The sequence below is a fragment of the Malania oleifera genome, chromosome 5 (assembly GCF_029873635.1).
Source record: "Malania oleifera isolate guangnan ecotype guangnan chromosome 5, ASM2987363v1, whole genome shotgun sequence".
NCBI classification, from domain to species: Eukaryota; Viridiplantae; Streptophyta; class Magnoliopsida; order Santalales; family Ximeniaceae; genus Malania; species Malania oleifera.
In genome coordinates, this window is record NC_080421.1 from 45,459,948 (window position 1) to 45,532,036 (window position 72,089).

At 34.4% G+C, this 72,089-nt stretch overlaps 2 protein-coding genes across 3 annotated transcripts; both read right to left on the reverse strand.

The window, feature by feature from the left end:
- Window positions 1-44,285: 44,285 nt before the first annotated feature.
- On the reverse strand, window positions 44,286-45,179 carry LOC131155084 (uncharacterized). Its single transcript, XM_058108004.1, has one exon. It carries the CDS (start codon window positions 44,860-44,862, stop codon window positions 44,365-44,367), a length of 498 nt encoding a protein of 165 aa, XP_057963987.1. The 5' UTR covers window positions 44,863-45,179; the 3' UTR covers window positions 44,286-44,364.
- A 226-nt stretch (window positions 45,180-45,405) lies between these two features.
- On the reverse strand, window positions 45,406-59,935 carry LOC131155083 (NADH dehydrogenase [ubiquinone] 1 alpha subcomplex subunit 9, mitochondrial). 2 transcript variants are annotated; one of them, XR_009136745.1, is made up of 13 exons: window positions 59,709-59,935; window positions 59,454-59,550; window positions 58,894-58,958; window positions 58,500-58,585; window positions 58,282-58,366; window positions 58,124-58,194; window positions 49,302-49,433; window positions 47,775-47,890; window positions 47,507-47,630; window positions 47,355-47,423; window positions 46,577-46,697; window positions 45,919-46,119; window positions 45,406-45,712 (listed from the first exon to the last, which is right to left on the reverse strand). XR_009136745.1 is itself a non-coding variant. In XM_058108003.1 (12 exons), exons 1-12 carry the CDS (start codon window positions 59,803-59,805, stop codon window positions 45,980-45,982), a joined length of 1,203 nt encoding a protein of 400 aa, XP_057963986.1. In that variant the 5' UTR covers window positions 59,806-59,933; the 3' UTR covers window positions 45,406-45,979. The 2 variants fall into 2 exon arrangements, 1 of the variants encoding a protein (XP_057963986.1); XM_058108003.1 differs by having other exon boundaries at window positions 45,406-46,119; window positions 59,709-59,933.
- Between the last annotated feature and the right edge of the window lie 12,154 nt (window positions 59,936-72,089).

Sequence of the window (72,089 nt, forward strand, 5' to 3'; positions counted from 1 at the left end):
GTTGCAAGTTCAGAACCGTCGACCGTTCCACTACACCTAGCCTAAATCGTTGACGGTTTCCTCCTGCAAGTTAGTATTCTTGTTTTCTTCATGTTTTCTCTTTGTATGTGCCTTCTACTCAATCATATGAGCCATATATTTCAACAACATAGGTAGCACTTTCGATCGTAAAAGTGAGGCAATCACTAAGGTTTGCCTAGGCTTATGTAGTTGGATCAAATTTGAGTCATGGAGGAGTAGTTAGGTTGATGTGGGGAGCTAATTACCAAATGCTTTTCTATAAGGACATTGACTACTAATACTTTTTTTCAAGTGGCATACAAGCCTTTTTTAGGAGAAAATAATAAATCCATCATCGAGAATTTCATGGCACAATGTGACAAAACTGGATCAGAAGACAACCTAAGATATTGTTTGTTCCTAGCCTCGCTTTCCTAGTCTTTTCACTTCGTAGATGAGTTTTTCCCTAGGACCAATTATGACTTGGAGGGAAATGGAAGACCTGTTCAATGAGTATTCTTCAAAGTCAAGCCTGAAGTCAAATTAGGTGACCTCGCCCGAGTTGAACAACAGCAAGGCTAGTATGTAGAAAAATTCGTAATGAGGTTTAGAGAAGTAAGGAGCAACTGTCTAACCTACATGTTGGCGTCAACATCCTGACTATTAAAATAACGATGTGCTTCAATGCAAGCAATTTTTCAGTTTGTTAGTTGCTAGCAAAAGTTGCAAGCTACAAAATGCTCCTCATTGAAGTTTACAAAAATGAGCATCATCTAAAAGGACGTATTGTAAAGACTTCCTTTACATCCCCAAGGGAAGTTATAACCTTGAAGAGGAAAACTCTAAGGATGAAATAAACATGGCCAAATTCAAGCTAAGTGCTCAGCCTTGTGATGGGGATCAGCAGACCTTACCCATTTCCTTTGCAGACATGGTGACACGTGGACGACCTTCAGATGTCCAATACTGTTCATAACTCTTTTGTAGGTACACATGGAGTTATTTGAAGGCTACTTGAAGACTTTTGGTACGAGAAGACCCTAAGTGAAGTATCAAAGCAAAATTCAATTCAAGACCTATGTGGGCCGCATATGGATTTGGCTTTCTTTTGGCTTATGTCTTTACATTTAATTTGTAATATTGTAAGACAAATTAGCTTGCATAAATTTTTAGTAAGTTGTGAGAGTCATTAATTTGTCTAGTAAGTTAGTGTATATATTATTTGTGCCTCCCATGCTTGTGTGGGAATTGCTAGTTGTTTAATGTCCTTGTCCCCCATACTAGCTAAGCTTGTTAATGCTTTGTTTCCCCTATGCTAGCTATATATATATATATCCATTGTAAGAAGTAAAAGTTTAGCCAAGTTTGAATATTGAATAGAATTTTATTGTTGAGCTTGAAAGCTTGTCCAATTTATCGATTGTGTAGTGTGAGGTTATGTCGTTCTCTCCGGAGATCAAGTGGTGAGTTACCACTATTCTATCTAGCGACTCCATCTCCATCTCCCCCCTCTCACCCCTACAGACACTTTCCTTAGACACCCACAAGGCTATTACATCTACACTCTATTGCTACGTTCATTATGTGATTCAAAACTTGTGTTGCGACATCCCGGGTGCAAGGGTGCCCTGGGGCAGGCGAATAAACAATGATTAATTTTGATTTTCGGGAAAAATTGGAGTTGGAGTCACCACTAACCTTTGGAGCGTGGTTAGAACACATGATTACCACCCAATTAAGGGTAGAATTGGTCTACGTATATCAAGATTGTGATCGGGAGTTCGGTTATGTGAGGGGAAGGTACTAGCACCCCCTACACACCCGTTCTAAGAACGGTACCTAATTAATTAAAAATGATCCCAATTTAAATTTAATAGCCTTTTAATTTTACTCCCTTTGTAAACTTACAAAATACTAATATACATGCCAAATAATAGACCATACAAATATTCACACAATATATTTAATATAGAGTATCCCTCAAAACTAAGACACATGAGGCTTAAAAAGCCTGTGCCCCTTTTTTGAAATCATAGGGATAAAATTTGAGAAAATATTTTATGAAAATAAATCCTAGATTTATAAAAATAAAAAAAAAAATTTATAGAATTTTTCTAAATATTGGACAATATTTTCAAAATTTTTTGGGAGATTTTGGGAACCATTTTTGGTTTGAAAAGTGTGTAAAATAATTTCATGACATCAAAAATATTTTTCAAAATTTTCCTGATTTTTGTGATTTTTCCATTTTTTTCCATAATTTTTAACTCAAGTAAATCATATAATTTAAAATAAAATAAAAGGGACCGGCTCAAAACTGGTTTAGTGGGGTTAACTGGCTCGTAGAGAATTGGACCGAGTCAAAGGCTAGGCCACGTGTCATCTCTAGGTGAGAACACGTGCCCCCTTGCAATATATATATACACAACGTTTTTATGTGTGTAGGGTCTGACGTTAGTGTGATGTCCGTCGGCCACGTGTTGACCATCAAGTGGGACGATTCCATATGACCCGAATTATTGACGTGGTGCCATCATATCCATCCTAAAGAAACACACATTGAATGGTGGTGAGAGGGCCACATAACATGTTGAAGTTGTGGAGGTTGTGGTGCCATGTGTCGCGCACCGGTTGCTGCAAAGCAAGACATATAAAAGGTAAAATTTTACCTCTTCATCCATTTTCCCATTTCCTTTCTCTCTCTACCCTCTGAGGCTCTCTCTGTTCTCTCTCTCTCTCCTCTCTTTGAGAGATCTGAAACCCTGGTTTAGATCTTATTCTCCCCGAATCCCTCTATTCTTTGATTTGCTGACACTACAGTTCCTCTAATCTCACACTCTCTCATTTGCTCTTCCCCTCAAACGGTCTGAAACCCTAAGGTTCAGATCCTTCACATCCCTTTCTGATCTCCTGAAGCCTTTTGTCCCATTTTTTTTTGAATGATTTCAGATCCTAGAATCCCCTCTCTGTTCTTTCTCTCAATTTTCGAATGGTTGCAACCCCAATTTTGTTTGCCTTTTCAATGGCGAACTATAGGACACTCGAGGATGTTCCGATGGTAAGGTTCGGTGCAAGGCTCAGGGGGGTCTATTTAGCTCTTGAAGGTGCAAATTGATACGCATTACCCCCTACTTGATCTATTTTGGTTATGCTTGTGTGTGATTGTATCTTTGATTTGTCTTTCCTTGTTGCATATGGTTTGAGTGCTGGTTGTGTTTGGTTGATTCCAGGGTTTTAGATCCAAATGTTAGTGTTTAGGGACGAGTTGACTGGTCTGAACCCTAACCCGTTGAGTTGCCATGGGGTTGACTTGCACGAGTCAACCCTTAGGCTCATATGTACTCAATTATGCCCTGAGTGGGCCTGGTGGGCTTGACATGTGTTGGGTTCGAATTTTAAAATGTTTGTGGGCTTAGGCTAAAAAGTTTTTGGGCTTGGGTCCTTTTTACACAAATGGGCTTTGGGTTTTAAAAAAAAAAAATTAGGCTTGGGTTTCTTTTAAAACGGATGTGGGCTTGGATTTCTAAAACGGGTGTGGGCTCGGGTTTCTTTTAAAGCAAATATGGGCTTAGGTTTCTTTTAAAAGCATGTGGGCTTCGGTTTCTTTCAAAGTAGATGTGGCTTCGAGTTTCTTTTGAAGCAGATGTGGGCTTCGTGTTTCTTTTGAAAGTAGATGGGCCTCAAGTTTCTTTCAAAAGTATATGGGCTCGGGTTTTTAAAATGGATCAAGATTTGGGTTGAAAACGGGTGTGGGTTCGGTCCTTTTTAAAAGTATATGGCCATGGGTTTTAAAATGTTTGAGCTTTGGGAGGTTTAAAACAAGTGAACTCTAGGAGTTTAAAATATATGGGCTAGAGTTCTTTTGAGTGAATTGGGCTTCGTAGGTTTAAAATAAGTGGGCTTTGGTTTTTGGTTCAATTCAAGTTCAGGTTCAGTGGTATTTGGTTCAGGACCTGGTTGGGGTTCAATTCAGTAGGGAGCTAGGTCAAACTCAGTTCGGGGTTAGGTTGAGGGTTGAATCGACTTTGGGTTTGAGATTCTGCATCCACAATTTCATACACAATTTAACACATTTTAGAATATAACTCAGCAAGAAAAAGCTTATTAGTTTTACCTATTGTCTTCCTCTCCTCCGGTCTTCTTGTCCTGTTGGGGAGTCTATAGGTATCAATCTAGAAAGTCCTTCTGGGGAGTAGGTTCTAATTTTCTTAATGTAGGCACTGCGGAATGCCTTTCTTCGAATAGGGGGGGGGGGGGGAGGTAGTATGGCACCAAGGGGTGTGCCTTTTGAGGGGTTGGCTCCAACTCCTGAGAGCCTCGCAAGGTTACTACAACTTTGCGAGCTGCTTCTAGAACTTCTTTCATTCGGCTTTTGTCTATCCTCCTTGCTCTCAGTATGCACTCCTTCTCTCAATAGGCACTCCTTCTCCTTCTCTCAATTGTCTCTCCTCTGCTCTGTGTGAGACTCCCTATTTATAGGGTTGGTCCTAGGCCACTTTAGGCAAGATCAAGTCAGTCTTTTTCTTCCCTCTTTCCTTTCCAGTAGAAATTGATTGCTGACTTTCCTTCCAATAGTGATCCATTCCCCAATTTTCATGATTGGATTGATTCTTCAACTAATGGAGATTCTAGCAGCAAGTCTGAGGAGGGAATATTTCAAATTTTTGCAATATCTCTTAAGAATTTGTTTCTATACTGACCTTTAACCAAGTTAATCTTCTGCGCACATGCTTAATTTTATTTGATTTTTTCATTTAATAGTTCTTATTTTTCTTTCCAATTTTGTGATTAGGACTCTTAAGGATGCTTCAGAATATGCTCGCATGTGACATTTGAAGATTTTGATTCGATTTTTATTTCCTTTGTATTTTCACTGTAATTCCCCGTATTTGCACATTACTGTCTTGCATTTCCTTTGTATGTATTGGTGCGGTATTTCCATGTATTTCTCGATATTGTACTTCACTGTATCGTGTATTTCAGCACCTCCCTGTACTCCATAACTTGGGCACATCCCCCTTTAATAAAATGTCTTACTTTATTATGCATGCCCGATCCCTTAATTATGTATGAAACACACAGGAATTAAAAATTCCGGAAATGTTCAATTAATCAATCAATTTTGACAACAAAAAATAGTTCCCAACCTCACTTAAATTTTCATGATCTGATTTTGAAAAAATCGGTTAAGGACACTTATGAACATGGCTAAGTAAATCAATTACAACCCTATCAACTTAGGAACTTAGGAACTGTCAATTAATGATGAACAATCCCAACCCTCAAAATTGGGACTAATTTGATTTAGGATCCCTATTTCATAATCGAAATGACCTAGTAAAAATTAGGGTGTCTACAGCTAGTACGAAAGACTTATGGCGTGGTCTAGCTCGTGTTAAGCAACGTCAAGCCATCCATTAAATCTTTTGGTAACTTCATTAATTGTTTGAACCCTTACTTAATCTTGTGTAAGCCTTTTCTTGAAAATCTAAAATTTCATATTTGAATAGCACATTTGAACCATTAGATTTCAATATTGATACTTGTTGGTTAAAATCAATTGTATGAATGTTAGCTTGGTAGCTTAGAACTTGTAATCTTGATTTTGAAACTATCGTCTTCCACATAAAACAAGACTCCTTGATCAGTAAACACATGAGACTTATTTTCTGGACAACATCATGCACCTTCTCAAAATCCAACATGTAAAATGAAGCATGATTCATGGTGTTTATGTTTAGTTAATTGAATTCTTAATTCAAAGTGTTTTGAGTGTATATGCTTGTGTGAGTGTTGAACTTTAGGACATAGGTCGATCAATCTCGTCCTACATCACCTTGGTTCGGCCAAAATTAGTTGATGCTAACGATTAAAAATCTATTTTATCATATTGTAAACTATTATCATGTACCTTCGGCTTTGGATGTATAGGGTTGTAAATGAAGAGTAAAAAAATTTAAAAGTAGTGACTTGTAAGTATTTCTCAAAATTAAATTAAATAGTTTATATATTTTTTGAAAAAAATAATAATAAATTTAAATGCATCATGTGTATGTGCACGCTATTGAAATTTCTATGTGCACTTCCTTAATATTTTGGACATTTCACATATTTTTAACATGTAAAATAATTTTAGAATATTTTTTTTTACAAACTTGAGTATTCAATTGAACATGTACATCACTGACTATGACAAAATAAGAATACAAAATTTTTTTAAAAAAATTATGAAATTGTACTCTGGTCTCTACAAAGAGTCTTCCTCTTTAGATTGCATTGATGTTAATTGACATGTTAAATAAAAAATGATAAGTTAATTAACTTATATAAAATCAACAGAAGATAAATGGTATTGTGCTAGGGAAGACTTGTAAAAATTGAGAGGTGAAGATAGAAGATAGAATTACTAGAATAAAAGTGGTGGAAAAACTTCAAAAGAACTTAAGATTTCATAACATAAATCAGTCTTGGACAAAAAAAAAAAAAAAGTGCAATTATATATAAAAGAACCAACATTAAAGGGAAGATAAAATTAATAACCAAGTTTGTTTATACTTTCATCATAGGTAAAAGAAAAAAAAATATGTGAGAGATGATTGGAGATGATCAATGATGACTTGCAAATGGAGTGAACCAATAGGGAGATGGTATGTGAGAATTGATGTTGTGCATAGAGAAGACTTGCAAATGGAGAGTTGTACAAATATTATTGTAGTATTTCCTTAAAAAGAAAAATCTTATCAATATTTTAGAGATTAAAGAAAGAGCTACAGTGATATTTTAAAATTCACTATTAAAGTTGATATATCAAATTACTTATTACTTATTGTCGATAGTCACTTTTTGACCAAACTCATGATATCCGAGCTAAAATATTTGAGTTTTCAAGATAAAAAGGTGAAGTATAAAAGTACTGCACAAGTGGCTGACTGGCCACAAATGAGCGGTCAACCAACCTTTTTCTCATGTGAATATGTTCATGCACATGCGAAGCAGCTATCGCTAGCTTGCAGAGTAGTCAACTGGTCCTTTAAGGGCGGTCAATCGATTTGGGCATGAAATTAGGAATAGCTTCCTAAGAGGGGGGATGAATTGGATTCTAAAAATTTCTGTTAATTCCTTTTAAGATACCTTAAACTTCTTTTATTTTTTTTAACCAATTCTTGACTTGTTTGTTTAATTCTTTAATCAATCAAGAACTTAGTTCTTTTATCCAATTAATAACACAATTAAACAACCAATCAATTAAACACAATCTTCAAGCCAAACAATCAATTTATTTGCCAAGTACAAGTTAAATAACAAACAATCAAACCAAGATATAAAGTATTCAGCACTTTGGTAATATAAGATCTTGAGATAGTTTGTTTGTTTATATAAGCCCTGTGATTATGAATTTGAAAACCTTGTGAAGAATGTAATTTAATATTCAACAATCCTTTCACAAACACAATAAAGCTTTTGTTGTCAGCCCTAGAAATAAATTCGAATCAAGCCCTATATATATGGATTTGCTTAATATGATGTTCAATCCAACATTCAATCACTCTTTCCAGATATTCAAAACTCAAATAAACTTCCAGTTAATTTATCTTTGAGTGTTTAACCAAGAAACGTACTCCCGTATGGTTTCAGCAAAATATGGTTTAACCAACGTACTCTCTTTCGGTTTTCGCAACCCAAATCAAAATTAAACTTTAAGTTTACTTGATTTCCAAATATGCGTAGTTTATATGATTTTCAAATTTAAACCATCCACGCAATTTAAATATGTACTGAAAATAAAGAGTAGGGAAAGAGAGAGTGAGACGGAAATTTTTACAAGGTTCGGCTTATACCCAGCCTACATCCTCGCCTTTGGTAAACCACCAAAGGATTCACTAAACTTGTTCCTTTAATGGGTGGAACAAACCTTTACAATACTCCTTGGGTAAGGCTAGAGCCCGCCTTCTTCAAACGATATCCCCTCGTCCGGTTACTCCTTAACTAGGTTAGAGCCCGCCTCTCTAAGTAATATCCCCTTGCTTAACCAACGATCCAAACAACCCTTGGAATTGTCAATCTACAAGAAATAAATCAAATAGATGTGTACAAAGAACTTACTCCTCAAAGAGCTGGTTAGTACAACAATTACAGCACAACTAATATATTTCAAAGTAAATCACAATATAGAATATAACTTGAAGCTTAAGGAAGTATATCACCGATTAATTCTTTCAATGATTGAAAGATTTATAATTTGTAGTACAATTCTGGTGGAAGAAGATCAACTAAAACTCAATTGAATTCATGCACAATATGTGAACTTGAGAGCAAGAGAGAGCCTTGAGAATTTGAGAGCAATTTGAGAGAGACTTTGAATTTTTTCAGAATTTGAATTCTTGGTTCGTTGATTCAATGATCTTTGAGGCTTATTTATAGACTTTAAAATGGGTATAACTTGATCCCCAAGAGGCTTGAAGTATTTCCTAAGTTTCCATAAGTCTTGAACCACAAACATCCCCATTTAAAAATTTAACCGTTATGAGAAAATTCAAAACAGTCGCGTGGCAGATGACTGTCCATTTCGGGCAGTCATCTGTCTAGTTAAATCAAAGGGGCAGTAGGGTGTCAGTCGTCTGTCCAAACACGCATAGATGCCTCAAAGTGCACTGGTAGTCGACTGTCCAGTTCTTGACAGTCGTCTGTCAAGCTGTCAATTTCGAGCACCTTTCAGTCTTTTGGTCATAACATTTTCTGTATAACTTCAAATTTGAAGTTCTTGGTGTAACATGAAAGCTAAGAGAAAATCCTAATACTTTCATGTTGAACACATTTTAAAATAAGGACTTTTTGATGGAAAAAAATGTACATCAATGCAGATGTAGAAAAATTGACAGCATTTGAGAAATCCCCTTTTTGGTGCTTTTCATTCCAAAACTGATTCTATCCTTTTTGAAACAATTTTTGACCTTATAAAAATATTTTCCAAGTATGTTCAAAGGTATCTAGGTCCAATAAATTAACCTAAGAGCTTCATGCATCCATATTGAAATTCTTTGAAGTACTTACATGAAATTTCCTAGACTTTTTCAATTTTTGAATTCCTTGAGGCCTTTATACTTGTTTCATCTTTCTTTGAGCTATCCATATTGATCACTTGGGCTTTAATTCTTTGAAGCTATTTCTTTAATATCAATGCTCTCATGATCTTCAGGCTTTAAACTTTAAATTCATACTTCAAGCTTGATATAATCATTCTTATCTGAGGTACAAGCTCTTATGAATTCTTTAACCTTGCATTCTTCATTTAGTCTTGAAAATACATTACTTAACATAGCATGTTAAGATCCACTTGTTTGTTAGCATTAAAATAAGATGTTAAGCCTTATAAATCCAACAAGGCATTTTTTGAATTACACCTATTTTTATGTGATTGGTTGGTTTCTCCAAGTTTGTCACATTTCCTCTATTGTTGAGAGTGTTCTACAATGGTCCAAAATAAAGCTAATTGCCTTGTCTCACTCAAGGTAGTTAAGTTGGTATAAATTTTAAAATTTTAAATTCAATTTTTTTTGTTTTCCATTTCATGGGTGGTTTATAAATAGATTGTTGGTCTTATAAGGTTTAAAATCTTATTTTGATGATAACAAATCAGAGGAACTTAATATATTTGGTTAAGTGATGATACTTCAGGATTCAAGTATGTGAATACGAGGTCAAGTGCACATAAGGATTATTAAAAGCTCATACTCTAAAGAAAGAAGATCTCATAAAGCTTATACTATTAAAGCATGGATTCAAAGATGATTTGATGAAGCTTAAAGTGAATTGAAGTTAGAAGTCAAGATAGACTCAAGAGATGGAAAAGCATGAAGACTTAAGTGCTTAGAATGTCAAAGTCTTAAGAAGTCTTTATATAAGTACTTCAAGCAATTTCAATATGGATTCATGAAACTCTTAGGTTAATTACTTAAATGTAGATACCTTTTAAAATACTTGGAAAATATTTTTATAAGGTCAAAATTTATTTTAAAATGGTTAAAATTATTTTTGGAATGAAAAACACTAAAACAAGATTTTCCAAATTCTGTTATTTTTTCTATATCTGCATTGATGATCATATTTCTCTATCAAACACTCATTATCTTAAAACATGTTCAACATGAAAGTTGTGAGATTTTCTCTTAAATTTATTTGACACTAAGAATGTCTAATTTGGAGTTGTGTAGAAAAAGTTATGATCAAAATACTGAAAGGTGGTTGAAGTTGTCAGGCGGCTGACCTAATCTGTTCAGGCGACTGAACAGCAAACAAAACCACTTCAGGCGACTGACTTTGAAAGTTCAGGTGCCTAACCCTATACTGACCTCAAAAATTTTCTGAAAGTCCAAGCATCTGACTCCTTAAGTCTAGGGGCCTGACCCTTCAAAAGTTATATTTTTAAAAGTAACAGGAAGTTTCCAAAATTGAATTTTGAATTCTAAACGTTGTAAAAACTTGAGAAACACTCCAAGTCACTTGAGGAACACGAAATACACCTTTTAAACTCTATAAATACATGATTAAACCCAAGGATCAAATACACCAACAACCTACAAGCAGCAAATCAATCAAATTCTTTCTACTCTTCAAAGCTACCTTGTCTATACTCTTGTTGAATTACTTGCTGCAATTTTGCTGAGAAAAGCTCACGGGTCTTTGCATTTTTACTAAGTTATTTATCCTAAGAAAGAACCCTGGTGATATATATACTTTAAATTCAATGCTCTGTTGTACTTTTGTTCTGCTAGAAAGAACCCAAACTTGCATTCTCTAAATGCTCTGCTTTACTTTTTCTCCTCTACTCTCCTGCTCCTCTACTTCTCTCTTTCTTTGCTTCTCTGCTCTCTACAATTTGGTAGATTTTCCCCTCTTCTTTTTTTCTCTCTATTTTCTTGGAATTCTCTATGCTCTCTGATTTTTATCTCTCTCAATTTCAATAGAGATTTTTTATGCTCTCAATGTATCTAGCTACAGTGCAAGACTCCCTATTTACAGGGAGTCTGAGGGCTTGATTTGGCACCAAAAGTCCTAACAGAATTCCCCTTCAACCAACCTAGCAGGGAATATTTTTATTCTTTGCACGTGATTTTCTGTTGATTGCATTTTCTTTTTATTTTGGTGAATTTTCAGCTAACAAACTGATTCCCACAGTCCCTTGTGCGCAGCTAACTTAAGGAACGCCTCCAATTTGGCTAGGTGGCAACCTAGGAGTGGAGGGCTTGTATTTTCTGTAATTTTGTGTAAATGCATGTACCCCCGTCCCTTCTTGTACTGCAACATCTGTTTGTATGATTTTTATTTCCTTGTATTTTTGAATTTTTTTTACTTCCTGTGTCTTTTTGTTGTAAATTTTCTGCTTGTATGCATCTGTACCGCCTCTGGGGCACATGCTTCTCCTTAATAAAGTTCATGTGTAAAGACCTGAAAAATTAAAATGATTAAAATAATAAAAATAACAAATAAATAAATAAAAGGAATGGCGTGGAAAAATAAAAATAAAAATAAAAAAATAAAATTAAAGAAATTAAATTAAATTAAGATAAATTAAATAATTAAATAATTAGTTATTAAATTAAACATTATTATATTGGATTTAAAAAAAAACTAATTGAAATAAGAGAAAATATATATATATAAAGTTAACTGAAGAAGAAGAAGAAGGGGAAGAAGAAGTACAGACGCCAACCACCCCCCCCCCCTCGAGTTTTTTCCTGCGCCGTGGCCGCTCCGTCTCCGTCTCTCTCTCTCTCTCTCAATTTCTCGATGAGTTTGCGACAGATCGTAAAATGGAAGGTGCCGTTGAATTCCTGGTTCCGCTGCCGACATTTCTACTGGAATAGATTTGTCGTGGGAACGACTTAGACACTGCTCCTGAGGAAAGGTAACTTTTCCCCATTTTCTCAATTTTGCTTTAAATCTTCTGTTAAGTCGACGATCGGGTACCACCACGTGGTCCTAGTTGCGATTTTCGTCATTTTGACATGGATAAATTTTAAATTGGGGTTTTCTAGGCCCCACTCCAAAGCGAGAGTGAGATTTGTAAAATTTGGTAATTTGGCTATATTTAAGGGTATATTTATTTATTTAGAATTTATGGATTTAGGAAATCTTAAAATAATATTTTATTCACGATTAATTACATGGAAGTAGAATTTTTGATTCAGGGTTCGGGTGAGCACCGCAGGTAATTTTTTTGGAATCCCTGTTGGCGTAGTTCAAGAAATCAGGTAAGAGGGAAATTTATATATTAAATCAGGTTTTTCATGAATTAAAAATCATTATGTGCTATTTATGTATATATGTTTTTATGTGGGTTTAAAATGCCAACAATGAAATTTATGTTTTCTAAGCCTAGGATTGTTGATATAGTTATGTATATGTGAAAGTGAACGAATGAAAGTGAAAAGAATTTTTTGATGAATTAAATAAGAAATAAAATGTATTTTGAGTATATAAATGTTAAATGTGGGTTGGCTAATTTTATGAGAAATATGTATGAATTTTACTACTAAATTGTGTGGCATGACAATCTATGCAAATTATATGTTAAATATATGAGATGTAGGTTAAGTAAGTAAAGTAATGAGAATAAAATATGATATGGACAATGTTGTCTGTGTATGTTAAATGCAACCATGTAAAGGTACGACAGCCGAAAGCCGGGTTAGCAAATTCTAACACATTTCTATATGGACTAATTGTAGTAGATTCTAGCGCATTTCTATGTGGACTAACTGATGACAGTTAAAGAGCAGCTGTAGTACAATGGAATGAAATAAAAATATTATGAAATGAAATGACAAGGAATGACAATGCAATGAAATGAAATGTGAAATGTGAATGATACAAATGGGAAAGAATTACTTAAAGTGAAATACAAGGAAATGTTAAGTTATGAACATAAAAGAATGTGAATGATTGAATAATGATGAAAAGAATGATGTATCATGATACTAGAAGTATCTATGTATGTAAAACATGTTATGATTGGGCGAGGCATACTCTTCGCTTGAGGGCTTACTAAGTAAGGCGAGTGCACTAGTAGTTTCAAATGTGGCAGGAGCTGCCTAATGCACTAGGGTAAAGGGAACCTACTTGTATGGGCGAGTAGAATTCCCTGCCCTTAGGGCCTTTGCCGGTAAACTGTTGTTGAATGCGTGAGTACAAGATCAAATTAACACTTAAGGGCTAACTGAGTAAGGTGAGTGCTATGGTATGCTTCAGTAGTGACCTTCGGGTTATCTAAGTATCAGAGCGGAGGGGTGCTACTTGTATGGGCGGGTAATCACCTCTAGCATTGGGTAATCCGTGAGTAAACATTTGCATGTAATTGTTAGGTTCAGAAAATGACTTTCAGTATTATGTTAATGATTTGAAAATATTATAAATTGATATGTATAATCTCATGATGGCCACAGGCTGAGTTTAATATATTGTTTCCTTACTAAGATGTGTCTCACCCAAATATAAATGTATTTCTTTTTCAGGACATCCTCGAGGTCGAGCTTTGAGAGTTCGAGGTTTTTATAGCATTATTGGGAAATAGAAAAAGAAAAGGGTATATTTCTATGTTAATTTTGGAGAATGTAAATATTTATGTTTTATGTCTTTATGTTTTAAGGCTATTGAGTAAGGAATGATTGTGAAAATACTGAATTGTTTTGGGAGTTATATAGATTTATGAAAATGCAGGTGATGGATGATTTATTATAGAAATAGTTAGAATTATTAAACTCTGGTATTATGTTATATGGAGATTATATTTATGTTTTTCGCTGCGTATATATGGATTTATGGAATGTCAGGATTTTATCAGTTATAACACGCCGGACCCGGGTTTATGGGTTCAAGGCGTTACATCATGACCTCATGTATGATTTTTAGTTTGACACAAAATCAGTTGACCAATTGTGCCTTCAAAGAACCCAATTATTAAAGTATAACCTCAAGACTTAAACAAACCTGATTTTAAAAATAACAGGACCTAATCTAAAATTTATCAGAAAATAACAGGACCTAATCTAAAATTTTTCAAACTTAGTGCAGAGACCTAGAAAAAAAAAAAAAAAAAACCAACGACGGTTTTCTGGAGCGAGGAGAAAACCGACGACAGTTATGTGGAATTACCGCGGACCGGTAAAGGGTTAAACGATAAAATTTGGCTGGTTAAAGAGAAAATTAGTGACAAATTTTAGGAGGCCTGAGAAAATCAGTGACGGTTTTCTCTACAGAGGTGGCTATAAAGAAAAGTTCTGCGAGAGTTTTGTAAACAAAATCAAATTGCTTTCTTCCTCTTTCACGATGCTCTACGGTTCTTCCCTCATATTTCTTCGATTCTTGCTCCATTAAAGTTCGTTTTGACGATCCGGAACCACCACGAGGTTCGTGGGATGATTCTATGCAAAGTTAGCTGAGCAAATTGTTGATTTGGGGTTTGTCAGGAAAAACAAACGACACCAACTTTGGATAGTTTGTAAGGCATCTTTAATCATAAATATAGTAAAGGAGTGCATTCTTCAACTGTTAAAGCCATGTCAACTTGGTTGAAGGTGGAACAATGGTAGTAAGGGTCCCATTTATCAATTACTATGATGTTGATCAGCTTCATGAATTTATACTAAAATTTTCTTGTAATGATTGAGTTCTAATCCTAACTTTGAAAGTTTGGCTTGTAACCCACACTTAAGCTAGTAGGGTCGTTAGTCATCACCCATCACATGTTATTGACGAGAAAACATTCAATCTTAATATGTATATGTATGTATATATATATATATATATTTATGTGTGTGTGTGTGCATGCGATTGTGTGTGTGTATATATATATGTATATATGTACGTATGTATCTATGGATGTATGTATGTGTGTGTATATATATTTAAAAAGATCATAGTGTTTCAAAGCTTACTTATATATTCTTTTTGTTTGTTTTCTACCACTTATATCTTTCAGACATAAATTGAATTAGTTGATTGGGCCTTTCGTTTAGTTGCCTAGTCCCTTCACCAAAAAGGGTTTAAACAAATCACTCACTCGCCAGTTGCCACTTAAAAAAATCACCCTAGCTTCTAATCCACAAAGAGCTTCCTCCGAGCCTCAACCCTCGCCTCGGCTCTCGCGAGCCTTCTCACCTTCATAAGAACTCCTCGAAGATCGCAATAACCTCTCGCATCTCTGCTTCCTCCTCTTTTCCCTATAACTCATTACTTTGTTATCCTCTTGCAAATGAATGATCGTCTCTCTAGTGTCTTTATACTTTTTCTCCAAGTCTTCTAATTGATCTTCAAGCAAGGGTTTACTGTGCGCTAGCTCTCGATTCTATTCTCCGATTGTATATGCTCTTTTGGTGAAGTTCACTCACAAATGGAGAGTAGAATGGAGAGCTGGCGCTCAGTAAACCTTTATTTGAAGATCAATTGGAAGACTTGGAGAAAAAGTACAAAGACGCTAAAGAGATGATCATTCATTTGTGAGAGGATAACAGAGTACGAGCTATAAGGAAAAGAGAAGGAAGGAGGGATGCGAGATGTTATTGGGGCCTTCGAGGAGTTCTCGTGAAGGTGAGAAGGAGGTTGTTGCTTATGTGAAGAATAAGCTGAATGAATTGGAGTTCTCGCGAAGGTGAGTGCTGAGGCGAGGGTTGAGGTTTTGAAGAAGCGGTTTGTGGAATTAAAGGCTAGGGTGATTTCTGTATGGAAGAGGATACGACTTTGTTGATGAGGTTTAAGGTTAGTTGAATTGTGTTTTAACTTTTTCTTGGTAATATTTTCTTGATAGATGATATTATGTTATATGAATTGTATATTGAACTACTGAAATACATGCTTATGTTGAATGTCAACTGCATGGCTGATGCAATATATTGTGAATTGCATGCTAGTAGTGGATTTAGGTTGTTGCATGCTTGAAATGTTTTATTTTGTGAAAACAACCATGTTTCAGGTATAAGTTTTATAAGAAAATGTCCAATTTACAGACGGCATGCTGCCGAAATTTCATTAAAATTTTTTCAAAAAAAAAATCATGTACAAAGATAATTATGATAAAATGAATGTTAAAATATTTTTGAAAGGATAAGTGAAAGTTAAATGAAAAGTCATTTCATTAACCCCTATATTTGCATCTATTAACATACATAACATATCATTTGCTTTTAACTATGGATAAACATTATCATTTGTCCACCACTAGGGATATTCTGTTTTGAGAATGAGTTAAAGTGTTTAGGTGCGTGGTTTGATACATGCAACTGTATATATTCATACATACGTCGTTCACATTCATTTCAGTTATTCGTTTAGAGCTGAAAATTATTGTACGACACACTCCATATTTTCTTGATTATACTGAGCCAGAGCTCTCCATTATGTTTTCTATTTGTATACTAATTTTTTTTTTTTTTTTTTTTGTGATTCTTAATTTGTAGGGTTCGCAACTGTCATAACATTAGCACGGTGTTATACATGCACTATAGTCGTCGAACGCAACTTTTGATATATTTTTTTTAATTTTTATTATTTTTTGAACAAATGGAATTTTTGTATTTTAATTTGAATTTGTATAATGTATTTGCATTTGAATTTTGAATTTTTTTTTGTTATCTGAACAGATATTATTTCTTTATTTTAATAGAATTTGTATTTAAATTCAAAATTTTGAATAATTTATAAATTTTGTAGTAATTATGGTTTCAGGTTATGTATGCGAAAATGTAATTACAGATTTTTACATGAATTGATAATTAAAAAAATTAGTATTAATTTTTTTAATTATTAGTGAAAGATTAAAATTTGTCACTAATAGTAGAGTATTAGTGACGAATTACAAATTTGTCACTAATAGTGCAGTATTAGTGAATGATCAAAATTCGTCACTAATACCCTATAATTAGTGACGAATTTTGATCATTCATTAATACTGCACTATTAGTGACGAATTCGTCACTAATACCCTACTATTAGTGACAAATTTTAATGTTTTACTAATACCCTACTATTAGTGATGAATTTGAGCAGACCCGATGTAAAATTTATAGGGACGGTATTGGAGTTTTAGTGACGGTTACAATCCGTCACTAATACTGTATTATTAGTGACGAATTTTAAATTCGTCACTAATAGTTAGTGGTAACGACAAATATAACAATTAATTTAAAATCGTCACTAATAGTATTATTGGCGAATTTACAAGTATTAGTGACGGATTTGATCCTTCACTAATACCTTGATTTTTTGTAGTGTTTCTCTTTGATTATCCACCTACAAACCTCTTATTAAACCAACAAATTTGTTACCACGTCTTCCACAAATTGAAGTCTCCTCTTCCATTGAACTTTGCAAATTCGGACGTTGCTCATCCCTATCATAATTAATATGCAAGCCATAGAAAATCTTAGCATAAACTTGGTGTCGTGATGCCAATAGTTTTGAAACGCATACACAGAGCAATTTGAAAGAAAAATAGAAGAATAAGAAGAAAGCAATTTACGCAGCTGGCTGTGTGACATGTCTCTACAAAATTTTCATTATATTGTCAATATAAATAGCTTATAATACAGTATCAACCTTCCTGGTGTAAAAATCTCAAAGTACATTAACTCGAAATATCATATCGTGTGGCCATCAAGTCCTCTGTTTGAAATCTCTCGCTTATTATAGATTCGTAATAAATAATTTCTCTTGCTGGACAACTGAAGTGCCATCCAGGGAACATGGCACTGCATGTCTTTTGTCCGGCTTGTGAAAATGACGCTTGGTTTAGTACCATTCAAGAACCCTATAGAAACAATAGCGTGTGGGAAAGGGATGATGCTCCTAATAAGGACAGAGAATGGTCACCCACCAACTTGCTTATGACCACAAGACCAAAACCACTGTAGGCCTGCCAGCCAACCAATGAAATTTTAAAGCCCACCAAAATCATATTATACATGCATATTATAAATAAATTATATATATATATATATGATATGGTACTCAATTATTGAGTAAAGTCAATAATTATTTTAAATGTTTGTGGCTTGTTTTTCTGCCACTGGACAAATGGCTCAAACCTCTTCACAGTTCAGAGCATATTTTATACAGACGACTCAGCTTCTTATTCTGGGTTTTCGTTTTCAATTAGTGTATAAATCAGAGAGAGAGAGAGAGAGAGAGTGGACAGCATCATATTATAATTACCAAGCCAAAACGAACTTCTTGCATCCTGAAGTATTCAATTACCAGGTAAAAAAAAACTACTTATCCAAAAAGAAACATGTTTGGTGACTTGAAATTCAGGGCATGAATTTTTATATGTAAAAATTTAAATAAAATATAACATGAAATTCCATCCGAATTTATATAAATTTAAACTTGAAATATTACAAATAGGGTAAAATCTAGTAATACCCTTTCAGTTTTCTGAAACCGAAACTCCACTAATGTGTTTTCGAAAACTATCAAAGAATCTGGTGAACTTTAATTTTATTGATAAAATGAGTCTTTCATTAGTTGACTGTTAGTCAACCATTATGTATACTTGAAAAAAAAAATTAATTTTAGCCATGATAACATGATATTTTTTAAATAACACATATTTAATAAATTAAATTAAAAAAAATTGGTCACTGTAGTGTTTTGTAAACTAATTAAGTGACTCAAAGACCTACTTGAATCTCAAATTAATTGGTATGTCCGGTCCAATCACTTTAGATCAATCAATTCACATTATCATAATAACTTTTTTTGCTTTTTGCTTTCTTACCACTCCTTTTACCGATGAACGAATATATATATATATATATATATATATATGTGTGTGTGTGTGTGTGTGTGTGTGTGTGTGTGTGTGTGTGTATTCTTATTTTAAATTTTTTGAAACAATATATGAAAAAATGAAAATTATTAATAAATTATAAAAATACCTAATAATTGTAAAATAGGATCCTAGTTCTTGTGTGTGTAAAATATAAATGTTAAATGGATAAAAAAAACTCAAATTTATATTAATTGATTGATCATTGGTTGAGACAATTCACCTGATTTTTTCTTTTTTTTTTTTGTTAAAAATATATTTAGTTATTTAATTGTCATGAAATGTATATAGCAAATATTTTGTAACAATAAAATTATTTAAGTATTTTTTCTGAATTATTTGTATTATTTATTTATTTTTCATAATTTTGATTTTTTTAGAAAAATAATACTTTAATTATGTTGTCATACTAAAGTGAATCGTTTGACCCAACTTAATCGTTGGGTATTAAATTCACTTATAAGTGTAATTTTCAAAGTATATTGCAATTAAATGATCAATTTTTTCCAACTTAATTTATTGAATTAATGTAATTTTTTAATCTATCTTATCAAAATTGAGTTGAAGGATAAAATTGTCATTTTATTAAGGATAAAATTTATTTATTTTTACTAAACTTAATAGTCGACTAACATCAACTAATGGAAGGTTCATTTTGTTAATAAAATTAAACCACTAGGAGGTTTTTCAATAATTTTCATAAACTCGAGGGGTACAATGTCATTTGCCAAAAAATGAGGGGGAGTTGCGTGATTTTACTCTAAAAAATGTCCCAAACACAATTTTGAAGTAGTTTATTTTGTTTTACCAAATTGAAAGAAAATTTTTCAATTAATATTTTTAGAAATTCACTCATTAGAATAGGATATCTATTTTAGGTATATCTTTTGTTTAGTTGCATTATAAGATTTTTGAAAAGTACACATAATGTCCATATTAGTGTTTGGTTCAACATAAAATCCTAACAAACATTTTATAGTGATTATCTCATTGTGTGTTAAAGAATATATGATAAATAACTATGTTTTCAACTTAAAATCATCCTAAGAATATGCACCGAATTGCCCCCATGGGCATGACGTGGTGAAAAGGTATCAGCACTTAAAAAGGAACATTGGGGGTTCAATTTCAGGTAGATACACTCACTGAGCTAGCGGTACCTATGAATGGTGAGAATTTACTCTGTGAGCCAGCGGGAACCGTGGATGGTGAGAGTTCGTTTTGTGAGCCAGCGAGTACCATGGATGGTGAGAGTTCTTTATGAGTCAGCGGGGACCATGTATGGTAATGGAGATGTGTCCTAGGGGTCGAGTTAGCCGAACGTCCAACTAATGCACGGAGGTCGTGTCCGCATTCCGGACTTTACCCTGATCAGCGAGATCTAGGGAGAGGACGCTGATAAGTAGGTTTGATACCACACCAGGAGGTCCGAAAGATTTGTTGATGGCTGGAGTTCTTATGTAATAAAAAAAAAAAAAAGGAATATGCACCAAATCAAATAAACGTCCTAACATTTTCAATCATGATAGGTAACAAAAAATGAAAAAATGAGTCCAAATGTGTATCAACACATAATAATAAAATTACTTTTATTTTAAAATTTTCCTATTTTTAGTATCGTAATATTTATTATTATTATTATTATTATTATTATTATTATTATTATAAGAGTTTTAATCCTATTCAAGCCCTAAAAATTGACTTTCCAAACAGTAGCTTATATAATTTTTAGAAAATCAAAAAATAAATCTTTTTTTAAAAAATTATTTTGAAATATCTAAAATAAAAAATGTTCTAAACAACTAAAAAAAAGACCCCCTTCTTTTTTGCTTTTTAATATGAATTTTGAAAAAAAAAATAATAATAAGCTAAAATTTTTATAATTTTTTAGATAAAATGAAAACTAAAAATTGTTTGCAACAAGTAAACATCTTTTATGTTTTTTATATCATCCCCCTCCAATAACCTGATCATTGGTTGAAAGTAATTGAGAGTTACGATGAGTTTGACTTGCTTTTTTTTTTTTTTTTTTCAATTTATCATTTAAAGATAAAAACTAGTATAACACATTTGGTAAAAAAAATTTTCACTTTTAAAACGTTAGTTTTCAACCTTTTTAAGAGTTTGAAGGTTTTAAAAGCTTAAAGCAACCTTTGCTCTCAAAAAATTATTTTATTCTACTATTGTCCTCGATTTTTTTTCAAATATTACAAACTTATATCATTTTATAATTACCATATAATTAATTCATAGTATTTTATAATTACCATATAATTAATTCATAGTTACAATTTTCTTTGGCAACTATTTCTAAATATCATAAAAAACCTTGCACCAATTTGAAATTTAAAAAATTACTAGTCCATAGAAAATAAATGTTAGATACATTGAAAAACAATTTAGTCAAATTATAAAAGTAAAAAAATAAATATGTAAAAAGAATTAGCAATAGAAATGTTGATACCGGTCACAACCATATCTGCTTGCAACTCCACTTATCTTGGAGCAACATGCGGGATTCATGTATGGCATACTTCTTACATCTTCTAAGCCATGCTTCTGCATACAATAAAACCTTATTATCTGCCTTACTGTTTCTATTCTGACTCTGAGTGTATCTTATACTTTTGTATCCTTCTCGAGTCTTTGCTTAATGGCTTGGGTTACCAATCCTGGCCAACTATCTCGTAACTTTGGACAAAGACTTTGAAAGTTAAGGAGTTGTCCCAAGAGGGGGTGAATTAGATTATTAAAATTTTCTTTAAATTCTTTCTATGAATTCTTAACTTTTTGTTGATTTAGCAATCACACAAAAACTTAGTTCTTTATTCAATCCACAACCATACAATTAAACAAAAACTAAATCAACCAATCAATTTACCAAGCACAAGTTAACGTATCAACAACAGCACTATCAAGATTGATTCAATGATAGATTTTGAATATAAATGCTTTGCAAGATTCAACACTCAAGATAAAGATTGAGAATGTATGTTTGCTGATAAAAAGTCTTGTATTAATGAATTTGATTCAAGCCTTGTAGATAATGAAATTAATTTCTCAACTTGCTGCACAATCAACACTCTTTCCAAAAGTTTAGACTTTAAATAAACTTTTTAGTTAAAAAGTTTTTGGGTGTTAATCAATCAACGCTTCCCCTTATGGTTTCCATAAATTATTGATCAACCAACGTACTCTCTTTCGGTTTCCGTAATCCCAAAAATAAATTAAATTTCAGTTTATTTAACTTTCAAATTACGTAGAATTTATGATCATGAAATTTAAAACATCCACGCAGTTTATAAGTATGCTGGAATTTAAAGAGTAAGGGAAAAAAAGAGAGAGACAAAAGTTTTTACGAGGTTCGGCTTATCCCCAGCCTACGTCCTCGCCTTTGGCTAATACCACCAAAGGATTCCACTATATCATTCCTTTCCGAGCGGAACAAACCTTTAACAAGCGATACCCCACGCTTAGACACTCCTTAAGTAAGCTAGAGTAATGCCTCTCTAAGCGATACCCCACGCTCAGTCACTCTTTCAATAGGCTAGAGTAACGCCTCTCCAAGCGATACCCCACACTTGATCAACGATCCAAATCAACCTTGAACCATCAAAGAACTACAAGAATACAAAGATAAACTCTGCATATTAGAACACTCTCACAAAGAGCAGATTAGTACAAATTTAAATACTATGTACTTCAATATTAAATATTAATATGAAATACAATGAAGTTCAAGCGAATTTATCACCGAGTTCCTTCTAGATGAGAATTAGCAACTAAGAACTCAGAGGTAGGATAGATCAGCAACTCATAAATTTAGCAATTTGATTGTACAAAGATTTGAGCAAGAGTGATCTTTAGAAGAAATTGCAAGTGGAGTGTTTGAATGCTGATTGTATGCTTGGTGATTTAATTCATTGGGTTAAATGAGTATTTATAGAGTTTTTAGAGAGATTTTCGTTGTTTCCCACGTTGCTTGGAGTGTCCCCCAAGGTTATATAACGTTTAGATTTGAAAAACTAATTTTTGAAATTTTCCAGCTAAAGTTCAAAATTTAAAACTCCGTAGGTCAGTTGGCGGGACAGTCGGCTGGGCATGTTTTGTATAGGGTCAGTCGGCTGAGTCCATTCTATATGTCCAACAATTTCAAGAATTAATTGTCAGTCGGCTGAGCGAACACAGTTCATTCAGGTCAGTCGGTTGGACGGTCCATTTTTCCAAAACTTTCATTTTTTTTTTAGACTTTGATTCCTTGTTATTTGAAAAACTCAAATGTGACTTTTAAAATCATTTTCCAGGGTTTTCAAAAATTGGTCGCTAAGTCTATATTGTATTCTAAAGAGTTTCAAAGAATTTCATAAGATATTTAAACATCAAGTACGTACATAAAGACTTCTTAAGACTTTGACATTCTAAACACTTAAGTCTTCATGCTCGCTTTGTCTTCAAACTTTAATATACTTTGAGCTTTTTCTTTTATATCTATGCTCTCATAATCTTCAAGCTTTAATATATAATCTTGGAATCCATGCCTTTAAGCTTCTTTTGATCATATTTCTTTGGATTTTAAGCTTTCAACGGATCCTTGTGAACACTTGACCTTACTTTCTCATAGTTAAGTTTTGAAATGCCATCACTTAACCAAATATGTTAAGTTCCTCTTGTTTGTTGTCATCAAAATGAGATGTTAAGCCTTGTAAGGCCAACACCTCTTTTGCATATGTCTGGTTTTGAGGTCCAAGTTAATAATGTCAATGCTGAAACTCGCAAAGGTATTCATCAAAATAGCACATGTCACATATTTGGATTTTAGTAATTTCCATTCTCGCTTTTTCTACTAATTCTTCCCCTCAATCTACTAAAGAGTATCCTACAAACTCCTCATTAAGGAAATCTAGATACAAAGATTGATCGATAAAATTGAAAGGAGGAGAGTAAACAAATGTACCTCTTCTAATTTCTGAAGCCTTTCTGGATCCTTCTAGTATAAGGTGCCTGAACGGTTCCTCTGTGCCTCCTTTGAGCTTAGGCGATAACAAGACTTCAACCCACAAAAGAAGAAATTCACAAGAAAGGCAATTCTTAGAAGACAAATGTTTATTGTATTGACTTCTCTCAATGTTCTCTCACCGAACAAAGGGTCAATGATCCCTTTATATAGGCAATCTATTGTAAGGATAAGCACAACTTGCTTTCTCATCCGAATAGATGTTGACTTGATACTAACTTAAATTTATAATAAAACAAATAACTTTAATAAAAGATGAGACAACACATAACTTGCTAACTCATCTCTGCAATACTTTACTTCACTTTATAAAAGAAAGATACTTGCTTTATGCATACAACAAACGATACTATACTTTACTTTATAAAAGAAAGATACTTGCTTCTGACAGAAGATATGACCGAACCGAATAGCCCCTTCAATCGGGCTTGGGGTATGATAGCGTGGTGGACTAATATTTGGTCTTGGACTGCTTTCAAGCTTCAGCATCAATGATACAAAAGTGCTTTAATCCTTCAAGGACTTCGTTACTTCTTTATTAATGCTGCTAGATTTGGCTAATTCTGCCAATACCTACTTGAGTTCGTTCTGAACCACTTGAATTAATGGTAAATGAGAATTCCAATAGTTAATCTAACAAAGCAACTTTTGTGCTTTGATCTCTTGATCTGCTAATTGGGGTTCTTCTGAATATTGAAGGAATCTTCCTTCAATAGCCACCAACATTTCAAAATCTGTAAAAAAGACACAGTTCAAAGCTACTCTAGCTTTTAACAAATATATCCCCCAAATAATCTAAATAATTTCATAATACTTTCTATTCTTATAAAAATTATCCCAACCTTGTTCTTCTTCTATGAAATCTGAAACTATACCATCTCTCCAATTTTTTGAAAAGAGATTCCAAAAAAGAATCTTGTCGGTCCCTAGTTGGATTGGTTCGACATATCCTACCCACCACAATCTTCCTGGTTCTGCAAAATTCAACACATTCCGCACCAAGGGTGCTAACCAATTAAATATGGCTATGGTATTTCTAAACCCAAAGAACTCTATGTCTTCTGTTCTCAAGGCTCCCTGTGTTGCCATAAAAGATTCAGGTTGTAGTTTGCTAGGAATATGGAGTTTGGGAATTCCAAGTCCTGTATTTCTCCAATACTGCCAAAGCTCTAGAAACTCCTATGCTTCTTTGGATCTAGAGATGAACAAACTCTGGTCTAGATTTCCTACTAAAGCTACTCTGACAATTATTTGCTCATGGATAATCTTAGCAACCTTTTCTTTGTCAATTTCTCCATGGTTTTCTTAAATGGCTTCTAATTCTTCCACCATTTTGATGATACTCTTGAGATTCTTCTCAAAGAGAGGAGTGGTTGGGTGAACGAAAATTCCATCTAGTATTTCCCTTTTAATTTTTGAGATTTCTAGAGTCCTTCCTAGTAAATTTACTAAGCTAGTTCCTCCTTTTTAGAGATCTAAACTAAGCTTACTCGAGTCTCTTTCTGAGTCCCTAGAGTCACAATCCTTTTTTTTTTTTTGCTATTCTTTGGCTACAACTATATCTACTTGCAATTCCACTTATCTTGGAGCAACATGCGGGATTCATGTATGCCATACTTTTTACATCATGTAAGACATGCCTCTGCATATAGTAAAGTCTTATCATCTACCTTACCGTTTTCGCTCTGACTTCGAGTGTATCTAATACTTCTGTATCCTTCTCGAGTTTTTGCTTAATGGCTTGGGTTACCAATCCTGGCCAACTGCTTGGTAACTTTTGAACAAAGACCTTTTGCATATGCATGGTCTTGAGGTCCAAGATATTAAACCAATGATGAAACTCGCAAAGGTATTCATCAAAATAGCACATGTCGCAGATTTGGATTTTAGTAATTGCCATTCTAGCTTTTTCTACTGATTCTTCTTCTCTATCTACTAAAGAGCATCTTACAAACTCCTCTTTGAGGAAATTTGCTATTATGACTATTACCTCATCTGGGGTATTAATTGTTGTTAGGATAATTGCACTCACATTTGAGTTTCTTTGCAACGTTTCCCAAAAACTTCTAGCGCTACCCATTAACGTGGAGCCAACGAATTTGTACGCTCTTTCTACTGTCCATGTTTCAATACTGTGTCTCGGGATATTGAATCTAATATCCATGGCCCAAACATCTATGGCCGTTATGGGATCCTTTTCACAATTAAGCCTTAGGATTGTTCCATTCTGAGGTACTCCTTCTATAGAACCTCTATGTGGTTTGAATTCTTCCTGAATTCTACTCAGATAGTTTAAGACACTTTCTGGATATTTTTTCATTAGAGAATTTTATTGAAAGTTAACTTCTTTCACTCCCACGGTCTTGACTCTAATTGTAGGGGCTACCATACTGGCTTTGCATCTCAAGTAGAGAACTCGGAAGGATCTACAGATCTCCTAGGGCGAGATGGTTCTACTCCTAAGGATCCACCTGTTTCACCAAGCGCAAGTTTCTTTCTAGTTTCTGCAATAATGCCTTCTTCTTTGGCCAATTTTATTGCATTAAGGTGTTCTATCTCATCTAGCTTTCTATTGACCTTTTCTTGTATCTGGGCTGTTTAATCTTCTGTCCAACTTTCTTTTAGTAATGAGTTTATTCAACTCCTTCTGAGATCTTTGAATATTGTCAATTAATTCTAATAGAACTTTTGTCTCATCTATATATCTGAGGGCACTCTGCACCTCTTCTACTTCATAGTCTTTAACAGTATATATATTTTCTTGATATACTACTTTGGACATGAGACATCTGAGAAACTTCTCTTTCTTGATTAAGTTCTCTTATTCTATCATAATAACTTTGAGTTATTTCTTTTATTTTTTCTATAATAGATCTTCTATCAAACGTGATTTTTTATTAAAAGAAATAAGATCTTGACCGTCAGATTCTTTACCTAAAGTTCTGTAGAGCCGTTCTAGCTGATACTCGAACTGCCTAATTCTAGATTGATAAAGACTTATCAGTTCTTCAATCTATTTCAAGAATTTTTTCTAATCTGACTTTAACTCTCTTTAGGTATATTACGATAAGTCAAACTCAAATTTGGTTCTATAATAAGGTTGTTTAAAATACTTTTCTAACCACACTTCTTCAATTAGAGTCTTGTAAAATCTGATACAAGATTTAGTTGTACCCTTTTGATAATATAATCCTTTCTTATCGGTCATCCAAGCTCTATGACCAATTTTCTAGAGGCTGTAAGTAAATCCTAACTGGACAACCTACCAAACTCTTTTCTAAACAATACTATGTCTAGATACAAGGATCGATCAATAAAATTGAAATGAGGAGAGTAAACAAATGTACCTCTTCTAATTTTTGAAGTCTTTCTAGATTCCTCTAGTATAAGGTGCCTGAATGGTTCCTTTGTGCCTCCTTTGGGCTAAGGCAATGACAGGACTTCAATTGACAAAAGAAGAAATTCACAAGAAAGAGAAATTCTTAGAAGACCAAAGTTTATTTTATTGAGTTCTCTCAATGTTCTCTCTCCAAACAAAGCTTCGGAGATCCCTTTTTATAGGCAATCTATTGGAAGGATAAGCACAACTTGCTTTCTCATCCGAATAGATGTTGACTTGATGCTTACTTAAAGTTATAGTAAAACAAATAACTTTAATAACAGAGAGGACAACACATAACTTGTTAACTCATCTCTGCAATACTTTCCTTACACGACAAGCAATACTTTACTTTACTTTATAAAAGAATGATACTTGCTTTATGCATACGACAAGCAATACTCTACTTTACTTTATAAAAGAAAGATGCTTGCTTCTAACACAAGATATGACTAAACCGAAAAGTCCTTTCGATCGAGTCTGGGGTATGATAGCATGTTGGATTAGTGGTCTTTGATTGCTTTCAAGCTTCAACATCAAAGATACATGAGTGCTCTAATCCTTCAACCGCTTCGATTACTTCTTTATTAATGCTACTGGATTTGGCTAATTCATCCTATACCTACTTGAGTTCGTTCTGAACAGCTTGAATCAATGGTAAATGAGAATTCCAATCCCAAATCTAACTAAGAAATTTATGTGCTTTGATGGCCTAATCTGCGAATTGGGGTTCTTTTGAATATTGAAGAAATCTTCTTTCAATAGCTACCAAAGTTTCAAATTTTGCAAAAAGGACGCAATTCAAAGCTACTCTAGCTTCTAACAAATATATCCCCGAGATAATCTGAATAATTTCATAATACTTTCTGTGCTTATAAAAATTATCCCAGTCTAGTTCTTCTTCTATGAAATCTAAAATTGTGCCATCTCTCTAATTTTTTAAAAAGAGATTCCAAAAAATAATCATGTCGCTCCTTAATTGGATTGGTTCGACATATCCTACCCACCATAATCTTCCTAGTTCTGCAAAATTCAACACATTTCGCACCAAGTGTGGTAACCAATTAAATATGACCCGGGTCTTTCTGAACCCAAAAAACTCTATGTCTCCTATTCTCAAGGCTCTCTATGCTGCCATAAAAAATTCAAGTTGTAGTTTTCTAGGAATCTGAAGTTTGGGGATTCCAAGTATTATCTTTCTTTGATACTGTCGAAGCTTTGGAAACTCCTCTACTTCTTTGGATCTAGAGATGAAAAAACTCTTGTCTAGCTTTCCTACTAAAGCTACTTTGACAATTATTTGCTAATGAATAATCTTAGCAAACTTTTCTCTTTCAATTTCCCTATGGTCTTCTGAAATGGCTTATAATTCTTCCATCATTTCGATGATACTCCTGAGATTCTTCCTAAAGAGTGGAGTGGTTGGGTGAACTAAAATTCCATCTAGAATTTCCCTTTTAATTTTTGAGATTTCTGTAGTCCTTCCAAGTATATCTACTAAGCTAGTTCCTCCTTTCTAGAGATCTGAACTAAGTTTACTCGAGTCTCTTTCTGAGTCCCTAGAGTCACAATCCTTTTTTTTTTTTTTTTGGGGTCATAACCATATCTGCTTACAACTCCACTAATCTGGGAGCAACATGCAGCATTCATGTATAACATACTTCTTACATACTGTAAGACATGCCTATACATATAGTAAAGTCCTATCATCCGTCTCACCATTTCTACTCTATCTCCAAGTGTATCTGATACTTCTGTATCATCCTTGAGTCTTTGCTTAATGGCTTGGATTACCAATCCTGGACAATTGCATGGTAACTTTTGGAAAAAGTCCACTTTTGCATAAGCATGGCCTTAAGGTCCAAGCTGATAATACTAGTGTTGAAACTCACAAAGGTATTCATCAAAATAGCACATGTTGCAGATTTGGATTTTAGTAATTGCCATTCTTGCTTTTTTTACTAATTCCTCTTCTCTATCTATGAATAGTATCCTACAAACTCCTGTTTGAGGAAATATGCTAGTATGTCTATTACCTCAACTAGGGTATTAATTGTTGTTAGGATAATTGCACTCACATCTCAGTTTCTTTGTAACGTTTCCCAAAAACTTCTAGTGTTACTCTTAACGCGGAGATAGCGAATTTGTACGCTTTTTCAATTGTCCATGTTTCAACGTCGTGTCTTAGGATATTGAATTTAATATCAATGGCCCAATCATCTATGGTCATTGCGGATCCTTTTCACAATTAGGCCTTAGGATTTTTCCATTCTGACGTACTCCTTCGGTTGACCGAACCAGAACATACTAAGACCTTCAGTCGATCGAACCTCCCCAGGGCCAAAAGTTTGACTATTTGGTTGACCATTCTTAAAATGAACTTCAACGCCCTGGTCAACTGAACTGACACATGGGAAATCCCAATGCTTTGGCTGACCGAACCTCCTTGTAGAAAAATGGCCTAGTCGACCAAACATCCAAATTCGGTCAACCGAACTTAGCCCGGTTGACCAAACCTCGGAGGTTCCAAAATCGATTTAGGTCTAGTCGACCAACACCTAAGTTCAAAAACACTTTGGTCGACTGAACTAAGTAATCCGGTCAAACGAACATTAAAAATGGTCAACCGAACCTCTCGGGTTGGTCAATTTTTACCGAAGTTAAACTAGGTTATTTTTAATTAAACTCACTTAATCTTTTTTCCAAAATAACCACCATGTCCCCAACGGTTATATTTTTCCTCAAGTCTATAAATACCCCTTCATTTGTCTTAGTTAGCAAGAGATTAGCAAAATAATTAAGAAAAATCCTCTCAAATTTTTATACTCATTTATTTCATCCTCTCTTAGTTGTTTATTTGGAAAATCATTTTCAAATAGAATGTTTTATTTATCTTGGGCATTTTGTTTTACTCTCATCTTGCATTCATTTTTCAAATCATATCTTTTGAGAATAAATCTATAGTTTCTCCCATATATTTTATTTAATAAATATCTTTGGGAGTAAATCATTTTTGGCTTGTAAATCTTGCACATCCATTGTAAGATTTAAAGGCTCACGTGCTTGTGTTTGCAAAAATATTCTGAGCCAAAACCCTAGACTCTCCAGCACTTCATTTGGAAAAAATATTTTTGGAGAAAAATTTTTATTTGGGCATAAAATCTTTGAGCACTCATTATACACATTTTTATTCAAAGATTATTTTTTTGAAAATTACATTCTCACATTGAGCTTATTTTCATATCATACGTGTGTGTATTTTGAGCTATAGTGTTATACACATCTGCTTATATTAGAAGCATATTTTGTTGTACAAAATATTTTATTTAATTGTATGTTGTATTCCCGACGTATGGTCGGACGAGGGAGACTAGCCCTATGAATAGTCCCAGACTGGTTCAGACCAAGTTAAAAGAATTAGGTGTATCATCCTGGTAAGGTGTTGTAAACGGTGTCACTCCACCCGTGAAGTGAGTAACTAGTGGAATCCTCTTGCTTGTTAGCTTGAGACAGAGACGTAGGCAGTATTGGCCAAATCCCAATAAAATATCTTGTGTCTGCTCTTAAATTCTTGCGCTTTAATTCTCTGCACATGTATGTTCACATTTAATCATTTCCAAATGTGTGCATGATTTAAATATTGTCAATGATTGGGAAATACTTAGACAGACCCTAGGTTGTGCATTACTGCTGCTGGTTAATTTGACCTAGGAGATAAATTTTTAATACCCAATTCACCCCCCCCTTGGGAATACACCAATTCCAACATCTTCTACTTCATAGTATTTAGCAATATATTTTCCTGATATACTACTTTGGACATGAGACGTCTGAGGAACTTCTCCTTCTCGGTTAAGTTCTCTTATTATATCATCATAACTTTGATCTATTTCTTTTATTTTGTCTGTAATAGATCTTCTATCATACATGATTATCTATTAAAAGAAATAAGATCTTGACCATCACATTCTTTACCTAAAGTTTTGTGGAGCCGTTCTAGTTGACACTTGCATTGCATAATTCTAAATTGATATAGACTTATCTATTTTTCAATCTCTTTCAAGCATTTTTTCAATCCTGCTTTAACTCTCTTTAGGTCTATTACGATAGGGTCAGACTCAAAGTTGTTTCTATAAGAAGGTTGTTCAAAATACTTTTCTAACCCCACTTCTTCAAATAGAGTCACGTAAAATCGGATAGAAAATTCAGTTGTAGCCTTTTGATACTATAATCCTTTCTTATCGGTCATGCAGGCTCTGATACCAATTTTCTAGAGGTCGTAAGTAAATCCTAACTAGACAACCTACTCGAACTCTTTTCTAAACAATACTATGTCTAGATACAAGGATTGATCGATAAAATTGAAATGAGGAGTGTAAACAAATGTACCTATTCTAATTTCTTAAGCCTTTCTAGATTCTTCTAGTACAAGGTGCCGAAACGGTTCCCCTATGCCTCCTTCGGGCTTAGGCGATAACAGGACTTCAACCCATAAAAGAAGAAATTCACGAGAAAGGGAATTCTTAGAAGACAGATGTTTATTGTGTTGAGTTCTCTCAATGTTCTCTCTTTGAAAAAAGGGTTAGAGATCCCTTTATATAGGCAATCTATTGGAAGGACAACTTGCTTTCTTATCTGAATACATGCTAACTTGATACTGACTTAAAGTTATATTAAAACAAATAACTTTAATAAAAGAGAGGACAACACATAACTTGTTGACTCATCTCTGCAATACTTTTCTTACACGAAAAGCGATACTTTACTTTGTGAAAGAATGATACTTGCTTTATGCATACAATAAGCAACACTTTACTTTACTTTATTAAAGAAAGATGCTTGCTCCTGACACAAGATATGACCGAACCAAATAGTCCCTTCGATTGGGCCTGGGGTATGATAGCTTGCTGGACTAGTATCTGGTCTTTGACTGCTTTCAAGCTTCAGCATCAAAGATACATGAGTGTATCTGATACTTCTGTATCCTTCTCGAGTCTTTACTTAATGGCTTGGATTACCAATCCTGGCCAATTGGCTGGTAACTTTTGGACAAAGACCTCTTTTGCATATGCCTGGTATTGAGGTCCAAGCTGATAATACCAGTGCTGAAACTCGCAAAGGTCATCAAAATGGCACATGTCGCTGATTTGAATTTTATTAATTTCCGTTCTAGATTTTTCTACTAATTCTTCTTCTCTATCTACTAAAAAGTATCTTAAAAACTCCTATTTGAGAAAATATGCTATTATGGCTATTACCTCATCTAGGGTATTAATTTTTGTTAGGATAATTGCACTCACATATGAGTTTCTTTGCAACATTTCTAAAAAACTTCCAGTGTTACCCCTTCACGTGGACATAGCGAATTTGTACGCTCTTTCAATTGTTCATGCTTTGGCGTCGTGTCTCATGATATTGAATCTAATATCCATGGCCTAATAATCTATGGCCATTGCGGGATCCTTTTCACAATTAAGCCTTAGGACTGTTCCATCCTGAGGTACTGCTTCTTCTCTATGTAGTTCGAATAATTTAAGACACTTTCTGGCTCTCTTGTCGTTTGGAGCATTTCCTTGAAAGTTAATGTAATGACCCCAAAAATTGTATGCATAGAAATGTAAAATAAAATAAAATTTAATTTAATTTAATTAAAATTTAATTAATTAATTAATTAAAAATTAAATTTTAAAAATTAAATAATTAAATAATAATTATTAATTATATAATATAATATAATATAATAATATATTAATATAATTTAATTATATTATAAGTTTATATATATATATATATATATATATATGTTTATATAAACTTCTACCTTCAAGAAATTGATTTCCCTGAGAATTGAGAAATAGAGAAACATTCTCTCTATCTGCGCCATACTCTCTCTCTCTCTCTCTCTCTCTCTCTCTCTCTCTCTCTCTCTCTCTCTCTCTCTCTCCTCGTTCTCTCTCCCACTCCTAAATTTTTTAGCTGATATTTGGCCAATCGAAAATAAAAAAATACTGCTGGGCTCCATTCTTCGCCACTGACATTTCTATCGGAGCGGATTTGTCGTACGAGCGACGTAGGCATATCTCCTGGGGTAAGGTAAATTTCCATTCTTACCTCAATTTTTCTTAAATCTTAATCCAAATTGACCATTAGGTACCATCACGAGAATCTAGGGATGATTCTCTACAAGTCTAGCGGAACAGATTTCACGTGTGGTCGTTGTAAGCATAGCCCCAAAATTAGGATAAGGTGGTTATTTAGAGATTAATTTTTATTTAATTATTGTAGATTTGAAAATATTAAAATATTGGGCATTCTGGAGTTGAACTAAGTAGGGTTTTGGAATACAGGGTTTGGGTGAGCGCCACGGGTATAATTTTGTGGTTCCTGCTGGTGTAGTTTCTGGAAATCAGGTAAGGGGAATAAATTATTACAGTTATTTTTTAGAATTACTAATTTAGTTAATACATGAAAATGAGAATATGTTATTTTTCCTGAAATTATTATGATATGAATATCAAATAAAATTGTGTGGCATATGACTTATATTGAATTGTGGTGTTTTGGTAATTGAAATATAAGAGGTGATGAAAAGTGGTAAATACTAATGAGTATTTTCTGAGAAATGTTGAAATACGTGGAACATGGTATATACTATTATGAGATGATGGAATGTGTATAGAAAATGATGAGAATATTTTTATTGAGATGAATTAAAATATACTGATATGAGAATTGTTTTATTAAGAAACTTTGAAACGAGGAAATATAAATATATTGAAGAGCATTTTCCGAAAAATGATGAAATATGAAGTATAGAAACGTTTCACTGGGAAATGTTGAATAATGTGAAATGAGATATATATGTATTATTATGAAATTAATTTTGAAGTGTGAATATTAAAGATGAGAATATTACAATGTAAATCTTACAATATAAATATTGAAATGTGGAAATTTAAATGTGAACATTGTAAAGTGCGAAAGTTGCAATGGGGTCGTTAAATACTAGGAAATGTGAACATTGCAAAGTACGAAAGTTGTAATGGAATCATTGAAATATGATTGATAAAATATCAATACTGCATAATGATTACGGGTATCTGGTAATGATAACCTGAGGGATGAATATGAAAACCCTAATGATGGTTTGTGATATTGAGCATGGTACCGTTGCTAGTGGTGTTAGTGCAACCACACAGACTCGTGGAGCGTGTGGTGTGACAGTCGACTAAGTTGTTTAGTAGAGTTGTTGTGCCCCTTGAGTCCAGATCAAAGCTATAGGCCGGCCAATCGTACTAGAGATATGAGATATATGATATGATATTTTGATCTAATCGGGTCAACTAACCACGGTTAGATCCAGCCTTTAGGCCACACAACCCTGACCATGGAGGGAAGCATGGCATGGAATATGGAGTGAGACCTCGACCATGGGGTGAAGCATGGCATAGTGAATATCCTCAGGGCAGCCATGAGTTACAAACATGGGTATATTGGTTACCAAGCACACTCATGAGCTAGATGAAAGTGGAAAGGAAATGAAAATGGAAATGAAATGAAAATAGGAATGAGAAAGAAAAGATGAAATGAAATTGTGTGGGTTAACGTTATAAATAATTAAAGCAAAGTAAAACTCACCGCCTAAGCGCTTAATGAGTAAGGTGAGTGCCCTAATAAGTATCAGTTGTGGCCGAACCCAAGTTATTCGAGTAAGAATACAAACGATATCATGCCAAAGAGAAGCTGCTTGTATGGGCAGGTAAGCTTCCTTATTCTCAGGAACTTCGTTGGTAAACATGAGTTGTGTACGAATGATTTTGGAAAAGAAATTAAAAGCTTTTGAAAACTTGTATTGTATATCTATATGACTGTATATATGGAATGGTATATTTTCTCAGAAGATACAATCACTGATATGTTTATATATTATGATATAATGAAACTCATACTGCCACACACTGTAAATAGTTTATTCCATCTTACTAAGATGTGTCTCACCCAAATTATCTAAACTTTTCAGGGAACAGAGATAGGCTAGGTGATAGAGCTCCGAGACAGTAAGAAGTTGAGATCTTGATATACAGAGTGAGTTTTTAGATTAGGGAGGTGTAATTCTCCTAAGGTTGTGTTGTTTTTGAGTATGATAGAATGGGTGTATATGTATATTGATACTCTAGATATTGTATTCTGGATGGTATGTACATTATGTCTTCCACTGTTAGGTTGTGTATGTGAAATGCCTGTTTACACGGTACCCAATGCGGGTCGAGTTAAGTGTATAGTATCAGAGTTGTTGACATGGCAGATATATGATTGTTTAATATTATTTAAAAAAAATTGGTATGAAAATTGAGGCGTCACAGTTAACTTCTTTCGATCCCATGGTTATGGCTCTAATTTTAGGGGTTACCATATTGGTTTTGCATCCCAAGTAGAGAACAAGGAGGATCTATGAATCTCCTGGGGAAAAATGGTCTTGCTCTTGAGGATCCACCTGTTCCACCAAGTGTAGGTTTCTTTCTAGATACTGCAATGATGGCTTCTGCTTTCACCAATTTTCTAGCATTAAGGTGTTCTACCTCATCTAGCTTTCTATTGACCTTTTCTTGTATCTGGGCTATTTCATCTTTTGTCCAACTTTCTCTAGTAATGAGTTTATTCAACTCCTTCTGAGATCTTTGAATGTCCTTAGTCAATCTTAATAGGAGTTTAGTCTCATCCATATCTCCGAGGGCACTCTACACCTCTTCTACTTCATAGTCTTTAGCAGTATATTTTCTTGATATACTACTTTGGTCATGAGATATCGTAGGAACTTCTCCTTCTCGGTTAAGTTCTTTTATTTTTTCATCATAAATTTGACCTAATTCTTTTATTTTGTCTCCAATAGATCTTCTATCAAACATGATTATCTATTAAAAGAAATAAGATCTCGACCGTCAAATTCTTTACCCAAAGTTATGTGGAGGCGTTCTAGCAGACACTCGCACTACCTAATTCTAGATTGATAGACACTTATCTGTTCTTTAATCTCTTTCAGACGTTTTTCTAATCCTACTTTAACTCTATTTAGGTCTATTATGATAGGGTCAGACTCAAAGTTGGTTCTATAAGAAGGTTGTTTAAAATAATTTTCTAACCACACTTCCTCAAATAGAGTCTCATAAAATCTGAAACGAGATTCAGTTATAGCCTTTTGATAATATAATCCTTTCCTATCGGTCATCCAAGCTCTCATACCAATTTTCTAGAGGCCATAAGTAAATCCTAACTGGACAACCCATCGGAACTCTTTTCTAAACAATACTATGTCTAGATACAAGGATCGATCGATAAAATTGAAATGAGGAGAGTAAACAAATGTACCACTTCTAATTTCTAAAGCCTTTCTGGATTCTTCTAGTATAAGGTGCCTGAATGGTTCCTCCGTGCCTCCTTTGAGCTTAGGCAATAACAAGACTTCAACCCACAAAAGAAGAAATTCAAAAGAAAGGGAACTCTTAGAAGACAAATGTTTATTGTATAGAGTTCTCTCATTGTTCTCTCTCTGAACAAAGGATCGAAGATCCCTTTATATAGGCAATCTATTGGAAGGATAAGCACAACTTGCTTTCTCATCCGAATAGATGTTGACTTGATACTAACTTAAAGTTATAATAAAACAAATAACTTTAATAAAATAGAGGACAACATATAACTTGCTGACTCATCTCTACAATACTTTGCTTACACGACAAGCAAAACTTTACTTTATTTTATAAAAGAATGATATTTGCTTTATGCATACAACCAACGATACTCTACTTTACTTTATAAAATAAAATATCTTGTTTCTAACACAAAATATGACCAAACCGAATAGTCCTTTCGATTGGACCTGGGGTATGATAGTGTGCTGGACTAGTATCTCGTCTTTGGCTGCTTTCAAGCTTCAGCATCAAAGATACATAAGTTCGCTAATCCTTCAAGCGCTTTGATTACTTCTTTATTAATGCTACTAGATTTGGCTAATTCTGCCAATACCTACTTGAGTTCATTTTGAACCAATTGAATTGATGGTAAATGAGAATTCCAATCCCTAATCTGACCAAGCAATTTATGTGCTTGGATCGTCAGATTTGCTAATTGGTGTTCTTCTGAATATTCAAGGAATCTTCCTTCAATAGCCGCCAATGCTTCAAAATCTACAAAAAGAACACAGTTCAAAGCTACTCTAGCTTCTAACAAATTTATCTACTAGATAATTTGAATAATTTCATAATACTTTCTATGCTTATAAAAATTGCTCGGTCTTGTTCTTGTTCTATGAAATCCGAAACTCCGCCATCTCTCCAATTTTCTAGAAAGAGATTCTAAAAAGGAATCTTGTCGGTCCTTAATTGGATTGGTTCGACATATCCTAACCATCATAATCTTCCTAATTCTGCAAAATTCAACACATTTTGCACCAAGGGTGGTAACCGATTAAATATTGATCCAGTCTTTCTGAACCCAAAGAACTCTATGTCTCATGTTCTCAAGGCTCTTTGTGCTGCCATAAAAAAATCAAGTTGTAGTTTGCTAGGAATGTAGAGTTTGGGGATTCCAAGCCCCATCTTTCTTTGATACTTCGGAAGTTCTGGAAACTCCTATGCTTCTCTAGATCTAGAGATGAACAAACTCTTGTCTAGCTTTCCTACTAAAGCTACTCTAACAATTATTTGCTGATGGATTATCTTAGCAAAATTTTCTCTGTCAATTTCTCTTTTGTCTTCTTAAATGGCTTCTAATTCTTCCACCATTTCGATGATACTCTTGAGATTCTTCTCAAAGAGCAAAGTGGTTGGGTGAACTAAAATTCCTTCTAGTGTTTCCTTTTTAATTTTTTAGATTTCTGTAGTCCTTCCTAGTAAATCTACTAAGCTAGTTCCTCCTTTCTGGAGATCTGAACTAAGCTTACTAGAGTCTCTTTATGAGTCCCTAGAGTCACAATCCTTTTTTTTTTTTTTTTTTTATTCTTTGGTCACAACCATATCTGCTGCAACTCCACTTATCTTGGAGCAACATGTGGGATTCATGTATGGCATACTTCTTACATCCTGTAAGCATGCCTCTGCATATAGTAAAGCCTTAACATCTGCTTTACTGTTCCTGCTCTGACTCCAAGTGTATCTGATACTTCTGTATCCTTCTCGAGTCTTTGCTTAATGGCTTGGGTTACCAATCCTAGCCAACTGCCTCGTAACTTTTGGACAAAGACCTCTTTTGCATATGCCTGGTCTTGAGGTCCAAGGTGATAATACCAGTGCTGAAACTTGCAAAGGTATTCATCGAAATGGCACATGTCGCATATTTGGATTTTATTAATTTCCATTTTAGCTTTTTCTACTAATTCTTCTTCTCTATCTACTAAAGAGTATCCTACAAACTCCGATTTGAGGAAATTTGGCTATTATGGCTATTACCTTATAGGGGGTATTAATTGTTGTTACTATAATTACACTCATATCTGAGTTTCTTTGCAACATTTCCCAAAAACTTCCAACGTTACCCCTTAATGTGGAGACGGAGAATTTGTATGCTCTTTCAATTGTCCATGTTTCAACATCGTGTCTCAGGATATTGAATCTAATATCCATGGCCCAATCATCTATGGCCATAGCGGGATCCTTTTTCGCATTTAAGCCTTAGGATTGTTCCATTCTAAGGTACTCCTTCTGTAGAACCTCTATGTTGTTTTAATTCTTCCTAAATTCAGCTTAGATAGTTTAGGACACTTTCTGGTTGTCTTGTCATTTGGAGAATTTCCATGAAAGTTAACTTCTTTCGCTCCCATGGTCTTAGGTCTAATTTTAAAGGCTGTCATACTGGCTTTGCATCCCAAGTAGAGAACCCAAAAGGATTTAAGGATCTTTTGGGGCGAGATGTCCTACTTATGAGGATCCACCTATTCCACCTAGTGCAGGTTTCTTTCTAGATTCTGCAATGATGGCTTCTGTTTTGGTCAATTTTCTTGCATGAAGGTGTTCTACCTCATCTAGCTTTCTATTGACCTTTTCTTGTACCTCGGCTATTTCATCTTTTGTCCAACTTTCTTTAGTAATGAGTTTATTCAACTCCTTTTGAGATCTTTGAATATCCTTAGTTAATTCTGATAGGAGTTTAGTCTCATCTATATCTCTGAGCGTACTCTGCACCTTTTCTACTTAATAGTCTTTAGCATTATATTTTCTGGATATACTGCTTCGAACATGAGACATCAAAGGAACTTCTCCTTCTTGGTTAAGTTCTCTTATTCTATCATCATAACTCTGTGCTATTTATTTTATTTTGTTTGTAATAGATCTTCTATTAGACACGATTATTTATTAAAAGAAATAAGATCTTGACCATCAAATTCTTTACTTAAAGTTATGTGGAGCTGTTCTAGCTGGCACTCGCACTGCCTAATTCTAGATTGATAGAAACTTATTTGTTCTTCAATCTCTTTCAGAAGTTTTTTTAATCCTGCTTTAACTCTCTTTAGGTCTATTATGATAGGGTCAAAGTCAAAGTTGGTTCTATAATATGGTTGTTTAAAATACATTTCTAACCACACTTCTTCAATTAGAGTCTCGTAAAATCTGATACAAGATTCAGTTGCTGTTTTTTGATAATATAATCCTTTCTTATTAGTCATCCAGGCTTTGATACAAATTTTTTATTGGTCGTAAGTAAATCCTAACAGGACAACTTACTAGACCTCTTTTCTAAGCAATAATATGTCTAGATACAAGGATTGATCTATAAAATTGAAATGAGGAGAGTAAACAAATGTACCTCTTCTAATTTCTGAAGCCTTTCTAGATTCTTCTAGTATAAGGTGCTAGAACGGTTCCTCCGTGCCTCTTTCGAGCTTAGGTGATAACAGAACTTCAACCCACGAAAGAAGAAATTCAAAATAAAGGGAATTCTTAGAATACAAATGTTTACTGTATTGAGTTCTCTCAATGTTCTCTCTCCGAACAAAGGGTTGGAGATCCCTTTATATAGGCAATCTATTGGAAGGATAAGCACAACATGCTTTCTCATCCGAATAGATGGTGACTTGATACTGACTTAAAATTATAATAAAAAAATAACTTTAAAAAAAAATAAAAAATAAAAAAAAGGACAAGACATAACTTACTGACTCATCTCTGCAATACTTTGCTTGCACGACAATCAATACTTTACTTTATAAAAGAATGATACTTGCTTTATGTATACAACAAGCGATACTCTACTTTACTTTATAAAAGAAAGATGCTTGCTTCTAACACAAGATAGGACAGAACCGAATAGTCCTTTCGATCGGGCCTGGGGTATGATAGCGTGCTAGACTAGTATGTGGTCTTTGATTGCTTTCAAGCTTCATCATCAAAGATACATGAGTGCTCTAATCCTTCGAGCGCTTCAATTACTTCTTTATTAATGGCTGGATTTGGCTAATTCTACCAATACTTGCTTGAGTTCATTCTAAACCTCTTGAATTAATGGTAAATGAGAATTTCAATACCTGATTTGACCAAGTAATTTATGTGCTTCAATTGCCTGAATTGCTAATGAGGATTCTCCTGAATATTGAAGGAATCTTCCTTCAACAGCCACCAATGTTTCAAAATTTACAAAAAGGACACAGTTCGAAGCTACTATAGCTTCTAACAAATATATCCCCTAGATAATCTGAATAATTTCATAATACTTTTTGTGCTTATAAAAATTATCCCAATCTGGTTCTTCTTCTATGAAATCTGAAACTGCGCCATCTCTCGAATTTTCTGGAAAGAGATTCCAAAAAAGAATCTTGTCGGTCCTTGATTGGATTGATTCGACATATCCTACCCACCATAATCTTCCTAGTTCTACAAAATTCAACACATTTCGCACCAAGGGTGGTAACCAATTAAATATCGCTCCGGTCTTTTTGAACCCAAAGAACTCTATGTCTCCTGTTCTCAAGGCTCTCTGTGCTACTATAAAAAAATTCAAATTGTAGTTTGTTAGGAATCTGGAGTTTGGGGATTCCAAGTCCCCGCCTTTCTCCGTTCCTACCGAAGCTCTAGAAACTCCTTTGCTTCTCTAGATCTAGAGATGAACAAACTCTTGTCTAGCTTTCCTACTTAAGCTACTCTAACGATTATTTGCTGATGGATAATCTTAGCAAACCTTTTTCTATCAATTTTTCTATGGTCTTCTGAAATGGCTTCTAATTCTTCCACAATTTCGATGATACTCCTGAGATTCTTCTCAAAGAGTAGAGTGGTTGGGTGAACTAAAATTCCTTCTAGTATTTCCTTTTTAATTTTTGAGATTTCTATAGTCCTTCCCAGTAAATCTACTAAGCTAGTTCCTCCTTTCTAGAGATCTAAACTAAGCTTACTAGAGTCTCTTCTTGAGTCCCTAGAGTCATAATCCATTTTTTCCATTGTTTCCCTACATATCTCCTTAGCCTTTTTGACCTTTGGATTTTGCAAACACTGGGTGTTGTAGTGACCATAGTGGTTACATATGAAGCACTAGATATGACTTTTGTCTTTTGCCTCTGAAGGCTTACTGCTTTCTTGAAGCTTACTTCTTCTGGAATCTACAAATCGGACTTCAGTCGCCAAATTATTTGAGCCTTTCTTTGTCTTTGATTGCTAAAGAAACCTCTTCCTCTTCCTCCCCTTCTGGAAATGCTGCTACAAGTTTTAAAACCAACGCTCTTTAATCCTTTATAAATACCATATAACCCAATTCAAATTATAAAATTAGAATGGAAATTGTTGCAGACTACGCTTTAAACTAAGAATTAGAGCCAATCATATTCACTTAACGTTTTGCTTTGCTATGAAATTTGGAGTGGGAATTGATGTAGAGTTCAGTTAATGAGACTCGAATGAAATTTACGGTATGGAATTACCGTGGGAAATGAGACTAAAGTTGAGATTTGAATCATGAAATTGTTACTTGAAATGATATTAAACTACTAGTTGCTACAAATTTCAATTGTAATATTATGATAGAAATTAATATCATAAAAAATTAATGGAAGAAAATGCCGAAGATTGATGAAACTGCACTGCGGAATCATTTTATGCCATGGGGAATCACACCCACTCTCTTGTGGACGAAAAATATTAGAAAAAGGAAAGATAAATATCAAGAAATCTACATTTTCATGTTTGATTATAAGAAAAGTGAAAAAGAAAATAAGAAATATATCAAATCTATGAACAAAAACCAAATTTTACACATCATTAATATTTAATTTTTCTTAATCTTTGATCCAAACGGACCCTGAGGAAAAGAAGAAAAAGAAAGGCTTTGTTTTAATTTCTTTCCGGCCTTTTCTTCTCATTTGGCTAATTGGGATGTCAAATCAACAAATGTCCCAAATTTTTAGTTATTAAAAAGATAGAAAATAAATAATTTGTCTAAGCATGTAGAACAATTTTTCATTTTTGGATTTTTAGATTTCAAAATAATTATAAAAAGATTTTTTTTTTTTTTTTAATTTAAAGAAAGATTATGTAGGGTAATACATGAGATCATGGATTTAAGGACTTGAATTTTAAATTTGTGTGGCTTCAGAAGAAATTTTACACATAATCCACATAAATTAAATCCAAGATCCGAATTCCATGCTCCTCCTATGAGCAAGAGTAAGAAATTTAGAAAAATAATAAAAATATATTTTCTAAATTTTCAATATAAATTTGGAAAATTTAAAAACAAGGTGATATTTTTCTAATTATTTGAAAAAGTTAAAATGAAAAATAAAACTATTTCCACAAGCAAACGGTACCAAAATTATTCATTGTTGGTCATTTGTTTTCATACAAATTTTGTTAAAAAAAATTAGTTTATTTTTTTATACATCTTTAGAAAACTAAATGAAAAATAAAAAATTATCCTTCACAAGTAAATGGGCCCTTAGAGATTCTAGGTTTGATATCTCGCTCACTTAAAACAAAGTCATTCTCCTCAATTACCCATGCTTTAAGCTTCCAACTCAAGTAGGAGTTAATATTGCATGGTCCCTTTTTGAAAATTCACTCTCCTCTCTTCCTCAAAGACATAAAACTCTGTTGACATGAGACATGAACTTGAGTTTTGGTCTAGTGATTCATGTCCAGCTTCCTATTGGGAGGTCCAGGGTTCAAATATCCTTGAAAAGAAAAGGACTAGAATTGACTCAGTAGGCTCAAGCTTTAGGTAATTTTCTAAATCCTGAGAAAGTTATTCTATGTTTTTTCAAAAGAGTAAGAGACCTATGAAAACAAAACACGTCGTTTAATTGTAATATTGATCTAACAAATTGTAACTCATCGGGTAGATGATATTGAGTGTCGCTGTCTTCTAAAGATCCAAAAAGATTTTAGGAAGCCTGATGGAAGTTCTTTTTTCTTTTCAAACGTTTCTAAAATTTTTAAGTTACTTTTGATTTATAGAATACTTATTCGTAAGAATAGATTAGTTTTAGCAGGTTAGTTACCATTAGATATATACGAAATTATAATATTACACTAATACAAATAATAATGTAAAACATTTTATGAGTTTATAATAAGGAATAGACAAGAAATAAATATTCTCAAATTTCATGTTGAGAATATTTATTCATTTCTCATTGCTTGTTGAATGAAATAATTAGAAGTATATAAAGACTAATTATTTTCCAAAATTTAAACTATATTCAACCATAATCCAATGAGTAGCTATTTCGTCGAACCAAACAAGCCTAAGAGACATTTAACTCGCTGTTTATGGATTGAACGAGATTCAAGGTAGGGAATGGTTGAATTTGCCAAATGTGTGAAAGAGTTGGCGTTTTGAGAATGGAACATGGTATCAAAGAATGAATCTCCTCTTAATAATCATATTTATTGAAGAATATTATTATTAAATGACTATATTTCATAGTGCGCTTGATTACAAAAGTTGGAAACATTAAAATAAATAAATAAATAATAAAAACGGTAAAAGTGTAAATTATTTAGTTTAATTTTTTTTTTTTAAATAATAATGAAGATAAACTATACCCGCATGCAGTATGTGCCCCTCTGATGACTAATTTGAAAAGAGAGAGATGAATAATTGATTCAACATTCAAAGCCCTGAAGTGAAAGTTGCCCCAACCCTGCCGCTGCTAATTCAAGACAGTAGATATTAATACCAGGACAATAGCAATAAGAGAACACACAGAAATGCAAAAAGCAAAAACATCCCACAAAAACAGAGTTTTAAACCCAAGGAATTGATCTTGTTCATTCTTTCCAGGCAGGTGTCCAGAGACCCTTTGTCCAACATGAAATCCCCAGCGGAGAAGCAAACACCGGGGTCTCTCATTTTCACCTCACTACCAAGCAAAACGGAGTTGGTCACCCCTTGAGTGTTATTGTTAATGTAAATGTTAATGCTGCAGTAATCTTCCTGAGACTCACCTGAGCTGCCACTGCCACTGCCACGGCGAAAAATCATCGCTGCCCCAATATTCCTTCCCTGGGAGCTTATGTGACTGCTACTGCTTTCTTCAGACATGAGATGGTTATGATGATGATGATGGCAGCAGCGACCACGGCAGTGGAAATGATCTTCTATCAATCCTGTTAAATCAATGGCAGCTGCAGTTTCTTCCTTGTAGTGCCCTGGGCTTCCGAATTGCATGGTTTATTTTTCCTGTTGAAACTGAAACTAAATGCTTCTTTGCTTGCAAAATGAGCGAGCGTCTATACTTTCCCTCAACTATAAGGAAAACCAGTGTGCCGTGGCAGTATCATAAACCATACTCTAAGAACAGAAAAAAGGATTACTTTGGTTTTGCTAACCTGCCCAAGTATAGGATGCCAGTCTCTTTAATAACCCTACCCTTTTTCTTTTCCTTTTTTTTTCTAGGTCAGCGATGGGGAATGCCTACTTTCACCATAGTAGGCATTCAAATCAATATGCCCAACATGCATATCTATCTGCAGCCAGCGTTCATGTCTTCTTTTGTCTTTTTACTTTTCTTTTTTCTCCCACTTAACAGTCACTCGGTGTCAACAGCTTTCTTAGAATGTGAGTTCTCCGCTTAACAGTTCTTTTTTTTTTTCCCTAAGCTCAGTCAGCAGCTATCATTTCAGAAATCCAGGTGGAAAGTGTGATATGTGCGGGGGGGCAAACATTCAATTACCCTTAAAAATAAATAGGCACACACCAAACAGAGCCTCAGGCCACCTCAATGCTGTACCTTATAAATTACCCTTAACCGAAAATGGGATTCAGGTATGAGATTCAAAACATCAAAAATCAAGTAGAATACACATGTGAGAAAGCAGCAGATAAAATAATAGGGACAACAATGCAACTAAACCCTGCGGCCTGAGAAGCAGCCAAAACAAATCCTTGGAAACTTTTTCAGGATTACAAGTGATCAAAATATTTCTCAAAATCATACAACATTAAATCATTGAAAGATCTTCCATTTCTTTATTCTCTCCTATAGTTATTTTTCAGGAATGAGGCCCTCCTCTGAAACCTACAGTGTCAGTAATATAATCTCATCAGCAACTCTCCAATGTCCAAGGAAGTTAGTGTTGCAATAGCCATAAATAGCAATCAACAAACATCTCCAACTTTATTGGCAAAATGTCATTGAGATGTTTGTGTAGCAAGTACAATGAAAAATATCTTGCACTTGAAAAGTCTTTCCACGATCTTTGTAAAGATGGAGGCATTGCATACCTGCTTAGTCCCGGGTTGGGTGGGCAATAGAAGGAGGTCTGAAAATTAAATCCAATGAACATCATGGCCACGATTCTGGAGAAACTCTTTCACTGACTGTGGAGCCATATTGTGGGCCACCTTTGCGATATGAGGTAAGGAATTCAACAGGATAACCCTTCAACTTATGCGGCACAATACCAAGATCATTGAAAGTTAAAGCTGAATAATCCACCACAAAAATAAAAAGCATCAGTTGCATTAACTTGGGAAAAAAAATATCGTTATAATGTACAAGAAGGTCCTGTTTGGCATTTGGAAAACATTGAGGAAAGGAGATGGAAATACAAAGGAATTTACGAATTCATGTTTTACTATCAAAGAAAATGAGGAATATATATATATATACACACCAAATCAATAAACATAAAGTTGATTTTATAATTATGTTTATTTTATACATCATTAACATTTGATTTTTTTTTTTAATACTTTAAGATATTAAACCATATTTTTATTTTTGGAAGCATTTGATATAGAGAAAAAAAAAAATATAATGGAAAATGACTTTCCTTCCTATTTTCCATTCCTTTCCTTTCTCCAAACAAAATCCTTGATCCAAAAGGAGCCAGAAAAAGAAAGTATATAGGAAGCTTTACACTAAAAACACCACACTAACCATTTTCTGATACAACTGTATCCATGCTAAAGGCATTGATCTGATCCAGGTTGAATATGTCAGGAGTAGGTAATGGAAATGGAATCTTCTTGAGTAATATTTCTCGAGGAGAAGCCAAAGCCTGAAACCCCAACTCAAGTTATGAGATAATTTGTCACAAATCATTTTCAGAAGCTGGGGTTCATCCAAACATCCACTAAACACCTGTATGTTAATGGCCACAAAAATGCAATAGCGTGGAACAGAACTTGAATCATATTTATGTTTTCCATTGGTTTGTTCAGCCTGAATTATTTTTTTTTTGGGGGGGGGGGTGTTGAGGGGAATGGGTCAAACTGCAGTCAATAAAGCACAAATGTCTGTAAATTTAAGTGGGCCCATATGTAGCAAATCAGATAACCTTTCATGGACAAGCAGTGAAACTTCACTGATGAATACAGAAATTATCATTTAATGATCGCAGCAATTTTTCCATGAAAAAGAATCATTAACCTGGCATAATATGGGAATGCCTACTAGAAAATTGAGAAGGTAGAAATAGATTAAAGTACTCTCATCATTTTTTTTCTTCAATACTTTTCCTTTCAAAGTGGAAAATTGAAGTGGCTTATTCTTTTAAAGCACCCAAAAGAAGTTGCAGGACACTAAATTGAAGGTTCAGAAAATACATTCATCTCCAACAGAAAAACTTGAAAAAAATTCTATATGTCAACACCGAATATTTTGTTCTTGTTGTTGTTATCTAAAAAGTCCTCAAAAGTACAGTGTACACACTCACCTTGGCAATGGGAAAAGGAATTTTCACATAATGAGGCCATTCACGGATTGTGTCATACATAAGCTCTGCCTGCAGAACACTTCTGAGTTCAATAGGAATTCCCACACCTTGACCCTCACAACTTGAAGAAAACAAGAGATACTGAAAGTTACCAATTCATGCACAGTAAAGACCTCTGGCCCACCAAGTTCATAAACTTTTCCCATACTGGTGCCATTATCTTTCAAGGCTGCAACAATTGCAGCCGCAACATCAACAACATATACAGGCTGGATTCTGCAATGAAGGCATCACAAGAAAAGCATCTGTGAAAGGTTCACATTGAAAATATATCAGTGCAACAGGTAATTAGCAAAATTGTGATATTTTTTCCAGTAAAAAGCTGCAGCCAACAGATTTGCAATAGATTTCAAGAGATACTTGGTAGATCCATCCCCAATGAGAGGAAGAAAGCTCCACTTTTTCACAAACTGAGCCCATCGATTTAAAATCCGATCTTCTGTACCGATCAATACAGCAGGTTTCATAATTGTGGCCTGAAGATGGATAGCGTAAGTCAGAAACCCCACTTCTGAAAGCAACAGAAAAGTAAACCAAAATTAGGAGAGCATCTAGTTGATAAATTGTTTTTTGCATTGTCCAAGCAAAATCATTGCCGTTGATGTCAAATCTTTACATTGATCTTTATATATCTTGCACCATAAACCTCAAAATCTTGAATTCTACCTAAAAATGAATTGCATTTCCTTTTTACTTATGTCTCTTACAAGTTGACTCATAAATTCTTATGCAGTCATCAGCTCTGATTTGACCAGTGTTTTTATATGTTGGTGCATTTTTCTTTGATTGTTTCTTGCCTAGTGACTAGCAGAAAAAGAACCTCATGCACACATGTGCATAAAGCAGTGTGTGTGTGCGCACGCGCGTGAAAATTAAACATGTTGAGGATGATTGCTCAAACTCTGTAACCAATCATGAATATAATTTTCTTTGTTTCTAGCACATTATCCAAAATTGCTCAACCTGTAGGTCATGACTTCTGCTTACCACACATTGGAGTGACATTAAGCACCTTGATATTAAGGAGGAATTATATTTACAGAAATCAGGGGAAATTTGTGCTCATGAACAATACCATTCTTATGTTTTTACAAACCCACGGATCAAATACAAAAATAAACATCACTTAAGACCAGTTTGCAGCACAATGAGAATTTGAAATCATATTACCACATCCTAATGCTTCATGAAAATTGTCGCCATCTGTGCTTCCAAAGTCAATATCCCAAGTTGATAACACACAATACAAGCAAGTTCATAACAAAACCATATCTAAATAGCAGTAATCACAAAAGGATTGAATTGACTCTTCAACCAATATGAGATACAAAAGCATGCTTCAGGGAAAAAAAAATTAAAAAAATTAAAAAAAAAAAAGAAAGCATGCACTTGAACATAAATATTTCCAAACCACAAAAGCATAATTGAATGCAATTGTGCAACACACCCACTTCAACAATAAGAGATTTGAAAAACAATATTCTAGTTAATTCAGTCCAGCTGGAATACATGGCATGTTTAACAAATCAGATATTAATTTTTCCATTTAAAGGGAAACATTTTGCTCCATATTTGCTAATACATGATACATCATTTACATATTCTCCTTAAAATTACGACACTTCATTTCTGTTGGTTGGCAAAAATCCACTAACCACTTTGATGCTATTCATTTGCTACCACCAATCATTGAAAAAGCAAACTAAAGATCAATGGTCAAAGATGCATTCAGCATAAAAAAGGGTACAGTTTTACTGGTTCAAGTTCCATATGTACATCTTTATGTTATCTGTAATCCTGTTCAGTAAAGATCAGCTGGAATGATATAACAGCAGAAAGGCTACAGGGAACCAAACAAGAGCAGTTTAAACCAAAAAATAGTCACACCTCGGGTAATTCCCTTAGAATAGCTTCCTCGGCAGCAGCTTTAGCCCTCCGCATTCTGGATGGAGATGCTGGAGATGCTCCTAAGCAAGAAACATATATGAATCTCATAATGCCACCATGTTCTTTAGCAATCTGCACAAACAACAATGAGCCCAACCACATTAAGCACATGAAGAAATTCACCACCAAAAAAAAAAAAAATGCACCGTCGTATAACATATTAACATGACAACAACAGGATAATCACAAAGATACAGAAGATTACAGGTCAATTGTGATGAGAGACTACTCATGAAGATGAAACGAAGAGCAGGGAACACGTAGTTATAAATTACATCAATGAAATTTCTCAAAAAAGGAAAAACAGCATGAAAGTTATGCAAGAAATGTGCCATTGAGAACAATTTAAAACCTATGAAGAACATCATACCTGAAGAGAAAATGCCTCAGAATTGAAAGGATGATGGGGGAAAAAAAGAAAGAGAAAAAGGAGAAAGGGAAGGGACTTCACAGTTATTACTTTGATGATTGATCAATAGGTAATTAAGACTTTTAAACTCCGTCAGCTCCTATTTAAGACATCATTGATTTACTTCTTCCCCTAGCTTCCAAGACACAGAGGATAGTAATCTATGGTCTTTTCCATGCATGGAACAAATTTCCATAAATCAAGCCCCCTCAAGCATCAAAAGCATCAAGAACCAGCCATTGTTTAGTTTGAGAAAGCTTTCGAAAATCACCAAAAAGGACCAAATAAAAGGAACTAATATCTGAATTTTCCAAAGTAACAGCAGGCACTAGCAATGTTACATAAACAAGACAAAACCATAGGCCAAAACTTGAGCATGCCCACATACATTCTGTTGTTGCTTTGAATCCCACCTCATGCAGTGAACAGGAGCCAAGGAAGCTGGCTCTCATAACTCATTTACTTAATTTCTCATTTCCTCACAAAGAGGTAAACAGTAAACCTTTAAACTCAAATTTAATTCACAATTCAACTCCAATTGAAAACCTATTTTACAATCACATATTTATAGGCCTAATCCGCTTGGAAATCAAACAAATAAAGGAAACAAAAATACTACTATGATACTTCTTTCCTAATAAGTAAACCCTAGAATCTACTAAATTCTTACGACAAGGGACTAGCTCACTACTCACCCCTGCACCATTTGGTCTACATTGTAGATGCCCCAACAATCTAAGCCATCCTTCCCTTATCTTCTATAGGCACTATACATTACTTAAATTATCTTTTTTATGCTATACCACACATCTCACATGCCCCTTAGCATTCTTATTTCGACAAATTTTTGGGCCCGTTTAGTTTTAGAAAACATTTTCCATTTCCATTTTCTAGTTTTTCAAAGAATTATAAAGATTTTAGCTTAATTTCTAATTTTTCAACATTTGAATTAAAAAGGCAGAAAATAAGAGTTTCATTTTTTATTCCTAGATTTCAAAATACTTTTAAAATTTTTTTTTTAATTTGTAAAAGTTATATAAGGTACATTTGGGATCATGCATTTTGGGGCTTGAATTTGGATTTGGGTGGATTGGAAGAAACTAATACATAATCCACACAAATCAAAGTCCAAGATCCAAATTACAGTCTCCCATGCGCAAAGTCATTGTTAGAAATCTAGAAAATAATATTAAAAAAATGTTTTTCAACTTTTTCATATAAATTTAGAAAATTGGAAAACAAGGTGGCATTTTTCAAATTATTTAAAAATTTTATTATAAAAAAGAAAACTATTTCCAGAAGCAAATAGTACCAAAACTTTTTATTGTTGTTCATTCATTTCATAAAATGAAAAACTAGCGTAATTATGACAAATGAATGAGTATATATAGGCAAGGAGAAATTTTTGACCGTTGGGGATACAATGGGCATAATTAATTTGTTTAAAAGACCATTAAGAATATTAACCCATTTTACTCAATTTAAAAATTTGATAAAAAATATTTTAACTCGCGAGATTCGGGTGCCCGGCCAAAGGTTCGGGTGCCCAAATAAACACAGTCAAAAATTCAACTTTTAGAGGTTCGGCTGCCTGAAGGGTGAGTCAGTCGGCTGAAACAACATGAAGGGTGAGTCGGTCGGCTGAAACAAGTCAGTAGCATTTGTTCGATAGTTCAAGTGCCCGACTCATTTTTTTTTGGAAAACTGAAATGGAAAATGAAAACTGTTTTCCACAACTATACAAGCCCTTATTTTTTGGATATGTTGTTTCTTAGTTGCCCAATATTTTGAATCTACTAAATTCTTGCTCACTAAAATACTACTATATAAAATGATACGAAAATAGGAAAAAATCCTAAAAATTAATAAATTACAAGATTGTTAAAAAAATCTCTATAATCCCAAACATAATGAATTTGCATCCTCAAAGCTCACATTGCATCATTCTTTCCCTCCCTCCCCCTCCCGGGGTAAAAATTCGACCTTGAATTTGAACCAGTTGAGGGATGAAGAATCAAAGAACCAGGCAAACTTGTCACAACTTAATCAGCGAGCTTAAAAAATACATAGGAATGCAAGTGGGCATAGTTGTTTAAGATAAACTTATCAGGAACGACAATGCAACCTCACTTGAGTCGTCAGCTTTGGGTTCAACATATTTACCATGCACCAATGGCTTAATCTTTGTAGTTTCCACTTTCTGCCTCAAGTTCCTTCATGGATTCTTTGGGCTTAGATGTTAAATTTAGCATGTCCTTTATGCCCTCAGATCCTGTGGCTGGCCTCAGCTTAAATTTTAATATAGCACGTCGTGAGCATTAACAAAATCCATTTGGTATGGCTCAAAGAATGTTGGAGTAGTCAAAACTATGGTCTCAGTTCCCTGCACATCCATCAATACCTCTAAGCGGACTATTACTTCCATCATTTTACTCCAAAGGTCTCTCATATCCCTACAGAGGCCTCCTATTTCCCTGCCATACTGTTGTTTATCTTGAACAAATTGCTCTATAAGGATATGCATGTGATCCCTCCAACACTCCAGGAGCACCATTTTTTTTAACTAGACCTGACACGAGAGAGTAATGTAAAGGAGTTGAAGCTGGGCCAAACAAGCTTCTACTTCAGTAAATCTGAGCTTGACTGTCAAGTAACAACTGGATTGGGTTAGATAGAAGTAGGCCAAAAAGTGGGTGAAATTTTTTGGCATAGAGCCATAGACTGTAGATTTATTTGGATATGGATCCAAGTTTTGGGCTTGGAATTAGGCATTAATGAAGAAGTTGGGTCCCGTATGTAGAGATACCTGGGCCAGTGCATGGTTAGGTTATGCGGACCTGAAGTTGAAAAGGGGATCCTTTAGGACATATTAGGATGTAGAGGAGGAGGGTCGAAGAGGACTGCATCAGTGATGGTGCAGATAGTTGGTGCAGGAGAAGTGCAGGGCAGAAGGCAGATGGTTGCAGCACAATGACAAGGTCGTTGAGGATTGATCAGCTAAAGCTTTTTTTTATTGGCTACAGCTAAGCAAGAAGGGTAGGGGGCACTCATTCTCCAATGAGGAAGAATAATGGGACCAACCATGGTCTAAAATTTCTGCAAAATTGTCGAAATTTTCGTCAAAAATTCCACTTTCTATCACCATCGAAATCAAAATGATTGTCAATTTCTATCTTACATAATGTCCATCAAAATTTCAATTAATCATCCGAAATTTATTAAAATCTTGAAATTTTAGTGAAACTTGTCAAAATTTTAACTATAGAATGAAATTTCATTGGAATTCAAATAGATTTATAAACAAAGTGAAAATTTTGTCTTATCTTATTTTTTAGGGTAAAAGACACCCACCACCCTAATGTTTCCAAAATTCCAACGACCTCTCCTGAGTTTTCAAGAATTTTACAGACCTCCCTTAAGGTTTGTCAAAATGACAAAAATCTTAAGGAAGGTTAGTATCTTTTGCCCTAATTTTTATTAACCTCGCTTGAGGTTTGTAAAAAGACAAACCTCCCTTTCTATTTTACAAAAAGACAACCCTTTTAAGGGGTGTAAGTGTCTCAAAAATCAAATGTCAAAAGAGGTTTGTGTCACTTTTGAAACCTAAAGGGAGGTCCATGGGATTTTTAAAACCTCAAGGGAGGTCCTTATCTTTTTTCCAAACCTCAAGGGAGGTTTGTCTCTTTTGCCCTATTTTTTAAGAAAAGAAAAGATTATTACATGGGCTTTTGAAATTTTAGTGATTTGGTTTATGTTATATTAATAAAAATTTATGACTCAAAAATCTGGTTTTTGGTTCATTCATGATTATTAAGGGGTGCAGACTTTAAACGTTAAGAATGAAGATAGATAAATAAAGCATGGAATCTTTTTATGAAACTTTACAAATCGTTAATAGACATAATAATGCAACTACTAGTACTAAACTACTAATATATTATAAAAGTAAATACCTCAATAATAGCTATGTCGTGTATTAGTTGCAGTAGCTGTAATTTAATATTCTTATTAAATATATTCAGTTATTAAACATGAAATTCATAAACTCGGATAATTTTTTTATACAAATATATATAATTTAAATATAAATGGTAAAATATAAATGTATTGCTAATATCTAAGTTTTTTCAGATGAATCTCTAAAATTTTGACAGAAATTTTATAAGACAGAAATCAACTGGCATTTAAATTTCAAGGGTTACGGGAAGCAGAAATTTCAACAGAAATTTCAGCAAATTTGTGGACGTTTAAGACGATGGATGATGATGATTTTTATGATGGTCTTGATTAAGTTAATGATGATGGTCTTAGTGATACTAGTGAACAAATGGTGGTCTGGATGCTGACATTTACAATAGAAGCTAGCTTGATAGTTCAGCTTTTGTTTGCTATAAAATAAAATAATAAAAAATAATAAAAAATAAAAAATAAAAAAGATGTTCATGTTGTATGGTTATTTCTTGATTGCTTTGTGTTAAAAATTGTGTCCTTGTCTTTTTTCAGTAGTTATTATTTCATATTCATTATAAGCCGGTTTGATTAAGTTAGAAATGCAACAATTTGAACACTTCATTTTTATTTTTTTATTTTTTTTTTTGTTGGGGTAGGAGGGGTTAATATGCGGGCTATACTATATATACTTGCAAATTTTTGAGTTTTTATTTTTTTTGTGGGGGGAGGGGTTAATATGTGGGCCCTACTATATATACTTGCAATTTTTGAGTCTTCAACACTTATTATCCAACTTTGTAGGCTTATGTCATAGAAATTTATGAAAAAGCATGCAAATCATTTTTCATATTTATTTATCTATTTAGCAGAATCTTAAGGTCCTCAATCCAATTCTATGATCTGATCTTGCAAACCAACCTAGCAATCCTACATAGGATCCCGATTTTAACAACCATGCTCATGCCCTCACACAAAATTCAATTCCAAATGAAAACCTATTACAGTCGCATATTTATAGGCCTAATGTGCTTGAAAATCAAGCAAATAAAGGAAGCATAAATACTACTAGGATACTTCTTTCATAATAAATAAACCCTTCAACAACAAAATACTACTAGAATCCACTAAATCATTGCCTAATAAAATACCACTATATAAAGTGCTGCGAGAATAGGAAAAATCCTGAAAAATAACAGTTTACAAGATTGTTCAAAAATCTCTATAATTCCAAACATAGTGCATTTGAATCCTCAAAGCTGACATTGCCTCACTCTGCCACTCATCTCACAATATTGTTAGGGAAACTACCTTAAGGAAGTGAGAAGTTGAAAAATAAGACCACTTAGACTTGAGATCAATTGTTACTGCCAAATATTAGATATGAGAGCAGAAATGGTACAAAGACATAGGCTCCATTTGATCAAACAGAAACTATTTTCCAATAGAAAATAGAAAAAGAAAAAAAATAAACAATTTTCTGAGGGGGAGGAAGTCAATTTTGTTTAAAAAAAAAAAAAAATTCTTGCTTTGGTTAGAGACAATTTTACTTTCTTCCTTTAGGTTATTTTCTACACATAGATGAAAGATATAAACATATTTCCAGTTTAAATAGCTCTCTTTTTTTCGTTCCTGCAAACAATGGAAAATAGGACAAATATTTTAGTCCCAACCAAACAGGATACGAATTCAGAGAAGTTCATTGCTTGCTTATCAGCTAGCAAGCTCCTTCACTTCAATTAATTTCACTATTGCCAGTGTATAGGAAAGCCTCTTATCGGTGAGGGTTACAATCAACAGATAGTTTCAGCAAAAGACCAAAGGGCGTCACATATCAGATCCCATTTTTGAAGCAGAGAATGACAATAGAGTTTTAGAGGACTTGTTCTTCATGCTCTAAAATTTGGCCTTTATATTATTATTTCCAATTCAAACTTATAAAGACAGAACACGAGCTAGTGCAGAAACAAGTTTGGAGCAAGATGAGGAAAGCACATGAAAAATCTATTGGGTTATCCTATTTAGAAAATAATATAAGATAATTACCACTTTAAAATCCTAAAGTTTGACAGCAAGCAGGCTGATGATACGTAATGCCATTTTCTAATAAATGAAATGGAAGTATAATGAAAATTAATGGCCAATGGAAAAATAACAACGACTACTTCCATTATGATAGGCTGATTACACCATCAAAAAGAGAGATAAAGATTATGATCGGTAGAGTTAAAGCAAATCAAAATGAAGTGGATAAGTGTCTTTAGAAAAATTACATGCTTGCAAGTCATCGTGTATGGCACACACAATCATACTTTGATAATAGTTATAAGTGGCCAAATAGAAGAAAAAATAAGGAAAAATCATTCAAGATGGTTAGAAAATGCACAAGAAGGATATATGATCGCACAGTACACAAAAAGTGATTTGATTCAAGTTGAAAGCAACAAACACAAAGGCAAAGAACATGGATTAAGTTACCAACAAAGATCTCCAGGAATATAACAGAAAATATAGCCATAGATAGAGCAGAACAGTGAAAATAATTCATATAACCCACCGACTTAGCTAGGAGTAACGTTTTAAAAGGCTCAATCAGCGTTCGTCTTGAGGCAAGCGGCAAGACATGCCTAAAACAACTTGAGGCTCAATCTAAAATACTAAATTCTAAAAAGGCTATTACACTACAAACTGAGGCTTACCCATTTGTACAAAAGGCGTCCCTTTAGAGTCTTTTTAGTTGAGGCTTATGCATTTTAGGTGTGTCATTCTCAAGTTAGATTTGGCTAGAAAATTTTAGCTACGTATTTGTATAAAAGGAATATCATAACATAAGTTGATTTCTAAAACTCTTGAACCTCAACCTTTCCAAAATAATTGAGATTTGTACCTTAGATCATGAAAATAATTTGATTTTTGTAATGTTATAGCTATCTCTTGTCATGATTTATGTATTGAACTCAAGTTAGCATTTTTTAAATGGTCAAAAAGTAGTTTACAAATTATATTTATTTTTAAAAAAAAATTATTTGTGATTTTTTCTCAATTTTATCTTAATTTTTCAAATATATGTAATTTATTTACATTTCATCTAAAAATTAAATTCTCATAGACTTACGCCTTCCTCTTCAGAGTCAAAACGCCTACCTAATTTTCCTTTCAAAACATTGGCTAGAACTAACCCAGAGTACAGCAATCAACCACCCTGCTGCCCTTTCAATGAATTTCTTTTACTAAATAAAAACCATTGGCTAGGACTAATGAGTTTTGATATAAAAACTGAATATTGAATTTTTTAAAATTCAAAAATTTTAGCAATAAAATAGTTAACAATTTATTGTTAATAAAAGTACCTGCAATGAAATTTTGCATGCATAATACCATTTCTATTTTCCTAAATTACATAATTACTAAATACATGATAAATTTTCACCAACTAGAGAACTCAAATATGTCATAAATTAACTCCAGAACTTCAAAACTTCCACATATATCACAATATTTTTAACAAGTAAGGTGCAAGTATAACAAGCCTATTAAACAAGTAGCACAAAATTTCTGATGGCAGGCCCAGAATGAGACTGCAACAATGATGAGAGATTACAGCAATAGGCTGCATAATATAAAAATTAAACCTACAAATCCAAGCTTGCCCCAATAGCATGACAACAAGGCTACATCTTTCATATCATATTTTCCATTGTATGAGTACTGGGGAAAAACAATTTCTCAGTATCAATTATATCAGAATTTAACAAAATCAATGTTTTAAAAGACGAAGATGTAAGGCAAGGAGTTTTAACCCTTAAAAGGAGAGGCACAAGCCTTACGGCATTGGGGCATAAGCCTTTAAGAATTTATTTTTAAGAATAAAAAAATGTAAATAAATTTTATATATTTTAAAATAAAGAAAAATTAAGAAAATCACAAATATAATGTAAGAAAGAAAAGTTATATATACTTTGCAAACTACTTGTCGACCATTCAAAAATTGGTAACTTGAATACATGACATAAATCGTGACAAGAGATAGCTATACTATTACAAAGTTTACACTATTGTCATGATCTAAGATACAACTCTGTTATTTTGGAAAGATTGAGGTTCAAGAGTATTATGAGATTCCTTCTATACAAACATGTAGTTAAAATATTTTAACCATTTTTTACTAGAGAATCAAACACCCAAAATGCGTAAGCCTCAACCTAAAAGGCGCAAAAGGAGCGCCTTTTATAAAAGTGTGTAAGCCTAAGCATATAATGCTTTAGCCTTTTTGGAATTTGGTATTTTAGATTGAGCCTCAAGGCGTTTTAGGCATGTTGTGCCTTGAGGTGAGCCTGGATTAAGCCTTTTTAAAACCCTGAAAAAAATTATATAAAATGAAGAAAATATAAGAAGAGGAACCTACCATTGCAAGTTGCTCAGCCATAGAAAAATTAACTTCCTCAAAGCTATAATTTCTTGTCTCGTATTCCTTCCCTGCCAACAAGGAGGATCAGTAAATTCAGACATTGAAGGCCATCAAGGTATATAGAACACAAATGGCAAAGACAAAAGAATCCTCACCAATAAGATTGAGAACAACATTTGCCTTCGCCATCACTGCCTTAATTGAATTTTCATCTCTTGGATCATATTTCATTGGTACAATCTGTAGATTATAAATGCAGAAAGGAAATAGTGACAACATAATTTGTAGAATTGATCATTGAAGTTAAAACCATGTGAATCAAATAATATAAACATGAAATTTAAACATGGTGGAAAACAGATTACTATTCGACCTGGCCCAAATCGCCCATCAATTTTAGATGACGATGACAATCCTCCGAACCTCGGAAAGGTACCAACACTTGAGATCCCATTTTAGCTAGAAATAAAGAGAAAACGTAAAGCATGAGCAGAACAGAATTGAAAGAAAAAAAAACAAAAGATAATCAAGAACTAAGATAACAAAAGCTTTATTCATACTGCTGAAATAATATTTGAGAAACAAAAAACTTAGAAACAAAATCACATAGCTTAAGATAAAAAGGTTTTGTGTACAGATAATAGAAAAAACTGTAAACAGAAACAGCGAAAAATATAGCACATTGTTTAAGAACATAATGAACAAGAATTCTTGCATCATTCAACAGGGGCACTTCTGAGAAAAAATAAAGTTCACATTCAACTAACCAAGTTGTTGCACAACATATCGACCAAGAAACCCAGTAGCTCCAAAAACGGTAACTACAATGCCACTGCCAAAGACAACACAAATATGATTTACAAGGCAATACAAACTAAATTCAATCCCTTGGAATGGAACTCCAGAGTAAAATCAAAAGAAAACCTCACAATCAGACTTAGAAGGTGCAGCAGCTGAACACAACAAATTAGCACTAATGCCACTGACAGACACAGAACTCCCAAATTATGAAAGCAAACAATTTCATCCAACTCAAAGTGAAACTTAGAACTTAGTTCTCCTAAGCAGTTTAAGCATATCACTATAGAATATAAGCTGGAGATAAAATGAAAATGAACCCACAATCAAATAAGCTGACCCTGTGTTCAGGAGCTTGAAGTGTGGAGCTTGAATGTGGATGCGCGTGAATTTGTACAATACGCAACATTTTTTTTTTCTTTTTTTTTAGCTTTGGTCAAATCAACACAAATCCAAATTCAAGCCTGAAATTGATGATCCTAAACGTAGCCTGACAAGCGTATTAACAATAAGAAATTGACAACATTACCTTACAGATGATCTGCCACCTGTGCCCTTGCGAACTAAATGGCCCACGCCTCTGGTGGGAAGTGTAGAAACGCATCGTGGATGATCAGCACCGTAATCTACAAGCAATATCAGCATACATTACAATGTGAAAAAAACACTCACATTCCGTTACAAAAATATGGAATCATTGCAACCCTAGAATGACATATGTCCTATCAGCATCTTCAGAAATGTAAACAAAACCCTAGAAAGGCATAGACAGAAGATAGATTACAGTGATCAGACTGCGGCTGGAGAGATTTCAGGGAGGAGATTGCAGGAACGGGATTTATGGAGTGGTGCCATACTCGCCTGGAAACTGCCTGCATCATTCTGAGCCTACAGCAGGCAAGTGGAGAGAGGCAAGACAGGGAGGAGAAGAAGGCAGAAAGATTCTAACCTGCGCCTGGGTGCAGCGTATGCGTATTGGGCAGCTACTCTCAAGTTCTCAACGATGTGTGCGGGGCGGGTCGACCCAACCCATTTGCCTTTTAGACTTTTTTTTTTTTTTTTCAGACATTGTGGATAAAAAAATGTTCACAACTTAAATATAAAATATGAATATATTAAATAAGCAGAGATACAAAAACAAATTGCCAAAGAACATTAACTTGCTGAATTTATGCAATTTGAAGCAACTTATTTTTAAAAATTAAAAATAATAAAATATTATGGGCCATTAAATTTTTTTTTTTCATAATTTTTATTCATATTTGACATAGAAAAATATAATAAAAAACTAGGCCATATTACTTGTGAAAAATAATTTCTTTTTTAGCATTTCAAATAATTATAAAAATATGCCCTCTTATTCTCTAATTTTTCAAGCTGTATAGGAAGGTGGAAATATTCTTTTTGTTTTTTTCACATTTCCTATGTAAACCTTGAAAAGTTGAAAAATATGACGGCATTTTTATAATTATTTAAAAATAAAAATTATACACCACAATTTCACAGCTAAACAAATCCCATTTTTTCCTTCTTACTAGTATAAAAAAATCGATAAACCAATTTTAGCATCCACATCTTGATGATAATCACCTACAACTAAGGGCAAAAAGAGCTTCCTAGTGGCCACCGAGAGCATTCCAGCACTAAGATCACTATATTGTTTAGAGTTGTGCAAGTTACGATTTAAAGATATGTCTCTTTTTTTTTTTGGAATACGCACCGAGTATCCACGCGTTCGTTTTACGGTCCACGTGACTAATCCTGCGTCCCTTGAAGTTGAACCCACAACTCCAAAGGGAGGGTAAATTCAGGAGTCTAGGGGTGGAAACGAGTCCGGGAGGGTTTGAACACCTAATCTCGTGAAAGGCACTCCCACAGCCCGCACTACTACATGAATTACACCCTGAGGGTTTTAAAGATATGTCTCTTGATATTACTTGTGTCTGTGCATTGTGTATTACATATAAATTACATATGTATATGTGTGTGTGCGTGTGTGCGCGCATGCACGTGTTATGACCTATGTTGTATGTACTTTGTATAGCATCGTCTCCATTATTTAACCTTGTGGCATATATTGTATAGAATTTCTTAGAATTTAAGTGCCTTGTGTTAATAGGGATTGAACATTGACCTTATGGGAATCATGACTTCTCATAACAACATACTTTGATAATATAATGATAAGGTATTAAATAACTTTAACCCCTTCATTTCTCCCCTTATTTCTTACTTCATAAGGGTTTCTTTTCCTTTTCGTTGCTCAAAAATGGAAGGGTTTGGTACCTAGATAGCCAATATGTCTTTAGAGTGGATAATTTTAGGCCTTATCATATATGTTGCTGCCAAAAATCGAACAGCTTTCGTGAATTGTCTTTCAACCGCGACCACCTGAAAAGAACCAAACATAAATGGTTTATAGGATCTAGGGTGTGCTCCAGGCGATCACTCTAATGCTTGAGTTAGAAACTGTGGGAGGCTTTGGATTGCAACAGTAATAGAAAATTAAGTAAGAATGGTATGCTTAGCCGAGACGACCCGAAAATTTTACTACATTATATATATATATATATATATATATATATATATATATATATATATATATATAACTCTAATACCATATATAAACCACCTAACCCCAAGTGGGTTACCGAGTACAACTATCCATAAGCTATATTACAACACAAAGGAAGCATAATATACATAAATCACATATACAATACTAGAGTACTAATACCATCATAATACAAAAGTATCTCTCTCCCAAAATCATCTATACAACCCAAGGTACATAAAACATATCCATACACAGGTAAATAGCAATGTCTCACTGACACTAACTTCAACCCAAAACAACTAATCCTACCCAGATCTTTCTAAGCTTGTCTCTTTGGTTGTCCTGAAATATTAAAAATTAAGGAGTGAGATACCCCTCTGTAAGACGGAATAAATTATTGTCAATGTATGACAACATGAGTTTAAATGTATCTTAACACGTTTATTTAATAAATAATTTAACTGAGTGATCATGAAATTTGTACTCATATCCATATACATATATATACATTTGCAACCATATATTTTTTTCAAAAATATGTACGTTCTTAATACGTTTCTCTAGATTCGAAACCCAACATGTCTATAAACATAGTTTCATCATGTCTGTACTGAAGAACCAACCTGACTGGACATTCATATATCACCACCATATAATCACCCCACATGATCGGGTTGTGTGGTCCAAAGTAGGACTTAGTCATGGTTAGCCCACCAAGTTAAGTCAAAACAATTCTCGTCTATAGTATGATTCGCCCACCGCAGCATGGTACGGACCCAGGGACGGTCAACATCTCTCCGTAAGTCCAATCGACTTCTAATACCAACACTCTCCCTAAGTAGTGTGGTTGCACTGACTCATTTCCTAGCAACGGTATCGTGCTCTCATGTACATCACTAGTCCATCAGGGTTCTCATTTCCACAATTCCACAGTAATCTCAGTATAAAAACTATCATTTCTATTATTTCATTTCTCGGTATAATACTGTCATCAAATATCTCAATATCAAAAATATCATGTCTGTATTTCGGTATAAAACCATCATTATATATATCAATATCAAAAATATCATATCTGTATTTTAGTATAAAACGTCATCACATATATTGATATCAAAATATCATATTTCATCATTTCACATTATCTGTCGTATTTCCGATAATTCCCATAAACTAGATAAATCACATTTCATTGTAAAATATCCTCACATGTTTATTGTACAATAACAAAATTATTTCTCATGTCACACAAATTTTAAGTAATATTTCATACTATAATAATTGCCTAGAAAAAGATAGGATAATCCAAAATCAGTATTTACAAATGCCTGATACGTCAGGAGATCATATACAACATTTTCATATTTTCATGTTTTAAATTAATCAATTAATTTTCAAAATGTTTGACGTAATTTATTCCCCTTACTTGTTTCTTGTAAATATGCCTGCAGGGATCCTAAAACAGTGCCTACGGCATTCGCACAAAACCCTGTATCCATATACCCTAATTTAATCAGCTCAACTCTAAAATAATAACCATTTAACATTCCTAGGCCCACACACTCTCAATGATTGATTAAACTTTAAAACATCTTACTTACTCTAGTTTCGGTGTGGTGCCTAGAAAGCCTAACATTACAAGAAAACTGGTTTTTTGTAACGACTAGGAAAATAATGATATTTAAATACTAAGAGAGAGAGAGAGAAATGAAAACAAAAACAGAAGAAAGCAGTAGGCTTCGTCGACGAGTACATAAGGAAATTCGTCGACAAATACAGGGATTCGTTAACAAGAAAATACCGAGAGAGGTTCTGGGGCAGCCTGAATTTCATCGACGAATACAGGGAGTCGTCGATGAATTTACTAAAGGATTTGTCGATGAAGTGACATGTTTCGTCGACAAATCAGACAGTATAAATAGTGGAAAACCAGAATATTTTGTCATTTTCAGCTCCCCTCTCTCTGTCTCTCCTCTCTTTCTCCTTCGACTCTCTCTTTCGCTCTCTCTTTGATTCCGGGCTAGTTTTACACCAGATTGACAAACCGAAGTCACCACGACGCTCCTGGGGAAGTTCTCTCCAAATCTGCTGAAGCGGATCGTTGGTGAAAGTGAGTTGGGAATCATCCCTGAGTTGAGGTAAGGCTTTTTAAACCATATTTGGTCTTGCGATAGTTATAGGAAATGATGTATGCATGAAAATACTAAAATTTAATACTGGAAGTTTTCATGTTCAGGATATTGGTCAGGAAATCCTACGGGAGTTAGACTAGAATATTTTTGAGGTTTTCTCAGTGGCCAGGTAAGGGGATAAACTAAGCTAGTATTTGTTGAAATTATGTATACTGCTATAACATCTAGTTTCAAAAAAAGTAAATATGTGTATATGTATATATGATTTTTATTTGGGAAATTATTGTTAAAATGATGATATATTGAATATGGAAAATCTGTTTAGTGTGGCATAAGTATAGAATGCTGTGAAATACTGTTTCTGGAATTGTGTTTATGATACTGATTTTTATAATAAGAAAACCGGCGTACGGGCCGAGATTTTTATATGTGATATGTTTGCCGGCGTACGGGTTGTGCTATGATATGTTTGCCGGCATATGGGTTGTGCTATGATGTGATTTGCTAGTGTGCGGGCTGTGCTATGATGTGATTTGCCAGCGTACGGGCAGTGCTATGATAAAATGTGTAATACCGGCATACGGGCCGATGATTTTCATGATATACGTATATATGCAAAATGATATGATTAATGTGAAAATTAATGATATGAAATATCCATGTATCACAGTTTTAATATATGGTATATGGTATCAGAACCTGGTTAGCTTGGTCTAAGCTAGCACTTGCACGGTACCGTTGCTATGTGTCCATGGTCTTCGTGATCATGATATTTGTGATAACGCCACTGTACGGAGTAGTGTGAGATTGGATGGTCGATGTGGTTATTAAGAAGTGTGTGTGATGGCCCTTGGTGTACGGACCAGGTCTGGCAGACCCATCAGACTTACAGACTGTATGATTGATTTGGCAGTGGTCGGCCAACTATTGTTAGGTCCCGCCTTCGAGCCACACAACCCAATCATGTGGGGGTAATACATGACAACAGCCAACTAATCTACCAGGAATGTTTTTGTGATATTATTATTATATGAGATAAGATATGTTTATGAAAATGTAGTATGTTTTGTCATGTGTTGATATATATATGTTTTCCAGATTTGACGAAACAGTACTGAATATGTTATGTGTGGTATATGTAGAACATAGAATACTCATGTTACCACACACTGGTATTAGTTTATTTCCCTTACTGAGAGGTGTCTCACCCCTAAATCTTATAAACTTTTTAGGAGCCCCAGATAGGAGAGCGAGAAAAGCCTCGCTAGTCTAGTGCGAGTTAATTGCCCTTTTTGAAGGGTAAGTTTTTGTAGGGACAGTTAGATTTTGTGGGGAATGTCCCTAGATCTGATTTTTGGGATGTATATATTGAGATTCAGTAATTGTAGTAACTCTGGTATTGTGATGTATGATATGATGGTATGTATATGATTGTATATTTTCTGTTACTTAGGCTTCCGTTTTGTATTCTGATGTATCCCTGGTACCCACAGGTCCAGGTGGATTGTGATCTACTAAACTGGAATGTATGATGTTGATATTATTATTATATATAAAAAAAATTAGGAAAATAAGCAGGTCGTCACATTTTTAGTGACGGAGGTATTAGTGAATGATGAAATTTCGTCACTAATAGTTCAGGTATTAGTGATGAAATTCAATCTGTCACTAATACTGAACTTTTAGTAATGAAATTTCATCATTCACTACTACCTCTATCACTAAAAAACCAATTTCCCCTCGCTCAAACAAGCGTGGGAAACCACTTTTCGGGCGAAAACTATCTCGGGAAAATATTAGTGACGATTCTTGAGGTATTAATGATGATTTCAATGTGTCACTACAAGGAACTCATTAGTGACAGCTAATAAACCATCACTATTATTATTGTATTAATAAATAAATAAATAATTTCACAGCATTAGTGTCGGTTTTGGCGTTTCGTCACTATTAATCCCTTATTAGTGACGGTTTAGAAAATCGTCACTACTAGTTCGTTTATTTAAAAAAAATTTATTTCATACTATTAGTGACGGTTTTGTCGTTTCCTCACTATTAATCCATTATTAGTGACGGTTTAGAGAACCGTCACTACTAGTTCTTTTATTAAATCTAAACCGTCACTACTAGTTCTTTTATTAAAAAAAAATTAAAAAAATTTATTTCATACTATTAGTGATAGTTTTACACATTTGTCACTATTAGTATCTTATTAGTGATGGTTTAGAGAATTGTCACTAATAGTTCTTTTATATAAAAAAATTTTAAAAAATTATTTCACAGTAGTAGTGACGGTTTGGATTTTCGTCACTATTAATCCCTTATTAGTGATGGTTTAAAGAACCATCACTAATAGTTCTTTTATTTAAAAAAATAAAAAAAAATTTATTTCCAAGCATTAGTGACGATTTTGCACATTTGTCACTATTAGTGCCTTTTTAAAAAAAAAAATTATTTCATAGTAGTAGTGACGGTTTGAAAAAGTCGTCACTAATAGTCTCACATTGAAATTAAAACCCACACGAGTTACGCTAATCTCCCTTGTCATTTCCCTCCAATCCACCTCCTTTCCCTTCTTTCCCCAATCTCCCTCTTAACAAGGTCCATCTCGTCATCTCCCTTGGCCTCTTCCAGCCTAACTTCCTCCTGATCACCGTCCTCTTCCTCCTCTAGGTCTCTGTCAAAAACCGAACCCCCAGCAACGGGTGCTCCATCATCAGTGTCCTCGCCACCTGCCTCCCCGTCCTTTGTATCCAGATCCTCTTCGTCTACTTCTCCAACATCGTCCTTGCAGAGGTCGCGCCCTTCTCGAACAGTGTTCGATGGGCTACGTGCGGTGACACCCTTTCCTTCGTCCTCTTCGTCAACATCTCTCTCTCTCTCTCTCTCTCTCTCTCTCTCTCTCTCTCTCTCTCTCTCTCTCTCTCTCTCTCTCCGATTTTGTGGATTGGAATCTCATTTGTAAGGAATTACTTTGAAGTTTTGCTTTGAAATTGAGTGAGTTTTCTCCTCCTTATGAGTATACTTTGTTTAGATCAGTAGATTTAGGGCTTTTTTTTTTTTTTTGTGTCATAGTTGATTTGTGAGTATGACTTCGTTATTGTTGCGTTTATTATTTCAACACATTTTAGATTATCATTGTATCTTTTGTTCGAAGCTTGAAAAAACAGATAAAAGTGTTCATATTGAAGTTTTTAATCGAGGAAACTTTATATTTTTATTGGAGCCTCTGTAGCTGCATTTTGGGTATTGTTCACATTCTTGTGAATTTGTTAGTTGTGGCTCTTATACTTATATTTTGATAAGCAAATAATGAATGAGGAAAAACATAAAAGGGGCAGCACAGTAGGACTCGTCGACGAGAGCCTATACTCGTTGACAAGGGAATAGCAGAGGTTCGTCGATGAAGGTTCTGAAGCTTGTCGACGAACAATTACCGAAAGTAGGAAATTTTCAGACTTCTGGTATCATCGATGAGAGCTCTATATTTGTCGATGAAGGGTCTTCTTGATCTTGTCGATGAGGCTCTGTGTTCTTCAACGAGAGGCACCTGGGCTGCGGCAATTTTCTGAAATTTTGAATTTTTGAACATTGGGTGGTTGGGAAAATGGGGGGAAACTTCCGAGGAAACTCTATATATGCCATCTGGGCACATTTTGAGAGGGAGAGTGATCATTATTGAAGTGTATTGTGTACAATTTGATTCCCTTAGTAAAATTTGTGTGTCATTGCTTTCGTGGATGTAGGCTTTGTCGAACCACGTAAATCTTTGTGTTGATCTTGTTCTAGTTGTGTGTGTTATTTATTTCTTGTTGTTTATTTTGCTGTGCGTCTTCATTATACGATCCATATCACAACAAGTTAGTATCAGAGCGATTGTTGTTATGGCATTGGGATCGTCTTCTGCAAGATTTGACATTGCCAAATTCAATGGAACCGGAAACTTCGGTTTATGGTAGACGAGAGTGAAAGATATTCTTGTGCAACAAGGAATGACTAAGGCTCTGCTTGATACTCAACCGAAAGGAATGTATGAGGGAACATTGTTAGATTTGAAAGCAAAGGCAGCGTTGACAATAAGCTTGTGCTTGGCCAACGAAGTTCTCTATCGGGTGATGGAGGAGGATTCTCTAGCGGCTATCTGGCGAAAGTTAGAAAGTAGGTACATGTCTAGATCCCTTAATAACAAACTTTTTCATAAGCAGCATTTATATTGGCTTAAGATGGTAGAAGGATCTAGTCTAGATCAACACATCAATGCATTTAATCAAATCATAAGTGATCTTATGTGAGTTGATGTGAAGTTTGATGAGGATGATAAGGCTTTGATGCTGTTAAATTTCTTTGCCCTAGACTCATACCTACGAAAATATTGTGACCACTCTTATGTGGGGAAAAGAAATACTTGATTTGGAAGAGGTAACAAATGCTTTGTTAAATTTTCATCAAAGATTGAAAATATGTGACGAAGGGGAAGAACTTGTCGTAAAGGGTTGTAATGAGCGAGGCAAAGGAAAGTTTAAAAATGGGTCTAATCAGAAATCCTGAAATTAATCCAATAAGAATGTAATGAGCGAGGCAAAGGAAAGTTTAAAAATGGGTCTAATCAGAAATCTCGAAATCAATCCAATAAGAAGAAGGAAATCCAGTGTTATAAATTCGGTAAAAAGGGGTATGTGAAACCGGAGTGTCCGGATTGGAAGAAGGGAAATGCTAATAAGCATAAGGGGATTTCTAAATCTATGAATGTTGTTCAAGAAGAGGATTTAGCGGATGGTGATGTTCTATCAGTTTCATCGGAGTCGGATAATCAAACGGACTCTTGGATACTTGACTTGGCATATTCTTATCATATAACTCCAAATAAAGAGTGGTTCAACACTTATAGGTTAGTAAATTCTAGAACAATTCTTATGGATAATGATGCTTCTTACAATATCATTGGCTTAGGAAATGTAAAGATAAAAATGTTTGATGGTGCTATAAGAACATTGTGTAATGTAAGACATATACCTGAGTTGAGAAAGAGTTTAATATCTCTTGGCACTTTGGATTGTAATGACTACAATTACAAGTCCAAAGGTGGAGTCTTGATGGTATGGAAAGGTAATCTGACTGTGATGAAAGGGCAACCGTGGATGTTGAATCAAATGAGACCGTATTGTGGCATATACGCCTTGAACATATGGGAGAACATGACATGAAAAAACTACACAAGAGAAAATTGTTGAAAGGTTTAAAATCATGTCAATTGGAATTCTACAGATTTTGTGTTCTTGGAAAACAAAACAGGGAAAAATTCAATTCAGCTACTCACAAGACGAAAGAAATTCTTGGCTATGTACATTCAAATGTTTGGGGCCTAATTAGAATTGCATCAAAGGATGGACATGTGTACTATATGAGTTTCATTGATGATTACTCATGGAAGGTTTGGGTTTCCTTTATGCCTTACAAATGTAGTACGTTTGCCAAGTTTAAGATTTGGAAGGCTGAAGTGGAAAACCTAACAATGAGGAGAATCAAATATTTAAGGTTGGATAATGGGACCGAGTACGCTGATTCTCGATTTATGGAGTTTTGTGCGGAGCAGGGCATCAAGAGACATTTTATAGTTCGCCAGACACCTCAGCAAAATGGTGTGGTAGAATAAATGAACCGGACTCTTGCTGATAAGGCTCAGTGACTCAGATTGAATGCAGGGCTACTAAAGAACTTATGGGTCGAGGCAGTTAGTATGTCTTGTTTTCTAGTTAACCGATCACCAAGGGCATCACTAGCGGGTAAAGTGGCGGAAGAGGTTTGGATAGGAAATATAGTAGAATACTCAGAAATTAAAGGTATTCGGATGTCCAGCCTATGTCCACGTATCTAGTGAATAGAGGTCTAAGTTTGACCCGAAGTCTCGTCGTTGCATCTTCTTGGAATATCCAGAGGTTGTGAAGGGGTATAAGTTGTGGGACCTAATGACAAACAAGGTGGTGATCAGTAGAGATGTAGTCTTTGATGAGAAGACTATGGTGAAGTGTACTCAAGATTTGATGAACAGACACAAGAGCCAGAAAGTTAGGGCAGTGATGAACATGCTGCGCAAGTGAAGTTGGAAGCTCGGGGTAACGAAAATGATCATGGTCCCGTGGTTGCAGGGAGCTCTAGCTCGGGAAACAAGCAAGTTGACAATATTCCTATACGGAGATCCGGACTCACTATCAAGCCTCCATCAAGGTATGGTTTTGATGAGTTTTTATGCTTTTCTTATTTGTTGCAATGATCCAACGTCTTTTCAAAAGGCAGTGCACGACCAAGAGAAAGATACGTGGATGGGAGCAATGATTGGGGAAATGGAATCACTACATAAGAACAAAACTTGGGAGTTGGCGGAGCTTCCAGAAGGGAAGAGATCGATAGGTTGCAAATGGGTGTATAGGAAGAAGGAGGCAATTTCAGAAAAGGAATGAGAGAAATTCAAGGCTCGTTTGGTGGCAAAAGGATACTCAAAAAAGAAGAGGATAGATTATGATGAGATCTTTTCTCCAGTGGTCCGACATACTTCTATCAGAGTTGTGTTAGGGTTGGTAGCTTATTACGATCTTCATTTGAAACAAATGGATGTGAAAACGGTGTTTCTTCATGGTGACTTTGAGGAACAAATCTACATGGTACAGCCAGAGGGATTCATTGAACTAGGAAAAGAAAATTTTGTTTGCAGGTTGAAGAAATCTCTTTATGGGCTGAAACAGTCTCCAAGACAATGGTATAAATGGTTTGATTCGTACATGATGAAGATTGGCTACAAACGGTGTGAATATGATTGCTGTGTTTATGTGAATAAACTTGAGGATGGTTTTCTTGTTTTCTTGTTATTGTACGTCAATGACATGTTGATAACTGCAAAGGATTTAACTGAGGTGAATTAGTTAAAGGACCTGTTGTATAAGGAATTTGACATGAAGGATTTTGGTTTAGCCAAGAAAATACTTGGGATGGAGATTCACCATGACAGGACTGCAGGGAGAGTGTGGTTATCTTAGGGCGGTTATGTTTAGAAGGTGTTGGAGATGTTTAGCATGGCTTATGCAAGATTGATATGTACACCTCTAGCAAATCATTTTAAGTTGTCTACTGCAAATTGCCCAAGTTCTAATGAGGAAATTTGAGACATGTCAAAGGTCTCCTATACTAGTGTTGTGGGGAGTTTAAGGTATGCCATGGTATGTTAGAGGCCGGATTTAGCTCATGTAGTGAGCATGGTGAGCAAGTTCCTCTTTAATCTAGGAAGGCAGCATTAGGAAGCCGTCAAATGGATACTTAAATAATTGTGGGATACATCGGGATATGGCATCATGTTCGGCAAGCAACAGAATGTCCTTCAGTTATGGAATTTATTGATGCAGATTATGCTGGGGATATGGATGACAAAAGGTCTACAACGAGATATGTGTTTACCTTTGTAGGATGACCGGTATGTTGGAGATCCGTGATACAGTCTCTGGTTGCATTGTCCACAATTGAGGCGGAATATATAGCAGTTGTCAAAGCTGCAAAGGAAGCATTATGGCTTACTGGTTTAGTCAGAGAGCTGGGGTTACAGCAAGATGGTATGGTGTTGTATTGTGATAGTTAAAGTGTCAGTTACTTGGCGAAAAATCAGGTATACCATGCTAGGACCAAGCACATTGATGTGAGGTTCCATAGGGTTCGGGAATTGATTACTTCGGGTGAACTTGTCTTGGAGAAAGTTCACACATCTGATAATGCAGCGGATATACTAATGATATCAGTTACTGCAGATAACTTCAAGCATTGCTTGGACTTACTCTATGTCTACAAGTGATAAAAGGGAGACATACCCAACCAATATTTTTTTTAAGTTCAAAGAGAAACAATTTATGTTTTTTAGATTCTCCTAAGGGGCATATAATCGCCAAGGTGGAGATTGTTAGTTGTCTCTCTTATACTTCTATTTTTGTAAGCAACGAAGGAATGAGGAAAAACATGAAGGGGGCAATACAACAGGACTCGTCGATGAGAGCCTATGCTCATGAACGAGGGAACAACAGAGGTTCGTCGATGAAGGTTCTGAAGCTCGTCGACGAACAATTACCGAGAACTGGAAATTTTCAGAATTTTGGTATCGTCGATGAGAGCTCTATATTCATCGATGAAGGGTCTTCTTGGTCTCGTCGACAAGACTTTGTGTTTGTCGACGAGAGGCGCCTAGGTTGCGGTTGTTTTCTGAAATTTTGAATTTTTGAATGTTGGATGGTTGGGCAAATGGGGGGAAACCTCTGAGGAAACTCTATATATGTCATTTGAGCATATTTTGAGAGGGAAAGTGATTATTATTGAATTGTATTGTGCACAATTTGATTTCCTTAGTGAAATTTGTGTGTCATTGCTTCTGTGGATGTAGGTTTTGCCAGACCACGTAAATCTTTGTATTGATCTTGTTCTGGTTGTGTGTATTATTAATTTC

What these genes read in the sequence shown, in the direction of transcription:
- LOC131155083 (XM_058108003.1), bottom strand. Translation starts at nt 59,805, where the DNA reads ATGATGCAGGCAGTTTCCAGGCGAGTATGGCACCACTCCATAAATCCC. An exon ending in TGGCTGAGCAACTTGCAATG is followed by an intron (nt 49,434 to 58,123) that starts GTAGGTTCCTCT and finishes TTGTTTGTGCAG; the next exon opens with ATTGCTAAAGAACATGGTGG. An exon ending in TACAGTTGTATCAGAAAATG is followed by an intron (nt 46,120 to 46,576) that starts GTTAGTGTGGTG and finishes TGGATTATTCAG; the next exon opens with CTTTAACTTTCAATGATCTT.
- LOC131155084 (XM_058108004.1), bottom strand. Translation starts at nt 44,862, where the DNA reads ATGCAATTCGGAAGCCCAGGGCACTACAAGGAAGAAACTGCAGCTGCC.